The following is a 72,089-nucleotide window of genomic DNA, read 5'->3' on the forward strand; positions in this document are numbered from 1 at the left end:
TACTTTGCCGACCGTACCAATGTCCTCTGTGATTCTTCTGTGCCTTATAATTATTGGGTATCCAAGCTGGATACGTGGAATGAACTGGCTCTCTACGCCTTGGAGGTCCTGGCCTGCCCTGCCGCTAGCATTTTATCAGAGCTAGTTTTTAGTACTGCTGGTGGAATTAGAACTGATAAGCGCATCCGTCAGTCAAATTAAAATGCTGACAGGCTGACTCTTATAAAAATGAACAAAGGCTGCACCACCGAATGATAGCAGCGTAACATAAACTCAAATCCAGTGTCTTTTTTTGGGAGGTGCATTCCCATGCAACTTTTCACACCCACACATGGGTATACGCTTCCTGATTTTGGCTATTTGCTCTTGTCCTCCTCCTTCTCCTCATCCTCCACAACCATATCAACAGGGTGACCGTGGTCCGTGTTGCAACACCCACATAATTATTTTAAAGGGTGTTTATGATGCCCGTCAAAATTTTTTTTTTAATACATTATGTTCATGTGTACCCCCCAGGGGTAAATGTTTGTCAGTCCATACTCTTAGTGCATGAGCATTACAAGTATAGGAGACCCGCTCCTTTCTAATGGGAACATTTTTTTATGAGGCCCTCCTCCACGTCTTTTCCAAGGTGCATTGGAGTGCCTCCCAATTTTTGGCAGCCCTTGCATTCACTGCATAGGCCAACATTATGGGAGACCCACTTCCTAATAATGGGAGCATTTTATCATGAGGCCCTCTACGTCTCTTCCAAGGGGCATTGGAGTGCCTCCAAATTTTTGGCAACCCTTGCATTCACTGCATAGACCAACACTATGGGAGACCCACTTCCTCATAATGGGAACATTTTTTCATGAGGCCTTCTACGTCTCTTCCAAGGAGCATTGGAGTGCCTCCCAATTTTTTTTTAAGTCGTTGCATTCACTGCATAGGCCAACACAATGGGAGAACCACTTCCTAATAATGGGAACATTTTTTCATGAGGCCCCCTACGTCTCTTCCAAGGGACATTGCAGTGCCTCCCAATTTTTGGCAGCCCTTGTATTCACTGCATAGGCCAACACTATGGGAGACCCACTTCCTAATAATGGGAACATTTTTTCTTGAGGCCTTCTATGTCTCTTCCAAGGGGCATTGGAGTGCCTCTCAATTTTTTTTTCAGCCCTTGCATTCACTGCATAGGCCAACACCATGGGAGACCCACTTCCTAATAATAGGAACATTTTTTCATGAGGCCCTCTATGTCTCTTCCAAGGGGCATTGGAGTGCCTCCAAATTTTTGACAACCCTTGCATTCACTGCATAGGCAAACACAATGGGAGACCCACTTCCTAATAATGGGAACATTCTTTTTCAGGAGGCCCTCCTCTACGTCATTTCCAAGGGGCATTGGAGTAGGTCCAAATTTTTGGCAGCCCTTGCATTAACTGCATAGGCAAAGAGTATGGCAGACCCACTTCCTAATATTGGGAACATTGTTTTCAGGAGGCCCTCCTCTAAGTCTCTTCAAAGGGTTTTTGGGGTGCGTCCAAATTTTCAAAGGGGTTTTTGAGTGTGTCCAAATTTTGGGCAGACCTGACACTCACTGCATACGCAATAACAGTATAGGAGACCCACTCTTTAGTAATGGAAACAACAAAGCATAGCCGGCTGATGACTCTCTAAGAATAGTGAGGGACGACTGCTGGCCCTTTAAGAATAGTAAAGGCCGCCTGATGACCCTACAAAAATAGGCTTTGTGATTTTCAGAGTTCCTCCTTCATAAATGAAACAGGATTTGTCTGATCATATCTCACACACCACATGGCCAGATAAGGTTGTAAAATTTTAAAATGACATTTCCCGGTGAATGCATTTGTCACGGTTGAAAGCAATGCAAAAGTGCAAAAATGCATCAAAAACGCTACGTGTGAACATATCCCAAGATGTGGAGGAGTGTTTTTGGTTATTTATTTTGCCTTATATACAAGTCATTGCCCTGGAAAGGATGTTCCTTAATATAATTCCCAGTAAAATCCATTTTGGTTTTGTTTTTGTATGTTTTATTGTGAGTCCGTAAAAGTGGCGTAATATCTCTGACAATGTTGCTGACAGCAGTGACCTGGGAGTCATAAATGCTTCCAGGAGTCTTTCCTATGCTGTTCCCATGTCATTTGAGCACTTTTCCCATCGATTTGGGCAATTTTTAGGCCCTCTGCAGACGGCCGGAGGGAGCCGCCTGAAAAATGCTCAAGTTTCCCATAGACTTACATTGGGCTCGTAGCTCGGGTCGAGCACCCGAGTATTCCAATGTGCTCGACCCGAGCAACAAGCACCCGAGCATTTTAGTGCTTGCCCATCACTATTTTGCACTTTTAGACAATAAAAACAATTTTATAGAAAAAAGAATTGTTTTTGCTTCACTCTATTCTGAGAGCTATCCGTTTTTTATTTTTCCGCTGATGGAGCAGTATGGCGGCTTGTTTTTTATATTCAACTTGTTAATCTCATTTTATTCCACTTTTTTTTGTCAGTATGATGAAAAAACATTTTTTATTTTATTTTTTTTTATGGCCACATTTCTGCCACATTTTTTTTTATTTTATGGTCTTTACTGAAGGGGTTAAATAGTGTGACAATTTTATAGATCAGGTTGTTCTGGATGCTGCAATACCAATAACAAATAGTGTTGTTTTTTTACACAAATATATGTATTTATTGGTATTATCTTTTTTATTTTTTATTTATTTATTTTGTGATATTTTTTAAAATATTTTTACAATTTTTTTTTTACTTTTTTACATTTCTTACTTATATTTATCGCTGGATGCAGTGCATTGCAATGCATTATACCTGTCAGTGCTGCAGTGACTAAAGCCTCTTAGACTAAGGCTACGGTGGCCTCTGATCTAAAGAGGCTACCATACTTGTCAGACCCGGAGATCGTAATGATGACCTCGGGTTGCCATAGCAGTGATCCGACCCTCGCGAGGACGTTGCTGGGTTGCCGATTTGAAAGGAGAGGGTGCCCCCTACTTCTCCCAGCCTTCCAAATGCATATTCCTTTTCTGGGACCAGGACATGTTTGATATTTATGATATATTTTTTTTTGTCATGTGTTACTTTCAGCTGTAGTTTGTTCACCAATGTAAATCAGCAGATCTGTTCACCTCTATGGGATCTATGGTGGGTAAAGGACAACGTCTTAATTTGCTTGCTTTCCAACATCGATCCATATAGAAATGCATCTGGAAGATTTTTCAATGTCTTTATGCCACTTTTAGGTATGAATACTGTGGATATAAAAAGTCAACAACCCTGATAAAGGCTGGGATTTGCCAAGGAAAACAATCATACCAAGAAAAAACATTTCAGAACTTTTTCCTCCTTTAATGTTGCTCATAATCTGTAAAAATCTTGAAAAATAAACTGAAATCTTTTTAAGTGAATAAAGAAGAATAAAGGACTAAAATCATGTGGTTGAATAACTGTGCACACCCTTAAACTAATACTTTGTTAACGTACCCTTTGAATTTATGACAGCATTACATTTTTTTGGTTAGTAGTCTATCAGTGTGGCACATCAACAATTGGCAATCTTTGCTCAGTTTTCCTTGCTGTAGCTCCATATCTGTCAGATTGCAGTGGCATCTCCTGTGTACAGCGTCCTCTTCAGGTCACTGACAGATTATCATTTGGATTAAGGTCTGGGCTGTGGCTGGGCTATTCCAAAAATGTGATGTTCTACTGGTGATGCAATTCTTTTGTTGATTTGGAGGTTGCTTAGGGGTGTTATCGTCCTAAAAGGTGAAATTCTTATTATCTTCAGCTTTTTAGCAGAGGCCTGAAGGTTTTGTTGGAAACTGACTGATATTTGGGACTGTTCATAATTCAATCATCCTTGACTAAAGCCCCAGTTCCAGCTGCTGAAAAACTCCCAAAGGATAATGCTTCCTCCATCAAACTTTACTGTGGGTATACTGTTCTTTTGGTGATACACAGTGCCGGCTTTGCTCCAAACATAACTTTTGTAATTAAGGGGCAAAAACTTCAACCCACATGTTTTTGATAGATTTGATGTAGGTTTTGGCAAAATATAGCCTGGCTTGGATGTTTTTGTTTGTAAGAAATGGCTTCCATATTGCCACATGACCCCAAAGGACAGACATATGAAGAATACATGAGATTGTTGTCACATGCAGTACACAACCAGTATTTGCCAGAAATTCCTGCATCTCTTAATGTTGCTTTTGGCTTCTGGACAGTCTCCTGGTCAATTTTCTTTGTCTTTTCGTCAATTTTTGAATGATGTCCAGTTTTTGGTAACGCCACTGTTGTGCCAAATTTAAGCCACTTCTTGAGGATGACTTCACAGTGTCCAAGGTAGATCTAATAACTTGGACATTTTGTATACCTTTTCCTGATTGATAACTTTCCACAATGAAAATCCTTTGCTGTGTTTAAAGCTGTGTTATTCTGAACACAACCACATCCCCATTTATCAAAGGTCGTTTACCCTTATGCAACCACATTATTTTAGTTTTGCTATTTCATTTTTGCCCTCAAAATGGTTTGTTTGTCTCTCAATTGATTTCCACAGATTATAGGTGACTTTAGGAGAAACAGAGTGACTATGGGAATCTAGGGGTATAGATAGGAACTAGAAGGAAGTAGAGAGCCGATCACTGTATATCCAGATATTGTATTTTTAATTAAAAACTTTCAACAGCAAAAAATGAAAAATCATCTAAACAATTGAATGTGAACAGAGAAATTGTAGCTTTACTAATTCATACTTTATTTATTGATCAGCTGCTTGAAGGCCATTTTCACATCTTTGTTTTTGAGGCTGTAGATTAAAGGATTTATCAAGGGTGTTAATGAACTATAAAACAGAGTATAGATCTTTTCTGACTCCAGAGAGTACGAAGTGGTAGGTCTCAAGTAGACGCAGAGTATTGTTGTATAAAGAAAGGAAACAACAGTGATATGAGAAGAACATGTATAGAAGGTTTTACGTCTACCAGCGCTAGAGTGGATCCGTAAGATGGCCCTGATGATGAAGAGATATGAAGTAAGGGTGAGTGTGAAGGGCAAGAAAGCAACAAAGAACGACTCTGTGTAAATTAAGTGTTCCATTTTGGAGGCCTTGTAGCAAAACAGCTTCATGATGACCATAAGCTCACAGAAGAAGTGGTTGATCTTGTTGGTTTTAAAGCAGTGGATTTCATAGATAATGAAGATTGCTGGAACAACCTCCGAAAAACCAATGACCCAACAGACTGAGGCAAGTGCAGAACAAACTTTAGTGTTCATGATTATAACGTACCGCAGAGGGTTACAGACCGCAACGTATCGATCGTAACTCATAACGGTCACGAGCACAAACTCACAGCAGAGGAAGGCTACATAACAATACATCTGGGCAATACAGGCCGAGAACGAAACACTTTTATCCCCAGTTATGTATGTGATCAGCGTCTTATGCATAGTGACTGTGCTATAACTTATGTCCATGACGGAAAGGTGAGACAAGAAGTAGTACATTGGAGTCTGCAACTGGCGGTTTTTGCAGATTAGCAGTAAAATGACTGAATTTCCAGTAAGAATAGCAAGATATATTAACAAAACCAAGAGGAAGATGGGCGTCTGCAGCTGAGGCAAATCACTAATACCTTTCATGATGAAAAAGTCAACCCAAGTGTGGTTCTTGTCTTCCATCATTTGGCCTGCTGAAGAAAAGCGTAATGAAAAATTAGTACCCCCTCAACACTATGATAAAAACTACAAAATCCTAAGAGTTGATGCATTCCTCACACCTCTCAATATGCTTTCCACTGTTTAGCTAGCTATGTTTAACCAGAAGGTTATGGTTTGATTTGTGGGGTCAAGGAAAATTGAAGTGGCTGTATGTCAAATGCATTGTTCTAGATTAAATGAACATGGCTACCTTCTCCCCCAACAGCATCAGTCCTGCCGGTGGGTTCTGTCTAGTATTGCAGCTCAGTTCCATTAAGAAAGATGAAGCTGTGTAAGCTGTGGCACTGTTTTTTAAAGAAAGTACAATGAGGCGTTGGAGGTATTATTACAGTATTGTTGCTGTATTGATTATTTTGGAGTGTGAGTAGTTAATTAGAGATAAAATGCAGCATAATTCATGGGGCAGAAGACTTAACTAGCCCTGTGGACCAAATACTTACAGCACTGCTCACCATTATTGGCACCCCTTCATTTTTTTCATACACTTTACAATATCTTCAGAAATAAATGGAAATGTACAAAAGTTATATCCTCAGGATTTTTTAATTAGTGGTCCAAAGTAATACAACAATAAAACATTGTTTTTCAACTTCCATTTTGCAATTTCAAAGAAGAAACAGAATAAACAGCATGTGCTGCAATAAAGGCTCCAATAATTAATACTTGGTTGCACACCCTTTGGCATTGCTGACAGCCTGCAAACGTTTCTAGTAGCCATCTATAATCTTCTTGCACTTCTCAACTGGAATTTTCTCCCACTCTTCATTTGCAATTTGTTCAAGCTCTTGAATGTTGCAGGGTTCTTTAACCCAATGGCAGATTTCAGCTCACCCCAAAGATTTTCAATGGTATTGAGGTCAAGACTCATCGTTGGCCATTTTAAAACAGTCCATTTTTTCTTTTTCAACCATTCCTGAGTACTTTTGGATGTGTGCTTTGGGTCATTGTCTTGCTGGAGGACCCATGATCTTCGACTCAAACCAAGTTTTCTTACACTGGGTAGGCCATTTCGCTCTAAAATCTCTTGATAATTCTCTGATTTCATGATTCCTGTGATACAATCAAGGCCTCCAGTACCATATGTAGCAAAGCAACCCCATAGCATCATGGATCCTCCACCATGCTTAACTGTTGGTAAGATGTTCTTTTCCTTATAAGCTTCATTTCGCCATCTGTAAACAAACTGTTGCTTTGCATTTCCAAAAAGCTCTATTTTTGTTTCATCTGTCTACAGAACATTTTCCCAGAAAGATTGTGATTTGTTAAGGTACTCTTCAGCAAAGATCAGTCAATCCTTTTAAGTGTTTTTTCTTCAGCAATAGTTTCTTCCTTGCCATTGCCCATAAAGCTCTGCTTGGTTTAGTGTGAAACGTATGGTACTTGTTGAAACCATGACCCCAGACTGTTCCAGGTTGGCCTTCAGGTCTTTGGATGTTTGACATGGTGTTTTTTCCACCATTTGCACCACCTTCGAATAAATCTCTTGTTGATTTTCCTCTTTCCCCCACGTCCAGGGAGGTTCTTGATGGTTCCATGCTTGGCAAACTTCTTAATAACATTGTGCACTGTAGAACCTGGGATACCAAGGTCTTTGCAGATGGCCTTATACCCTCTTGAAGTCTTGTGTTTGCTAATAATGGCAGTTCTGATGTCCTCAGACAGCTCCTTTGTCTTCACCATCGTGAAAAAGGAACATGACCTACCATGTGGCTTTTTAAAACACTGAAGTCATCATTCATTGGGTAATTCATGTTACATGGGCACCGACAATTAATTACAGGTGAATCTCTTTTGTGATTTACCACAGGCGAGTAAAAATGTGTTTTCATTAGTGATGAGCGAGCATGCTCGCTACTGCTCGGTGCTCGCCGGAGCATCTCACTGCTCGAGATTCTCAAATCTCTCTGAGTATTTCCGGGGTTGCTCGGCGGGAGCTCGGGTCTCCTCCCTGCATGTTTGGCGCTCTTTGCAGAGCCAATGAACATGCGGGGATTGCCTGCCACTCACTCTAATGCAATAGCCATGTTGGTTGTGGCATTACAGAGATTGGCTGGCCGCACAGCATCATCAGGTCTATATCAGACCAGGCACCGCCATGCTCGTCACAGTTACTCCGGAATCAGACAGTGTAGGGAGAGCTGCTGCTGAGCTAGGGAGAGATTTGCTTGTTTCTAGTTAGTGTAGGTGTTCCAAACTATATTAGAGACACATATCCATCTCAACTAACAGTCCTGAGGACTAATTCATCTGAAGAGATATCAGGCAGGCAGTGTATATAGGCAGGCAAGCAGGGTATATAGCAGACTGCAGTGCACATAGCACAAGAGGCTCCATTCCAGTTCTGCCTTCTGCTGCTGTTAGATATTTCTAGACAAAGGCCCAGGTATAAGGGACCAGGAATAAATTTTTTTTTGATCTTAATCCTCATTATTTGCTTAAAAAGCAATCCAGAGAACACCATCGTTGTGCACCATTTGCTCGTTGGCACTGCAGAATACAGTCAGGTCCTTTCCATATTACAGCGCTAAAAATCCAGCTATTTAAAACTCTGTTTTCTCCGTCACACGGATCACATATACGTTTTCTGAAAATGCTGCTATTTCTGGCCTCCATTAAAAATTTGTTTCAGTGTGTCAGTGAAGCAATTGACGCCAGTTTGCTGTTCAAAATAGTTACCTACAGGCCAGGTATTTAAAACTATGGTTTCTCCGTCACACGGATTACATATAACTTCGCTCCAAATTCAGCCATTTGTAGTGAGCGTGGAAGATATTGTCCTCCATTTAAAATGGGCAAGGAGCGAGGCAAGGGACGGGGAACTGGACGTGATGGTGCATGCAGAGGTCGAGGCCGTGGGCAAGCTGAAATTGTGCTACAACAGACAGCCACATCTTCTTGCCCGACCTTCCAGTCCCAATTCCTATGGGACTGCAGAACACCACTATTGAACCCAGAGCAGTGTCAAAAGGTTGTTGGTTGGATAGCGGATAATGCTTCCAGTCACTTAGCCACCACTACCACCCTGTCTTACACACGGTCAAGTCTCAGTAGCCGTGAGTCTGGACTGCATATTCCTCACCCTGATCTTCCTTCCTCCCACCATGCTGAGTGCCCAGAGACAACTGATCCCACACTTTGACACTCTGCAGAGGTGTTCACTTTTCCATTTATAGATTCGGGCCTCTCTCCCGGTCCACTTGAAGCAGGGCAAGAGGAAATCGCATGTAGCGATGCCCAAATATTTGAACAGCCACGGTCACACGAAGGCGACAGTGGGAAAGTGTCACAAGAGATGGACAATGATGAGACACAATTACCAGAAAGTCAGGAGGAGGACCAGGGTGCGGAAGTGGAAGAGGAGGTGGTGGATGATATAGTAACTGACCCAACCTGGCAGGAGGACATTCAGAGCAAGGACAGAAGCACACAGAGGGAGGGAGGCAGAGCACCCCAACAGGCTGGAAGAAGCAGTGTGGTGGTCGCAGACATCAGTAGGGATGGCAAAACAACCAACCTGACCACCACCAGTATGGTCAGACACATGGCAGCAAAGCACCCGACTTTGTAAGTCAAACCTCAGGGTCCAGGAACAGTATCTGCGGGTGGCACCACTGCTTCTTCTGCTGTTGTGCATGCAGGCAAATCCCATATCCATTGTGCATGCGAAGATGCCTCCTGTCCTGCACCTGTCGTTGCACACTCTCAAGTAGCAGCATCAGGAAGTACGTCCACATCCTTGTCCCTGCGCAGCATTCAGTTGTCCATACCCCAGTCCTTGGAACGCAAGTCCAAATGTGCAACCAACGCCCCACAGGCCACACTACTAAATTCCCACATTTCATGACTGCTTGCGCTCTAAATGTTGCCTTTTAGGCTTGTGGAGACAGAAGCATTCCGCAACCTGATGACGGCGGCCGTCCCTTGATACTCGGTCCCCAGCCGCCACTATTTCTCCCGGTGTGCCGTCCCCGCATTACATAAGCACGTGTCCCAAAAAGGGAAAGTCCACCTAACCACGGACACGTGGACAAGCGCTTGTGGGCAGGGACGGTACATCTCGCTGACGGCACACTGGGTTAACTTAGTGGAAGACGGTGTCGGGGTAAAAGAGAATATATATATTTGTAACTTTTATACTTTTGTAACTTTTATACGCTTTTTTGCTAATGTACTAACCACCATTTTGTGTCATATAACAATAAGCTTTCCTTGCTACGTATTACTCAAATCGAAACTTAAACTAACACAGTTCCAGTGTTGCCAAGATTTATTTCAGAGAAACGAAACAAGATTATAAGCTGACGGCTGCAAGATCTGCCCAGAGACTGAGATAAGGAGATGTGGACCAATCAGGAGTGGCCAGACACTGGACTTTCATGGCTTACCCCGCCCCGGACAACCCCTATCCCCTCCCCATTATGTAGTGTATTTAGGTTTGTGTATGTAGGAATAAACACAGAACATTGCTGAGAACGTTGTCTGTAGTAGTCTTTTGAGCGTGCTCTGAGTTTGAACCAGCTTGTTGTCTGACTCATTCTTTGAATGGTTGACCCATGCTCATAGTTTGAATTTGGAGTGACTGGAGGACGAGTGGAATGTCATCACGACCCCCACAAATGGCGCTCAACGTGCGGCGTGGCTAGCGGTACGCCGCCCTCCCGGACCCATATCGCTGATTTCCCTGGTGGTGACCGCGGTGGCTGAATTTGAGGCCTGATCAACCTCCATCGAACACGGTAAGTTGACATGTATTTTATATGTCTCACTTGCCTGTGTGTCAGCTGCAGCGGTTCCTGTTGGGTTGTCAGGTTGGATCTGGGTGGGTGATCGGTCGAGTGGTGAGACCTCAGGCGTCCCGCACCACGTCCTGAACCAGCAAGTGTTAAAACGAGTGACGTCGCATGCCTGCGCGTGCTCGTGTGCACACCACCTCCTCCTCCCCCGGTCACTGTACTTTTCTTAGATAGCTGTTTCCCGTAACTGATAGTCGAGGTTTCAAAGCATTCCTGAATTGTAATGTAAGGGAGAAAGAATCTGTGACAAATTGAGGAGTGCTCTTCGTCTAACAGAGACTGCTGTAAAGTCAAGGTTAGGAAACAGTGTATTGAGGTGTCTCTACACTGTCGGGTGGTGCCGTGGTAGGAAAGGAGATAGATCAAGGTGTCTCTCTATCTCAACAGTGTATTGAGGTGTCTCTACACTGTCGGGTGGTGCTGTGGTAGGAAAGGAGATAGATCGAGGTGTCTCTCTATCTCAACAGTGTATTGAGGTGTCTCTACACTGTCGGGTGGTGCTGTGGTAGGAAAGGAGATAGATTGAGGTGTCTCTCTATCTCATCAGTGTATTGAGGTGTCTCTACACTGACGGGTGGTGACCTGTAGTCAGGGTGCCGTGGTGAGTCGCACTGTAAAGTCGCCATTCAAGGCTAGTAAAGGAGTTAGATTGAGGTGTCTCTCTATCTCATCAGTGTATTGAGATGTGCTCTACACTGAGGAGTGGCGACCTGTGGACTGCACCAGTGATCTGAGTCGCGACAGATCATTGCATTCTATAAGAAAATGTTGCGTATATTCAAATTTGAAAGATCTCGTAAGTTGCGGAATGCTGCTGTGGGAGTTAAGCCAATTAGTGGAGTTACGGGAAGGCAAGAGGGCAAGAAGAATGTTAGGAATTTGTATAATATGATAAGCTTATCCAGTACAGACAGGCTTTAGTTTTCAGTGTAGAAAGCATGTGTTACACAGAAATTGGGAAAGCTGGGTGAGGACTTCTGCACCAGGCTCAGGCACATCTTAGAGTAGATGGTGCAGGGGGGAACAGAGAATGCCGAGCCTTTGTTCGGATACATGAAAGCTGCAGAATGTGATTTGTTATGTGACCCTAAATTGGCCGTAACCCCATTGATGCCTGTCACTACACCTTTCCCTGCCCCCAAGAACAATCCCACCCCCACTCCCCCCTCCTTCCTCCAACGGCCATCTTACTACACCTTTCCCTGCCCCCAAGAACAATCCCACTTCCACTCTAACTCCTCCCTCCCACGGCCATCTTGCTACACCTCTTACTTGTTGTGGGAGGCCCGGAAAGCCCCAATCCGGCCTATATCCACTACTAGATCCGTCCGGTGCATATTACCAGCCACCAGCACAGGTGGAAAAGCCCGCAGTCCCAGAGCACCCATCTGAAACTAATGTGACACCCTCTGCTCCAGTCCACGATGCTGAGACGCTTCCCCTGTTTCCTATGGGAGTCACCCACAACCCTGGGGATATCCTCCTCAACTCCCCAGAATTTCAGGCCAGACTGCTCTCGCTCCGCCAACATACTGTTACTCAAGACGATACGGAGCCAGATGAGGGATGGGCTCAAGATACTCCAGCCCCCCCCCTTTACCCCATACGTCTCCTATGGCATCCTCCACCCCACATTCATTACCCATACTCCGGCCCTTGCTCCAAGCAACTGCTGAAAGAGCACCACCCCCCAGCCCCTCAGAAGTCTGGGACCCCTGCCGCTCCCGGAATCTAGTAGACCCATCAGGACGCCCTGTCACTCTGTCAATAGGCTATGGTGACATCCTTACACATCGGGTGGGGGCCATAATCAACCCTGCAAACACCCTATGACCCATGCTGGAGGATTGGCTCGTAAAATTGTTTTTGCTGCTGGTTCTACTCTGGCTGCAGAATGCCAGGCTCACTTAGCCGAAAACGGAGAGCTTTCAAAAGGCCATGGATTCCATAAAAGCAGGACCCCTTAGTACGTATGAATCCGGCCTAGAATACATGAAACAGTTAAAAGCCTGGGCTCAGGAACGCTTGTCAGATCAAGCTGGGTCTGTATAAGATGTTCAACAAGACCCTGATGAATCTGTGGAAAGATATGCTGCAAGACTCAGCATGCATTTTGAGGATCTCGGATACAATCCTCACGTCAAGACGCAGGCCGCCCTGTTGGTTCAGGCCCTAGTAGATGGCCTACAAGACGCTCTCAGAGATGAAGTCCTGAGAGTACGGCCCGAGATTCGTTCTTCTTCTTTCAACGACGCGGTGGACATCGTTAAAGCTTTCCAAAAATCAATGCTAAAAATGGAAAAGGATACTAAGCCAAAGAAGAAAACCGCTCCTGCCATGGTATATCAAGCTCAAGAAAGCTACCCACCCCCTGGCAACCAACATGGAATCAAGTGGGTAATGGTTAAAGGCACAGGTGATGATACTCCTCCCACATATAGAAAACAAGACAGAAGAGATGACAAGGGACCATCTAGAAACAGAAGACAATCTCGTGATTCTGGAGGACGAATGTTGTGTTGGAAGTGTGGTAGCCTTGACCACATCCTCAGAGACTGTCCAACCCGCAGACAGTACCATGACCAGTCGTTCCGTGACGGTCCATACAACCATGGACCTTCCCGTGAACCATCTCATCCACGCCAATGACGGCTCGGTCAACCAGTGTCCACTTTCCCGGCTACGCATCTCACGGCCGCCTGTGGGACTGTCACTTTACAGGTGGACCATCAACCACTGGAGTTCCTGGTGGACACTGGGGCGGCCACATCTGTCATTTCCTCTGCACAGCTCCCTCCTTCTGTATCCCTATCACCGGATACCCTCACCTGTGTTGGGGTGGAAGGCCAACATATTTCCTCTCCACTCACAGTCCCTGTGTCTGCAGGACCATTCACCAGAGTACTCACAAGATTCTTGGTCTCTGAAACTTGCCCTGTCAATCTGTTGGGAGCCGATCTCTTAGAGCGGATGAAGGCAACAATTACCTTCGGAAACCATGGTATGGAGCTTCTTTTGCGGGACCCTCATTCCGAACAAGGGACTGAAGACCGCTGTGTTCTTAAAGCCTTCCCTCTCATGATGATGACCATACAACCTCACACTCTTCTTGATATCTCACAGTTCCCTCACTCTCTGTGGTCCAGTGGGCCAGAGGACGTCGGCCTCCTGCAGGTTCCCCCGGTCCGAGTACACCTCAAGCCTGGACACAGGTACCCACGGTTGCCACAATACCCCCTCAAGGCTGCACAAGAACAAAGCTTGGGTACCCAAATCGCTTCGCTCCTGGAATCAGGAGTCCTTGTCAGATGTGTATCTCCATGCAATACACCCCTCTTTCCTGTAAAAAAGAAAACCGTTCCGGGAGAGCCTCCAAGATACCGGTTGGTTCAGGATCTCAGAGCCGTCAATGCAGCTACTCCAGTGGTACCCAACCCAAACACCCTCTTGTCTCAGGTGCCTCCAACGGCCACCTTGTTTACGGTGTTAGATCTGGCCAACGCCTTCTTCAGTATACCCTTACATGAAGATTTGTGGTTTCTTTTTGCCTTCACCTTTCAAGGAGCACAGCTTACATGGAACAGGACTCCGCAAAGAGCCCAGAACTCTCCTAACCAATTCACTCATTCTATGAAGTCTATTCTGGAGCCATGGGTTCAAGAGAACCCTCAGGTCACCCTTCTACAGTATGTAGATGATCTTTTACTCTGTGGCACTGAAGAAAATTTGCCAGAGATGTCAGCATCCCTATTCTGGTTTCTTCACTCAGCTAACTGTAAAGTCTCGAAAGGCGAAGTCCAATGGTGTCTGCCCAAGGTCATTTTCCTCGGACATTGTATATCACAAGGTGCTAGACATCTGACTGAAGAAAGAAAACAAGCCATCATGGATATCACCTTCCCAACCACCTACTCCGCTATGCAGACTTTCCTTGGCCTCATCACTTACTGCAGGCAATGGATCCCTGATGCCTCAAAGCTCATGCAACCTCTGTACGACTGTCTCATGGATGAAGGCTCAGTTTGGCTTCATGCTGAAGATCCACGTGTTTCTCATCAACACAGACTATGTTTTGACCGCCTTAAACAGGCTGTTGTCTCTGCCCCGGCCTTGGGCTTACCAGACTATACTCAGCCATTTCACCTTTTTGTCTCGGAATCGGAAGGTCATGCCTCTGGAGTTCTAGCACAACGCTATGATCTTAAGTATCGGCCTTTGGGCTACTACTCAGCCCGCCTGGACCCTGTCTCCCGAACTGCCCCCACGTGCCTTAAGGCGGTCCACGCTGCTCACATCCTCCTTGACAAGTCAGCTGATATCGTCCTTGGACATGATCTAGTTATACAGGCCGGCCATGATCTCTCGGCTGTTCTGCAACAAACATCTCTGAAACATCTAACCAACCAAAGACACCTGCGGCTGCAGTGTTCCCTATTGTTGCCCTCCAATATAACATTTACCAGATGTCTATCAACCCTGCCACTTTGCTTCCACCTTCTAGGGGGGAAGGTGAAGAGGGTGAAGGTCCATTGGTGGAACCTCATGATTGTATAAAAATTTTGCAGGAAGAGACTTCTGCTCCAGAGAATATGGTGGCACATCCGCTCGCAGACCCTGCCTTGCACCTATGGACTGATGGATCCCGTCTCGCAGACCCTCAAGGGAAGTTCCACATGTGATATGCTGTCACAACAGACCTAACAGTCCTCAAGGCTGAAGCTCTATCACCATACATGTCTGCATAAGAAGCTGAACTTGTAGCTCTCACAGAGGCCTGCCACCTGGCAGCAGGAACAAAGGCGAATATATATATACCGATTCCAGGTATGGACATGGAATTTGCAATGATTCTGGACTCTTGTGGAAGTCTAGAGGATTCATCGCAGCTGCAGGTACATCAGTGAAACATGTCTCATGGATTAAGGCCCTAATGAAGGCCCTGGAACTACCCATTCAGGTTGCTGTTATCAAGGTCAAGGCTCATGGAAGACTAGAATCCAGAGAAGCCAGGGGCAACCACCTAGCTGACCAAGCAGCCAAGACTGCAGCAGTGGAGAATGTGTCATCAAAGTGGCAGGAAAAGGAAGAAGAGATGGGGGAGACCCTGCAAACCGTAGCTGTGGCGCTCACTAGAGCAAGAGCCAAAGAACAGCCGGCGGAAGACCATACAAGTCCAGCGGAGACACGAGTGGAATCCAGGGGGGTCAGGATGCCTGAAGAAAAATTGTGTGAGGAACAAAGGAAGACCCCCCACTGAAGAAGTCAAGCAATGGAAAGCGGCAGGAGCTGTGCTGGCAGGTCGCAAAGATTCAAAGGTCAACTAGACTCTTTACCAAGTGGATGGGAAGCCTTGCTTGCCTAGACGCATGTACTCAGCTGTGGCAGCATGGGCTCACGGGCCTACACACAGAGGAAAGAATCAAGCCTTGGCATGTATCAAGAAACTGTACTTTGCACCCGGAATCTCTTCCACTGTGACTGCGTACTCAAAATCCTGCTCTGTCTGCGCTACCTGCAACCCAACGTGTACGGCACGGGTCCCTCTCCAACACCTGGCTAAACCAGACTACCCTTGGCAGAGAATACAAGTCGACCATATCCAAATGCCTAAAGCAGGAAAATAGGAGTACGTTTTGGTAGCCGTGGATATGTTCTCAGCCTGGCCCGAGGCCTACCCGGTTTTCAACATGACTGCTAAAGTCACAGCCAAGAAACTGATCACCGAAATTGCCTGCAGATTTGGAGTTCCCCAAGTCATAGAATCGGATCAAGGACCAGCTTTCACAGCAAATATCTACGAAGAACTCTGGAACATGTTGGGAACAGATTTGGGCCTTCACACTCCATACCATCCTGCCAGTTCAGGCAAAGTGGAGAGAATGAATTCCACACTCAAGACCCAGCTCTTGAAAATGACCTAAGATCATCCCCTCCCCTGGCCCGGCCTACTCCCCATAGTATTGTATCATATCACACACACTCCTCAGGCCAAACATGGGCTGACTCCCTATAAAAATTTTGTTTGGGACCCCCACCCAAGATAGGAGAGATTAGGCCCCAAGAGTTGTCTGAAACACATGATAGAGTGGTAAAATTTGTGATTGCCTTGTCTAGAGAATTGACTAACACCCGCTCTCCAGTATCTGCTTCTCTCCCAGAATCTACAGGTGATGCAGTACATGATTTCATCCCAGGCGATCTAGTGTATGTGAAGAAGTTTGTCCGGAAAGACTGCCTCCAGCCGCGGTTCGAGGGACCGTACACTGTGCTTCTCACCACCCCGACGGCTCTGAAGCTTGAGGGCAAGAGCACCTGTATTCACGCCTCCCACTGCAAGAGAGACAGAACGAGTCTATAAAAGATGACTACCTTCTTCTATATCCTTTCCATATGCTTACTGTCTGTCCCAGGGTGGACAGCTATCACACAGGGGTAGATATCTCCTTCTTCTCAGGATGGTTGGGAGGGCTCAAGGGATTCCTCCAACAAGTTTGTCTAGTAATGGGAGGTCTACTAGTATTGGGCCTGGTGGTCCTGTGCTGCATAGTCCCCTTATACAGGAAAGCTATAACCAATGCTGTCCCAACCTCCGGGACCTTTCTGAATCAAGAGAAGATATGGAGAAATACACTCCTTTGAACAAGCCTGACCAGCCCCCCCCATGACAAAGTCCAATTGAAAGATTTAGGTTAGGGACAGTTGGGAGAACTCCATGTGTCACCCAGGATAGGGCTCGATTGTCTGGGGGCGTCCCATAAGGGGGCAGCTTCTAAGATGATTGGGTGAAGAAATCCACCTCCCCTCTCCCCACACATGGACAGTCTCAAAGGCCCCGAAGCAAAGGAAAGCTTAGTATTTAGGGGGGAATGTCGGGGTAAAAGAGAATATATATATTTGTAACTTTTATACTTTTGTAACTTTTATACGCTTTTTTGCTAATGTACTAACCACCATTTTGTGTCATATAACAATAAGCTTTCCTTGCTACGTATTACTCAAATCGAAACTTAAACTAAGACAGTTCCAGTGTTGCCAAGATTTATTTCAGAGAAACGAAACAAGATTATAAGCTGACGGCTGCAATATCTGCCCAGAGACTGAGATAAGGAGATGTGGACCAATCAGGAGTGGCCAGACACTGGACTTTCATGGCTTACCCCGCCCCGGACAACCCCTATCCCCTCCCCATTATGTAGTGTATTTAGGTTTGTGTATGTAGGAATAAACACAGAACATTGCTGAGAACGTTGTCTGTAGTAGTCTTTTGAGCGTGCTCTGAGTTTGAACCAGCTTGTTGTCTGACTCATTCTTTGAATGGTTGACCCATGCTCATAGTTTGAATTTGGAGTGACTGGAGGATGAGTGGAATGTCATCACGACCCCCACAACGGGACCCAGTCGGACCTTGGGACGGAAAACGTCCTCCCAACGCCATGGATTTTGGAGGTTCTGGCCTGCCCTGCATCCAGCGTTTTATCAGATCGGGTTTTTAGTGCCACTGTTGGAATTATAACTGATAAGCGCATGCGCCTCTCAACTGAAAATGCTGACAGGCTGACTCTTATAAAAATGAACAAGGGCTGGATTGGGCCAGACTTCTCAACATTACCGAATGATAGCAGCGTAACATAAACTCAAATCTAGTGTCTTTATTGGGAGGTGTATTCCCTTTTCACACCCACACTTGGGTATGCACTTCCTGATTTTGGCTATTTGCTCTTGTCCTCCTCCTTCTCCTCATCCTCCTCCTCCACCACCATATCACCAGGGTGACCGTGGTCTGTGATGCAACATCCACATAATTTTTTTAAAGGGTGTTTATGATGCCATTAAAAAAAAATTTTTATACAGTATGTTCATGTATACCCCCCAGGGGTAAATGTTTGTTAGTCCATACACTTAGTGCATGGGCATTACAAGTATAGGAGACCCGCTCCTTTCTAATGGGAACATTTTTTATGAGGCCCTCCTCCACGTCTCATCCAAGGGGCATTGGAGTGCCTCCAAATATTTTGCAACCCTTGCATTCACTGCAAAGGCAAACATAATGGGAGACCCACTTCCTAATAATGGGAACATTATTTTCAGGAGGCCCTCTGAACTCCACGTCTTTTCCAAGGGGCATTGGAGTGCCTCCGAATATTTTGTCAACTCTTGCATTCACTGCATAGGCAAACACAATGGGAGACCCACTTCCTAATAATGGGATCATTGTTTTCAGGAGGCCCTCTGACCTCCAAGTTTCTTCCAAGGGGCATTGGAGTGCCTCCAAATTTTTGGAAACCCTTGCATTCACTGCATAGCAAACACAATGGCAGACCTATTTCCTAATAATGGGAACATCGTTTTCAGGATGCCCTCCTCTAAGTCTCTTCAAAAAGATATTGGGGTGCGTCCAAATTTTCAAAGTGGTATTGGGGTACTTCCAAATTGAAGGCAGCCCTGCCACTCACTGCATACGCAATAACAGTATAGGAGACCCACTCTTTAGTAATGGGAACAATAAAACATAGCCGGCTGATGACTGTCTAAGAATAGTGAGGGCCGACTGGTGGCCCTTTAATAATAGTAAAGGCCGCCTGATGGCCCTATAAAAATAGGTTTTGTGACTTTCAGAGTCCCTCCTTCATAAATGAAACACGATGTGTCTGATGATATCTCACACACCACATGGCCAGATAAGGTTGTAAAATGTTAAAATGACATTTCCCTGTGAATGCATTTGTCACAGTTGAAAGCAATGCAAAAGTCTAAAAACGCATCAAAAATGCTATGTGTGAACATAGCCAAGGTGTGGAGGAGCATTTTTGTCTTTGGTTATTTATTTTGCTTTATATACAATGAAAGGATGTTCCTTCACATATTTCCCAGGAAAATCCATTTTGGTTTCGTTTTTGTATGTTTTATTGTGAGTCGGTAAAAGTGGCGTAATACCTCTGACAACGTTGTTGACAGCAGTGACCTGGGAGTCAGAAATGCTTCCAGGGGTCTTCCCCATGCTGTTCTCATGTCATTTGAGCACTGTTCCCATTGATTTGGGCAATTTTTAGGCCCTCTGCAGACAGCCAGGGGGAGCCGCCTTAACAATGCTCGAGTTTCCCATAGACTTACATTGGGCTCGTTGCTCGGGTCGAGCACCCGAGTATTCCAATTTGCTCGACCCGAGCAACGAGTACCCGAGCATTTTAGTGCTCACCCATCACTAGTTTTAATACTAAATTAATGTAAAGGGTGCCAATACCCGTGACACAGCAAGCTTTAGGTTTTTCTATTTTTCCCTCCCATTGTTTTTTGTTTTAAATGATTTTTTATCATTTGCTCTTTTATATTTAATACGAGTCTCTATACAAAAAAACTGTTTCACTTGCTTCATTTTTTTTCAGGAGATGTTCCACATTATGTACTTTAACTTCATGGGTGCCAATAACGATGAGCAGGACTGTAGATCTTAGGACAAGCTGAATTAATACATATAGTAATCGCATTGGTTTTAATAATTTTGTGCCCATACTTCAAACTCAAAGTGTTCAATTGACATAAGATAACTGTTTTAAGGACAACTTCCTTGCCCTTTTCTCACATAATGTTGAATATTTAGATAGGTACAGTTTGTCTTGTGAAATTGCTTTATAGGAGTCACTCAATAATTATTTCTTTATAGAACCCAACCTATAAATTTGCACATATAAATGTATAAATCATCGCCTAAATATTCAAATTGTCTTTTCAGAGAGGAAGAGGACTAGAACTGAAGCGCCACCTATTAGACGCAGCAATCCTAAAATTCAATATCGACTTTTTAAGGTGGAGCATACATGGCTTATAAGTCTCCTCACTCTGACATGCCACTCTTGGCTTGTCACACGCCACAAGAAGAAATGTTACCCGTTAAAAGAAAGCCTAGAATTATATACACATGCATTTATGAAGCCTAGAATTGTCACATCTCAGTATGCGCTCACATGTTTACTGTCCACATCCTATCAATGCAAACATAATTGTTTATTAAATTTAGTATTGTGACTTGAGAATAGAGCACGATTCACCCAGATTTATTTATTTGGGCAGGTGCAAACGATCGTAGATACTCTCATCTGAGAGAATTGGGCCGATTATGCAAATGACCCTCTGACCAAACTCTGATCCAATTCACTCGGATGAGGAGAAAGTGGAGAACAAAATGTCTCCATCTTCTCCATTCTGTCAGTGCACAGAAATCTGACAGCACTCAGATGTCATCCAAGTGCAGTCCCATGGTCTCCACTAGTGATGTGCGAACGTGCTCGGATAACACCTTGGTCATACCGGCATGGATTTATGTTGTGCGACAAAGTTACAATGCTGCAAATGCAGCATCAATAGTAAAAAAAAGAATAAAAATGTTGAAAAATTAAAAAAACATTATACTCACCTTCCGATGGCCCCCGGTCTCATTTTCTGGTGCGTCCGGTGTCTTCGGCGGCTCGTGGTGCTCTAAAAAGGACCTTCCATAACGTCATTTAGTCATGTGACAGATCACGCGACCTCCGACGTCAGCGGTCTCGTGATCTGTCACATGACTAAATTACGTCATGGAAGGTCCTCTTACATCACCGTGAGCAGCCGAAGAGCCAGCAGGGGGCCATCAGAAGGTAAGTATATGTTTTTTTTTATTTTAATTCTTTTTTAACTACAGGTACTACAGGTCTTCTCCAGACCCGGGTACCATCGGCGCATTGAATCGCATAACATCCGCATGCATACTTGTATGCATGCGGATGTTATGCAATTCAATGCAAGTTAATGGCAGCGATTTTGCCGCGATTCCGCAATATTAATGGTAGTGCTGTGGATTTTTTCTGCAGTGATAATTCGTGATAATTGTTGAAGAATATTGCAATCCCTATAAATGGATTTCAAAATCCACATAAAAAAAACTATGAAAATACTTTCTGAATACTCTTCCTATTTATTTCAGTGGAAATCCACATTGCTGTTCAAACCTTTTGTTTTTTTGTGAGTTGTTTTTTTTTTCTTTTAACGTGTCTTTGAAAACTTCACCGCTGAAAAAAAAAGAAATGGCATGTCACTTCTGTGAGGTTAACTTCTTGTCAAGTCAAAAGGCTTCAAAACCACATAAAGAAGAACTCGTAAAAGTATGGTGGATCTGGAAACCTCATCAAAAACCACATGGACCCCGACTTAGAATTCTCTTAAAAACTACATCAAATTTGTCTTCCTCATTAGAAAACATACTTTTGAAGATCTAGAAGGATCAAACAGGACTCAGATATTGCTAATACTATACAATAATCTAGACATTTGCAAGGCTCAAAATTACTAAAAAATATATTCTTTACACCCCCTGATAAAACTTGATGCGAAACACGCACCAATTGCATTTTTCTTTGATAGGTAAAGTGTACTCCATGCCACTGCAACTTCAACTTAATAATTCTTAATTGTAAAGTGCTGCAGAATATGTTGGCGCTATGTTAATAAAATCATTATTATCTCCTGGGCTGGTGCCTTTTCTCTGATCTCTGTCTGTATTTCGCCAAACAGCCAGTTAAGTCAGTGCCAATACAACATGGCATGTAATTGGGAAACAGCAAAAGTATCAGTTTGATTTATTTAGCAGATATAATTTATTGGAGTGAGACCCACGTGTTTGTATTAATTCTCTAGAGGTTTTACTCTAAATGTATTATATTGTACAAAGAATTGCTAATAAATGATGATATATCCTGACACGATCAATACATTGTAATTAATTGTCATCTTGAAGTGTCTTCTTAAAGTGTAGCTCTGTGGTTACTTTGACTGTAAGACTAATGTGCAACTTTATACTTTTCACTACTTTTATACTCTTTAAACATTTTTTTAAAGCGATACAGCAGAACAAGATTTTTGGGAGGATCCGAATTGTCTATCTTTGTAAAAAAAAAAAAAAAAAGAGCTTCTCCTCATATTGGTTTTATTTATGCATGAATTCTCTGGATAATGCAATACATTTTACATTTACAGCACATTAGCAATATTTGAGTGTGAATATATTGATTCCTATACCTATTTTAAAAAAAATGTTAAAAATAAAGTTTAACACAAAAATGTTATAGAAGCCGCTCAGACAATTGCATAGCAGTGTGTTCTCAACTATATTTAGTGCATAGCAAGATAATATAACATTTTATATAACAATTTGTCATAGTAGATGTGAAGATGTTACCTGCTCTGACAGTGCCAGGAGCCGCTCTACAATCTCGCTTCGATATTTATGCTATTTGGATGTTTTCATAGAAGTCTCTCATAGGGAACGGTGACTCAGGTGGCCAAGGCCCCTGACGGGAAACAATCTTCACAACATGATGCGATCAGTTATTGTCACTATATAGTATTTTTAGTGTTAAAAGGATTGTGTGGGATTGGGCAACATACTGTAGCTTTCTTATTAGAGGAGCAGTTCCATAGTGTTATGGAGACCCTCTTTTTTTAAAGGAGAACTTTGAAATAGACAGCAAAGGGTCTTCACATTGCCAGTGAAATTCAAATTAAGATACTTCATAGATGAAGGAAAAGAGACAGAATGCATGCGACATGCATTGTCAGCAGGTAGAGTCTTCTGGTGTTGCAACAAAGACTCACCATATTTATAAGCTAGTCAGAACGGAACTTCATTGTTACATACAACTGAACAGGAAACCGAAGTAGACATATCAGTAGTAAACACACTTCCCTTGACCCAACGTAAAACCTTCTCAGGGACTTCATAGGAAACAAGTATCTTAGTCAGACATTCCACAATGTAAGTCTTAAACACTCAAGCAGACTTCAGACATAGCAAAAATATAAATTGTTTTTTCTAAATTAATAATGAATCTAAATATTAAAAATGAACCATAACAACTCCTCCCTTTTTATTATTTTACAAAACAATTTATTCATCAGCTACTTCCCCATGCTATAAAAGCTTGGAGTGGACGAATGCCGTTCACCGACAAATATCTTGCTTGTAAATCTCATCATATATGTTTATAGGAGAAGTGGTATTATATTTTGCTGGCCTGTGATGCTTAATCTTGCGCGTTTTCTTGCATAGTCTCTTAATAGCAAATATACTAATCCTGGCAACTATATACACTAGTAATATCAAAATTCCTATTTGTAGAATACCTTGTAGGATGCCCATTAGCCATCCACCTATACTCTTGAACCAATTGACAGGATTAAGAAATGAGAAAGTGTCGCTCCACCAGGAATCTTTGTTGACATGATGTTCTTGGAGCCACGCATCCCTCATTTCTCTAACTATCTCTATCTTGGTCTTCACCTGGAAATTTCCTACAGGGTCTATGTAGTGGCAACAGGTAAGGACTATTATCTGACACATCCCGCCCTCTCTAGTAGTCAAGTAATCTAGCACTATGGTGTGTTGGTTAGTAACTGCAATTATTTCTTTCTGTACAATATTAGATGTATTGAGAATGTCAAGAATAGGGAAGATCTGGTCATCTAGATAATCAGTCGCCTCTACCAACTTATCCCACATTTGCATTATGAATGGGTAAATGAATAAAACACTAAAAAATTTGTTAGCCACCCCCATTTCTACAAGATGTGGTTTACCATTTGGTCTGGGCGTGTCATCTGCAGATCTCTGTACAGTGTGTGTAGCGGGATTGCTTTAATATCTACTCTTGTGTGTGGTACTATAAAAGTAGAAGGTGTCAGAAAAGTCAGTGTGCAAACTCCTGTGAAATTGTTGGGTAACCACTTGTAAGCCTGATGTCCACATACAATATATAAACTCTCTGCTGCTCCAACAACAGTGTTGTTGAACAGACTAGCAATCCATTTAGGTAACAAGGTGGTGCTTAATTTTTCCATAATTTTTCCCTGATTCTGAGTGTCATTTAAGGTAAAACCTGATATTAGATTTTGCAAGGTGACATTTACACAATGAAGCTTAGGATTGAGAGTGGCATCAACTGCTATACACTGCGTAGTAGTGGTGGCAGATACATTACACTCTGAATAGTCAACTGTAGAGAAAGGAAACCCTCTGGATTTTATCTGAATACAGCTGCAAAAGGTAAAGTTCGGATAACAGGAGAGGTCGACACGACTGGTCGCCCAAGGCATTTCAGTCTGACTTAGAGGAGGACCACTCCTGTTAATCAACAACCATGGCTCAGTCACCCAAGCAGCTACAGTTAGACCTACAGACTTCTTTTTCTTTGTTGTTCTTAGTCAAATAGGAAAAGTGTAGTTACTTAAGTAAAACATTTCTTTCAAAGTCACTGGAATAGCTAAATAAGGCATAGTATTGGAGGATATTGGACTATGGTTGCATATCCAACAGTTCTTAGGACTGTCATTAGAGTTCATGTCTTGGAGTAAGACTTAGTGATGCTTTATCAGTTTGTTATCCCAGTTCTCTTTAAGTACTTCATGGGGAGTTAGGGCAAGGGGTACGGTTGCTATCACCATAGTCCAAACAAACAGGGTCATCATCTTTGCTGCTGCTGGGGTTCAAAACCTTTTTACAATGGCTGGCATGGATCCAAGTGTCTTTGCCTTGAAGCTTGACAGAAGTGGCAGTGGTTAACAGCACTTGGAATGGTTCACTCTATCTGGGCTCCAGTGGTCTCCTCATAAGTATCTTTACAATGACCCAGTCTCCTCGTACCAAAGTGTGAGTGCCGCTGAGGCAATTGGGGTCTGGGATAGAGGAAAGAACACGATTATCAGTAACAGTCAAATGTTTATGCAACTCCAGAACATATTCAGTGAGAGAACCATAGGAGGCCTGCAGCTGCTGTGGGAAATACAACCCTGTCTTAGGGACACTACCAAACAGTATTTCATATGGGGACAGCTTCTCCCACCCCCTTGGGGCTGTCCTCACTGAATACAATGCTAGAGGCAAACAATCTACGCAGGACAAGTGTGTTTCTTCCATGAACTTTTGAATTTTTAGTTTCAAGGTACCATTGAGATGTTCTACCTTTCCACTACTTTGTGGATGATAGGGAACATGGAAAGCCTGTTCTATCCCAAGAGTGACCATGATTTGTTTCACTAGTTCCCCAGTAAGGTGGGTTCCTCTGTCACTTTCTATAGTTTTGGGCACCCCATATCTACAAACCACCTCACTGATCAATTTTTTAGCAGAAGTTTTTGTGCTTGCTTTAGTCACTGCCCAAGCTTCTGGCCACCCAGAGAAAAGGTCAATGCATACCAGGGCGTATTCATAATTACCCACCTTAGGTAGCTGTATGTAGTCCACCTGCAGTCTCTGAAATGGGTAATCTGGTTTTGCTGTGCATTTTCGTGGGACTCTAATAGGCCTATCAGGGTTATGTTTTGCACTAACTAGACATTCTTGAACATACTTTGCAGCCATATTCCGGAACCCTGGGGCACACAAGTTTTGTTGCACCAATGCACACCTAACACCATTTGAGTTATGCACCAGAGAATGTGCAAGGGCAGCCATCATGGGGAACAGGCAGCGTGGAAGGCAAATACGTTTGTTTACCTGCCATACCCCTGACACTGACTGTACAGCGCCCGCTTTGACCCATGCATTCTGCTTGTGGGGGGGAGCCTGGGTCTGGAAGATCTGCAGTAGTTCGAGGTCCATGGCCACTGGGACTGGTGCAGGGGATGTCTCCTTATTTGAAAGGGGGCCTCCTGCACTCCCTGACTTTCAGTAATATTTGCCAAGCCCTTTATTTCAGCTTCCATCAATGCCTGCCAATCATGTTCGTGTGCCATATCAAATTGAGTTTCCTCATTTGCTAATTTGAAAAACAGGGGCAAATCCTGGCTCATGGTCTCTCCCTCTTCCCCATCCTGATACTTTCCTCCCTTTTCTAAATCCACTGGAAGTAGTGTAGCTGGATTTAGAACGTTACAGGGTTTGATAGTTATATGAGGAGGTGTAAGGAGTGAGACTTCATATTTTGTCAACCGTGATGCTGAGAGATGACTGGTCTGAGCCTGTTGAAGTATTTCAGATACAGCATGAGGAACTTGAAGTGTGAGGGGGCTTCCTAACACTATGTCCTCTGTCTTTTTAACAAGTTCTGAAGCAGCTGCCACAGCTGTAACACAAGTAGGAGTACCCATAATGACTGGATCTAGGGTTACAGAGTAATATCCTAGAGGGCGCTGCCTACCACCATGTTCTTGGGTAAGGACACAAGACGCATGCCCAGCCTGTTCATGGCAGTACAAAGTAAAAAACTTGTCATAATTCGGTATACCAAGAGCTGGTGAGGCAGAAAGAGTGAGCTTGAGGGTGTGAAATGCATCAATAGCCTCAGAATTAATGGTGAAAGGCTCAGTTTTGAGGCATTGGAACTAGTGTTGAGCGAACATGCTGGACACTGCTCGGTACTCGCCCGAGCATCATGCTACTCGGGATGTTCGGAGAGCACCGAGCATTTCCGGGTTACTCGGGCGGGAGCTCGGGTCTCCGCCCTGCATGTTTGGTGCTCTTTACAGAGCCAATGAACATGCAGGGATTGCCAGCCAGTCACTGTAATGCCGCAGCCATGTTGTTTGAGGGCATTACAGTGATTGGCTGGCCGCACAGCGTCACCTCCCAGACGATCAGCCCGTCATGATTGGTGTGTGCGTGTGTCTGCGCGATGTCTGCGGGTGTGTGCGGTGTCTGTGCGATGTGTGCGGTGTCTGTGCGTGTGTCTGCGCGGTGTCTGCGGTGTCTGTGCGATGTCTGCGGGTGTGCGCGGTGTCTGTGCGATGTCTGCGGTGTCTGTGCGATGTCTGCGAGTGTGTGCGGTGTCTGTGCGATGTCTGCGGTGTTTGTGCGATGTCTGCGAGTGTGTGCGGTGTCTGTGCGATGTCTGCGGGTGTGTGCGGTGTCTGTGCGATGTCTGCGGGTGTGTGCATGCAGGCAGACATAGGCCGTTGTGACACTACTACTCCCATCGGCCTATGTCTGTCCCCAGTCCACTCGTGCCAGCAGGATCAGCTCGATGGGAGCAGTAGTTCCCATCAGCCTGATCCTGCTATTTAAATTGCCCTACTGTGTCCCCAATAAATGTTAAATACATTTCATTGGTGGCCAGTGGTTGCCTACAATAAATTAGTTCATACATTACCTGTCCCCGCCGATCGCCACCTAAAATAAAGTAAAAAATAAAAAACTACACCTATACTCACCTAGACACCTAATTCCCCGAAGCCATCGATCTCCTGTAATAAAATATAAAATAATAAATCACAACCTTATCCTTACCCCTCCGTAGTAGTCCAAGAGTGTCCCACGAAGATCTCCAGTTTAGAGAAGCCACATAGAATGTGACCGCTCTGAACCGCTGCCGCCGCTAGAATGATGGGGCCGTAAAGCAGCCAAGTCATTGCATAAGCGGGTTCGCCGGAATTCAGGCAGCGCTGCTCCGGATAGCTCCTTTACGGCTCTGCTGTAAATTCCCACGGTACAGCAGTGCCGTAAAGGAGGTCTCCAGAGCTGCGCTGCCTGAATGCACTCCGGTGACCTCAGTCAGTGGCTCCCGCTGCCGGGAGAGGACGTGTTCCCGGCAGTGTGAGCTTACAGCAGCCATGCACAGCTGTCACCATCTCCAGATGTGACAGCTGTGCATGGGAGATCAGCGCAGGAACATGGACAGGTAACTATTTTTTTTTAGTAAACTAAGAATTAAATAAAATTGTGTGTTTTATTTCAAATAAATTATTTTTTTCTGGGTGTAGTGTTTTTTCTTTTTAACACTTTGTAGGTTAGTAATGGGGGTGTCTTATAGATGCCCATCATTACTAACCTGGGCTTCATGGCAGCTGGCGCTGACATGAACCCCAACCCTATTACCCCCTGCCATTTATTTCAGGAAATTCATGAAATAATTAAAAAAAAATTGATGTGGGGCTTCGCCCTATATTTGTGTCCAGCCAGGTACAGCAGGCAGGAACGGGCTGCGCCCAACCACCAGCTGCCAATTTGTACCTGGCCGGACACAACAATATAGGGAAGCCCTTTTTTTCTTAATTATTTCATGAATTTCATGAAATAATTAAAAAAAAAAATGCGTGGGGCTTCGCCCTATTTTTGTGTCCAGCCAGGTACAACTAGGCAGCTGGGGGCTGGAATCCGCAGCGCAGGGAGGCCCAAGCTTTCTGGGCCCCACCCGCTGCAAATTGCAGTCCGCAGCCACCCCGGAAAATGGCGCGTTCATAGAAGCGCCATCTTCTGGCGCTGTACCCAACTCATCCAGGGCCCTGGTGCGGTGGCTCACTGGGTAATAAAGGGGTTAAGGCCAGCTTGGCATTATCAGCTGGCCCTAAGCCCGAAATTCATGGGGTCACGCCAATATTAGACATGACCACCATGAATTTCTAGTAAAGTATTTAAAAAAAACACAACACCCAGAAAAAAGTCCTTTAATTGAAATAAACACACAATTCTTTATTGTTCTAAATTAAACTATACTTACCATCACGCCCATTCCAGCTCAAGCCAACGATCTCCTGCAATAAAAGAAAAATAATAAAGCAACCTCATCCTTACCTTTCCATCGTTCCCACGACAGCTTCAGCTCTGCTACATCGAGATGACAAGCTGGACCGCAGCAGAAAGCTGCCATCCAGCCTGTCATCCCGCAGACACTGAGAAGAGCAGGCATGCTTGCGCTCCTCAGTGTCTCTCTGTGACGGCATAAAGATGAGCCGAGGTCATGTCCAATGAACTCGGCTCACCTCATGCACGTCACTGACAGCGTGGGAACATTCTCCTGCACTCAGCGCTTCAGCGTGAGAATTTTCCCACGCTGTCAGTGACGTGAATGAGGTGAGGTCATTTCCAATGAACTCAGCTCACCTCATGCACGTCACTGACAGCGCGGGAAAATGTGTCTTTATTTCAATTAAAGGACTTTATTCTGGGTGTTTGTGTTTTTTTTTTTAACTTTGACTATGGGGTTAGTAATGGGGGTGTCTTATAGACGCCTCTCCATTACTAACCTGGGCTTGATGTCAACTGGCATTATAAGCTGACATCAACCCCAGCCCTATTACCCCACTGCTACCGCTACAGGGCAGTGGGAAGAGCGAGGCTAAGTGCCAGAATTGGCGTATCCTATGGATGCGCCATTTCTGGGGCGGCTGACGGCTGGTGTTTCTAGCCTGGGAGGGGGCCAATATTCATGGCACCCTTCCTGGGCTATTAATATCAGCCCCCAGCTGTCTGCTTAGCAATTAAATTAGGGGGTACCCCACGTCATTTTTTGAGGGGGTCCCCTATTTTAATAGCTAGTAAAGGCTAGGTATTCAGCTGGGGCTGATATTAGTAGCCTGGGAAGCTCCGTGGGTATTACCCCCTTCCCAGGCTTCAAACATCTGCCCCAGCCGTCTGCTTAACCTCCGCTAGAGACTAAAATTATGGGGAACCCCACGCCAATTTTTTTTTAAATAAATCCATTATTTTAACACTAAATGACAAGTACAGTAATCAACACTGTCACTGTACTTCATATATATGTGACTGACATGTTTCTATCTATCTAATCTATGTATGATTCTCTATTCCTTCTATTCTAAATTGTCGGGTACAGATGCTGAATTGCCGGCCGGCTTTTTTAAAGAGACAGTGCATGAAAACACTATTATATTTTTAAATAAATCCTTTACCCTAAATGACAAGTACAGTAAACAACACTGTCACTGTACTTCATATATATGTAACTGACATGTTTCTATCTATCTAATCTATGTGTGATTCTCTATTCTTTCTATTCTAAATTGTCGGGTACCGCAGCTGAATTGCCGGCCGGCTTTTTTAAAGAGACAGTGCATGAAAACACAATTATTTTTTTAAATAAATCCTTTACACTAAATGACAAGTACAGTAAGCAACACTGTCACTGTACTTCATATATATGTGACTGACATGTTTCTATCTATCTAATCTATGTGTGAAGCTCTATTCTTTCTGTTGTAAATTGTCGGGTACCGGTGTATGCCGCTGCTGAATTGCTGGCTTTTCGCGTAATACATTCTACATTATTCTTAGTTGTGTTACTTCATGTAGAATTAACCAACAAGGAAAGAAAGGGTTTATTTTCATTCCGATATTTGTGTCCCATTGACTTGCATTGGTTTCCGGTATCGGAATCGGCGATATCCGATACTTTTTGGGTATCGGTCCGATCCAATCCGATACGATATTTCCTGATATCGGAAGGTATCGCTCAACACTATCCTTAACATATTTCACAGGAAAGCACTTTCACATTCATTTTTGAACGTTTTATTTTGAGCCTGTAAAAGTGGCTTAATACCTCTGACCACGTTGTTGACAGCAGTGACCTGGGGGTCAGAAATGCTTCCTGGGGCGATCCCCATGCTGTCCCCATGTCATTTGAGCACTGTCACTATCGTTTTGGGCACTTGTTAGGCTTTTAAAAGACTGCCAGGGGAGCCGCCGCAAAAATGCTCGAGTCTCCCATAGACTAACATTGGGCTCGTTGCTCGGGTCGAGCACCCGAGTATCACGGCGAGCTCGGCCCGAGCTTCGAGCACCCGAGCATTTTGGTGCTCGCTCAACACTAATTGGAACAATGGGGCCATAATACTAGAGGCATTTCGTATCGAGAGACGGCAGTACTGGACTAGGCCCAAGAATGTCCGAAGGGACTTGGTAGATCTTGGAAGGGGTATTTTTAGCATAGCCTCAATCCTCCCTGGGCTGAGATGCTTAATGCCTGGAGACAGGCAATGCCCAAGGAAAGTGACTGTGGACTTGCACAATTGGAGTTTATCTTTTGAAGCTTTGCACCCATTTTTGCTAAGAATATCAGCAGAGATTGAGATTCATTGTGGCATATCTGGTCAGTGGTGCAGCAAAGGAGAAGGTCATCCACATATTATAAGAGTATGGTGGATGAATCAAACGGGCACCAGTTATTGAGTATAGTCTTTAGGGATGTGGAAAATAAGGAAAGGGAGTTAGCAGCTCCCTGAGGAAGGACTGCCCATGCATACTGGGCACCTCTGTGGGTGAAGGCAAAATAAGAGGTACACTCCATGGACAAGGAGACAGAGAAAAAAACATTGGCCAGGCCAATCACTGTGAAACAGGTGGCTGTGGAGGGGACCTGATACAGGAGAGTATGGGGGTTGGGTACAAGTGGAGTATCCACTATAGTTACTGCATTAACTGCCCTAAGATCATGTACCATACGATAGGCTACTGGCTGTCCAGGTGGGGTTTTCTTTTTGACTCGGTAAAGGGAAATGTTAAATGGGGAGGTTATAGGAATAAATAGACCTCTTAACAAGAGCTCCTGGACATTCTCATGTATTGCCACATCCTGAGCAGCACTTAAAGGATACTGCTTTATACAGGGGGATTGGGCACCTGGTTTAAGTTTTACAGTCACCGGAGGGATGTGTAGTTTTCCCACATCAAGTTTGCTACATGCCCACAATTGACTGGGTATATCCTCAAGCCAAACAGGATGGGAATGAGGTTTAGAGTCTGTATTGTCTAGAACTGTGGGAATTGTTAGGGATAGAAGACTACACAATGTGTCATCATCCGGGGGGGTGGTTATCTTGGGGCCATTTGGAGTGAATTCTATACAGGCCCCAATTATCTTCAACACATCTGTTCCCAACAAATTAAAAGGCACATCAGGGGAAACTAAAACCTGGGTTACAATTGAAATTGAGTCATGCAAATTTAACCGGAGAGGATGAGTCATTTGTAAATTAGTAAGTCGTCCCTCTACCCCTTCACAAGTCAAATAGTCGGGGGACAAAATGTCCTCTGGAACATGTTCTTGCATTAATACTGTACGGGCTGCTCCAGTGTCTACCATGAATGAAATAGTTTGTCCATCCCCCAGGGATATGGAGACAGTGAGTGTGGGTCCCTGGGGGGTGACAACAGGGTAGAGGGAGACATCTGGATTGCCAGTTTCCTATGGAGGGGGCTGGGCAGTGGCTGTTGATTTTGCGGGACATTTGATGGATAGATGTCCTTTTTGCCGGCACGACCAACATTCTACATTGCTGTATTCTCTATTTCCTCCTTGGAAGTTACTACCTCCCCCCCCCCATTTTCCCTTCCTGGGCTGCACAGGAGCCAAGTTAAACCTTTTCTTTGACATGCTTTCTAGTTCAGCACCTCGGGCTATTTCCTTTAAATCAACCCATTGCATATTGTGCCACTCCGGGCGACTAGTGCGTCTACAGTCTGAAACGTAGGTCTAAGACCATTCATAAAACACTGCAACAATAATCTACGATCCTTATCATCATTATGCTCATATCCAAAATCCAACCATGTTTGTTCAAATACAGAGGCATATTCTGAGACTGACTGAGCCTTAACCTGTACTACAGTTTGTAACAGGTCTTGTTTTTTATCCTGCTCTGCCCGTGCCCAGTTTTGCATCCTTTGTATAAACACCGGACCCGACTCTGATGTATTTTTAATGGCCGGTTCCTGGCCTGGCAGCATCTGAGTAATTTCCATAAGTAAGGGGTCCCTACCTTTCTGCAGAATGACAGAAACTAGATCATCCCATGTGGCCTGATATGCCTCCTGAACACCCAGGAGGCGCATTCTAAATGTTACTTTTTTTGGGGGGGATCTGGGAGCTGTGTAGCGAGGGAAATAAGTTCACTGGGGGACCAAGGCCGATATGTTTCTATTGGCCATACTTGGGGGGGATTGTGTACCTGAACATTATCAACCACCCTAGGAGGTTGAAACTGTACATGACTTGTGGTCCTCATAGGGAACAGAGGCGCCCACAGGACCTGCAACAATTAACCTCAGGGGGATTCTGATGACCACAATGTCTGCAAGTCCATGCCATTGACCCAGCATAAGGAGGGGGTGCTGAAGGAGGTGCAGAATTTACATCAGGTACAGAGACTACAGGGGTCTGAGAGTTTTTCAAACTATCATAGATTACATAGACAGTTCCATGCCTGGTTTCCTCTGATTTATGTTCACTCATTGAGAGACGTTTTGCTACTTCTAACTAGAGATGAGCGTTGTTCTACTCGAACTGTTCGCCAATCTCAAATTCGAGCTGTTTTGGGCGGTGTTCGAGCCGGTCGGCGAACACGAACAATTTGAGAAAAATTCGGCTGTTCGAGGTTATGTTCGATAACTGTTCGTGCACCAAAATCATAACTGGATTTTTTCTCAGTAATGATGAAAATTAATGTTAATACGCAGTTTGAGTGTACAGCGGGGCGGGGGGAGGGGCAGGGGATGGATCTCTGCAGGAACAATGAAGATCTCCATTTTTTTTTCTCTTTCCCGCATTTGCAGTGGGGAGGTGCAATCTGTCAGCCTATCAGCAGCGCACACACGGAGCGAAGTGCTTTTTTTCACACAAGCAAGGGCATGTGTGATTGGCAGTGTATGTCACATGTCCTTGCCCTATAAGACCAAGCCATTTTCCCCGTCGCCACCATTTTCTCACTGCTGCAGCTGCGTGTTAGACGGCACCGCTGTTGCTGTGTGCGCTATACCTTGTTAATTTCAAGCCAATTTTCGCACAAATATACAGATAGCTTGGGAGTAGGGAATAGTTGTGATTGCAGTCCTTTTAAGGACTAGGTTACAGCATTTCCTACGACTTTTATCAGGCAGATCTGTGCTCTTAAATAGATAGATTGTGGGAGTAAAGACTAATTGTAATTGGAGTCCTTTTCAGGACTAGGTTACATCAGTTCCTATCAGTTTTTGCCAGGCAGGTCTGTGCCAGTGCTGTGCAAGTTTTTTTCACAGCATTTGGCTGAATCTAGCAAAGCTAATCCTTTTTGGCCTATTGCAGAGTGTGTTAGTCAGTGGAGTAGCTTATCTGTGTTGCAAGATATACCACCTGTGTATAGAATACCAATTTTTTTACTGCACCTAGTGAAGTAAAATCTTTTGGGCATAGCATCATTCTATTAGTCCATCTATACTGACCTCCATCAGGTTGCAAACTGAATATAATTTTTTTCTGCATCTAGCTCTGAAAAAATATTTGGGCTTCTAGCAGTGTGTGGGACTTGGTCTATTAGTCCATCTATACTGACCTCCATCAGGTTGCAAATTAAAAATAATTTTTTTCTTCATTTAGCTCTGAAAAAATATTTGGGCTTCTAGCAGTGTGTGGGACTTGTTCTATTAGTCCTTCTATACTGACCTCCAGCAGGTTGCAAATTAAAAATAATTTTTTTCTGCATCTAGCTCTGAAAAAATATTTGGGCTTCTAGCAGTGTGTGGGACTTGGTCTATTAGTCCATCTATACTGACCTCCATCAGGTTGCAAATTAAAAATAATTTTTTTCTTCATTTATCTCTGAAAAAATATTTGGGCTTCTAGCAGCGTGTGGGACTTGTTCTATTAGTCCATTTATACTGACCTCCATCAGGTTGCAAAATAAAAATAATTTTTTTCTGCATCTAGCTCTGAAAAAATATTTGGGCTTCTAGCAGTGTGTGGGACTTGGTCTATTAGTCCATCTATACTGACCTCCATCAGGTTGCAAATTAAAAATAATTTTTTTCTTCATTTATCTCTGAAAAAATATTTGGGCTTCTAGCAGCGGGTGGGACTTGTTCTATTAGTCCATCTATACTGACCTCCATCAGGTTGCAAATTGAATAAAAAAATTTTCTGCATCTAGCTCTGAAAAAATATTTGGGCTTCTAGCGGTGTGTGGGACTTGGTCTATTAGTCCATCTATACTGACCTCCATCAGGTTGCAAATTAAAAATAATTTTTTTCTGCATCTAGCTCTGAAAAAATATTTGGGCTTCTAGCAGTGTGTGGGACTTGGTCTATTAGTCCATCTATACTGACCTCCATCAGGTTGCAAATTAAAAATAATTTTTTTCTGCATCTAGCTCTGAAAAAATATTTGGGCTTCTAGCAGTGTGTGGGACTTGGTCTATTAGTCCATCTATACTGACCTCCATCAGGTTGCAAATTGAATAAAAAAAATTTCTGCATCTAGCTCTGAAAAAATATTTGGGCTTCTAGCGGTGTGTGAGACTTGGTCTATTAGTCCATCTATACTGACCTCCATCAGGTTGCAAATTAAAAATAATTTTTTTCTGCATCTAGCTATGAAAAAATATTTGGGCTTCTAGCAGTGTGTGGGACTTGGTCTATTAGTCCATCTATACTGACCTCCATCAGGTTGCAAACTAAAAATAATTTTTTTCTTCATTTATCTCTGAAAAAATATTTGGGCTTCTAGCAGTGTGTGGGACTTGTTCTATTAGTCCTTCTATACTGACGTCCAGCAGGTTGCAAATTGAATATAATTTTTTTCTGCATCTAGCTCTGAAAAAATATTTGGGCTTCTAGCGGTGTGTGGGACTTGGTCTATTAGTCCATCTATACTGACCTCGATCAGGTTGCAAATTAAAAATAATTTTTTTCTGCATCTAGCTCTGAAAAAATATTTGGGCTTCTAGCAGTGTGTGGGACTTGGTCTATTAGTCCATCTATACTGACCTCCATCAGGTTGCAAATTAAAAATAATTTTTTTCTGCATCTAGCTCTGAAAAAATCTTTGGGATTCTAGCAGTGTGTGGGACTTGGTCTATTAGTCCATCTATACTGACCTCCATCAGGTTGCAAATTAAAAATAATTTTTTTCTTCATTTAGCTCTGAAAAAATATTTGGGCTTCTAGCAGTGTGTGGGACTTGTTCTATTAGTCCTTCTATACTGACCTCCAGCAGGTTGCAAATTGAATATAATTTTTTTCTGCATCTAGCTCTGAAAAAATATTTGGGCTTCTAGCGGTGTGTGGGACTTGGTCTATTAGTCCATCTATACTGACCTCCATCAGGTTGCAAATTAAAAATAATTTTTTTCTGCATCTAGCTCTGAAAAAATATTTGGGCTTCTAGCGGTGTGTGGGACTTGGTCTATTAGTCCATCTATACTGACCTCCATCAGGTTGCAAATTAAAAATAATTTTTTTCTGCATCTAGCTCTGAAAAAATATTTGGGCTTCTAGCAGTGTGTGGGACTTGGTCTATTAGTCCATCTATACTGACCTCCATCAGGTTGCAAATTGAATAAAAAAATTTTCTGCATCTAGCTCTGAAAAAATATTTGGGCTTCTAGCGGTGTGTGGGACTTGGTCTATTAGTCCATCTATACTGACCTCCATCAGGTTGCAAATTAAAAATAATTTTTTTCTGCATCTAACCCAGCCAATTGTTTTGGCCTAATACCACAGTTTAGCCACTCAGCTCTGCTCGGTTACCATCCATTGTTTTTTTGTGCAAACAACTCCAGAGTTGTGAATTAGTTAACCACCAAAATGAGTGGAAAAAGGCCTGCTGCTGGTGGAAAGGGGAATAGGCGTGTTGGGAAGGGGAAAAAAGGTTGTGTCCGTGGGGTAGGTGCAGAAGAAAGACCATCTTCCAGCCAAACTAAAATGTCTACTTCTTTTAGCGGACAATGTGATAAGATCCCTTTCTTACGGCCACGCCAATCGCTACAAATTCCAGATGAGGCACAAAAACAGCAGGTGCTTCAACGGATATCAAGTGCTCCTTTAAGTGGGCTCTCCTCCACATCAACTTCAACATCACAAATACTCCAGTCCTCAAAGGTGTCACCCAAATCGCACTTGCTTCCTCACAGCTCCCAAATCTCCAGCTGCCCGTCTGAGTATGAGGTAGAACAGATGGTTGAGTCTGCAGAGCTGTTTACTCATACTATAGCCTGGGAATCAGAGGTCGACTCCAGCGCTTCTGTGAATCCAGACGAGGAAATGATCTGCACTGATGCCCAGAATCTTTATGAGTCGGATCCAGGACCAGACGCAGAAGGTTCTGACCATAATGTAGACCCTCATTCCCAAACTGTAACTCCTGTTGGTGGAGACAATGAGGAAGACGATGATAAGACTCAAATACCTGATTGGAGCGACAACTTTAGTTTTTTGTCAGGGCAGGAACAGGTTGGCTCTGAGGACGACGGGTGTGATAACGCACAGGGTGATGATGATGAGGTCGGAGATCCCACTTACTGTCAACCCACAGTCAGCCAAGAGATGAGGTCAGCAGAGGAGGTGGAGGAAGATGCTAGTGACGACGAGGTCAGGTTGCGCCTTCCTGGACAGAGACGTAGTACTGGAAGCACGTCAACAACTGCATCCTCAAACACAACTCTGCCTCTCACCACAAGTCGTGGTGGCTCTTCAGGTCGCATGGGTGCTAAGCCTTGCATAGCCTGGGCATTTTTTCAGATCGATAAAGATGACCCAACTCATGTTATCTGTAACATTTGTCAGCAAAAGCTAAGTAGAGGCCAAAAAATACATAGTTTGAGTACTTCATGCATGAACCGGCACATGGACATGAAGCATAAGTTGCAGTGGGAAGCTCAGTGTGCTACAATGCGGTCTAGCCGGCCGGGCCAACCACCGTCTGCCATATCTTGTGCATCCGCGGCCTCTTCATCCTCTGTGACTGGGGGGACAGCAGTCACACCTGTTTTGGGGCGCAGACCTGCCACCTCTTTACCCGCAACAGCCAGCGTGATTGGCAGGTCATCATTTTCTTTGGAGGTGGTAACACCAGCTGGTCTTGAGCGCTGTCCGACATCGATAGCACCACCTTTGGATCAAGGCAACCTAACATGTCCGCCTGCATCTTCCTCACAGACCGGCAGTTTGCCGGGCACACCCTTATCAACCCCGTCTAAGCACAATAGCCAGCCCTCGGTCCCTCAGATGTGGACAAGTAAAAGACCATTTCCTCCTAGCCATGAGAAAGCTAAGAGGTTGAATTTCACCATCTGCAAGCTCTTGGCTACAGAAATGCTGCCTTTCCGCCTGGTGGACACAGAGGATTTTCGAGACCTTATGTCCGTCGCAGTGCCCCAGTACCAGATGCCCAGTCGGCACTACTTCTCAAAGAAAGGTGTGCCTGCGCTCCACCAGCATGTCGCACACAACATCACCGCTTCTTTGAGAAACTCTGTGTGTGACAGGGTGCATTTCACCACAGACACTTGGACGAGTAGGCATGGACAGGGGCGTTACATGTCGCTGACTGGGCACTGGGTAACTATGGTGACAGCAGGACAAGGGGCTGCTGTCCAAGTCTTGCCGTCCCCACGAGTTGTGCGTCAATCCTCTTTATGTCATTTTTCCTCCACTGCTTCTGCCTCCTCAACCTCCTCTCGGTCTTCCACCTGCACCCAAAGCCTGTCTGGTCATGCCACAAGCTTTCTAACTGCGCAGAAGGGATCCTGCACACCTCCTTACTATGCTGGCAGTAGGGCTCAACGTCATCAGGCGGTTTTTACATTGAAATGTCTGGGAAATGTGAGTCACACAGCTGAGGAGTTGTGGTCAGCTCTGGAGAACCAATTTCATGAATGGTTGTCTCCACTGGACCTGAAACCAGGGAAGGCCGTGTGCGACAAGGCTGCAAACCTGGGTGCGGCCCTTCGCCGGGGCAATGTCACACATGTGCCTTGTATGGCTCACGTGTTGAACCTGGTTGTCCAGCAATTTTTAGCCCACTATCCCAGACTAGATGGCCTTCTGCAGAGGGCACGGTCGCTGTGTGCTCACTTCCGCCGTTCGCATCCCGCAGCTCAGCGACTTACATCTCTACAGAAGTCGTTGGGCCTGCCACTTCACCGGCTAAAATGCGATGTGCCTACCCGGTGGAATTCAACTCTGCACATGTTGCAGTGACTGTGGCAGCACCGACAAGCCCTGGTGCAATACGTTCTGACGTATAGCCTGGGCCAACGAGATTCAGAGGTGGGGCAAATCACGCTGGAGGAGTGGTCTCAGATCAGGGACCTATGCACCCTTCTGCACAGTTTTGAAATGGCGACGAAGATGTTTAGTGCTGACGATGCCATTATCAGCATGACTATTCCGGTGATTTACATGCTGGAGCACATGTTAAACAGAATTCGGAGTCAGGTGGTGGCACAAGAGGAGGTGGAGGAAGTAGAGGAGGAGGAGTTGTATGCGGAAGGGCTAACATCTGCAAGGTCCAGACGGTCGGCAGCACCAGGGCGGCAGGCATGTGAGGGTGGGGGAGATGACTTTACCAGGGCGCATGGTAGCAGCCAAACTAGTGAGGAAGGTGCAGGAGCCCAGGAAGAAGTGGAGGACGAACTGATGGAAGACTCATCAGATGAGGGAGACCTTGATCACATTTCTGTTGTGCGAGGTTGGGGGGAGAGGACAGAGGAAGGAAGCATGATTGTTACCTCGCCACCAACACAACAGGGACTTGGTGCTCCTGGATGCGCAACACACATGAGTGCCTTCTTGCTGCACTACCTGCAACATGACCCTCGAATTGTGAGAATTAGAAATAATCCTGACTACTGGGTTGCCACACTGTTAGATCCCCGGTACAAAAGTAAATTTGCAGACATTATTCCTGCCATAGAAAGGGATGCACGCATGCAGGAGTATCAGCAGAGACTGTTGCAGAATCTTACATGTGCTTTTCCACAAAATACCAGTGGTGCACGTAGTGAATCTCACAGTTCCAACTTGCCAACCGTGGGACCGTCAAGTGTTCAGCACTCAAACCGTAACAGAACCACAGTATCTGCTGGTAACATCAATTTTGCGGAATCATTTCACCAATTTTTAGCTTTTTAGCCCATCCTTTGCAAGGCCACAGGAGACAAGAAGTCTGACACATAGTCAACGCCTAGAGACGATGGTACAGGAGTATCTCCAAGTAAACATTGAAGCCACGACTGTGTCACTGGACCCTTGCTCTTTTTGGGCTTCCAATCTGGATAAATGGCCGGAGCTAGCCACTTACGCCTTGGAGATCTTGTCATGCCCCGCAGCCAGCGTTCTGTCTGAACGTGTGTTCAGCGCTGCTGGTGGTGTGCTGACAGATAAGCGCACGCGGCTCTCCACTGATAATGTAGACAGACTCACGTTCATAAAGATGAACAAATCATGGATCCGAAACGACTTTTCTACCCCTGTGTCATCCTGGGGAGAGTAAAAGCTTGATGATTGGTTAAAATCACCCTACCAACCATTTTAAGCTTTCAAATTACTAATCATGTTTATCTGTATCTTGACTGGAAAATAATTTGGGCTTTGTAGCAGTGTGCAGCACTGATCCTATTAGGCCATCTATAATAAGCTTCACCAGATTTAAAATTAAAAATAATTTTTAGCTGCATCTAGCCCGGAAAATAATTTTGGGGCTCCGAGATGCGCAAGACACATAAGTGCCTTCTTGCTGCACTACCTGCAGCATGACCCTCATATTGTCAGAATTCGAAGTAATCATGACTACTGGGTTGCCACACTCTTAGATCCCCCAAACTTTTCGATCAACCTTTTCATTTTAATAAAGACCAAAAAAATGGTCATTTTTGAAATTATAAGCATTAGCAGGTTGTTAGAAACTGAAATCAAACAGTTTTCAACTCAAAACTTTATTCTAGGTGATGTTACATTTTCACATAGGACCCCTTGTTCGAAAGGAGCTTCTGAACTCTCTCGTCCATTGAATTTGTCAGGTTTTGGATGGTTTCTGCTTCAATTGTTTTGCATGAGGACAGAATACCCTCCCAGAGCTGTTGCTTAGATGTGAACTGCCTCCCGCCATCATAGACACTCCTTTTAATGATGCTCCAAAGGTTCTGAATGGGGTAGAGGTCAGGGGAGCATGGGGGTCACACCATAAGTTTGTCCCCTTTTATGCCCATATCAGCCAGAGATGCAGATGTTTTATGTGCAGCATGAGATGGTGCATTATCATGCAGAAAAATGATCTTGCTGTGAAATACACGGTTCTTCTTCTTGAACCATGGCAGGAAGTGCTGTTTGAGAAAATCCACATACATTATGGAGTTCATCTTTAGCGCCTTCAGGGATCCTAAAGGGGCCGACAATCTCTCTCCCCATGATTCCAGCCCAAAACATTACTCCACCTCCTCCTTGTTGGCGCTGTAGCCGTGTTTGCGTGGGGTGTCCATCAACCAGCCATCCTCCACTCCATTCATCTGGACCATCGAGCGCTGCACGGCACTCATCCGTGAACAAAACAGTTTTGAAATCAGTCTTCATGTAATGTTTGGCCCACTGGAGCCGTTTCTGCTTGTGTGAAGTGGATAGAGGAGGTCGACAGGATGGCATATGCACAGCTGCAAACCTCTGAAGGACCCTGCATCTTGTTGTTCGGGGGACGTTGGAGGCACAAGCAGCTTCAAAAACTTGTCTGCTGCTATGACAAGGCTTTTTTGCCGCTGCTCTTTCAACCTGACGTAATTGCCTGTAGGAAAGAGTCCTCAATTTGCCCTTATCAGCACGCACACGTGTGTACTGTGAATCAGCTACATACTTCTTGATTGCCAAGACACTTCATCCTGATCATCGCACAATGTTGATTGTAGTCATGCCTTGACCTAAACACTCCACAATTTGTTGCTTCTCAGCAGCCGACACATCCTTTTTCTTTCCCATTTTGGCAGAAAATGTAGGCTGCTTAATAATGTGAGAGAGCCTTCTTAAGTAGTCTTGCTTTTCATTGGACACACCTGCCAAACTAATTAGCACAGGTGTCTGCAATTGCTTACAGTGATATAAAGAGCCCTGACACACATCACCATCAATGAGTTTAACTGACAAACAAACAAATTCTTCCCTTATCACTCCTAAACACTTTTTGCATAATAATTTGGAACGCGGTGTACATGTGCTTTTCCACAAAACACCAGTGGTTCACGTAGTGAATCTTACAGTTCTAACTTGCCAACCGTGGTCTGTATGGAATTGTTCAATAAAGGGCCCAAAATTAAGATAACATAGATGGGAGAGGTCTCTATGAATAGGAATTCCTAAGTATTTGATACCCTGTGAGGGCCAGGCAAAGGGAAAGTTGGACTGGATGGAATCCTATATGGATTTAGGGAGGGAGACATCGAGGGCCTCAGACTTCGCTGCATTGATTTTAAAATTTTACCATGTAACAAAGTGATCTATTTCAGCCATAACAGCAGGGATGGATATATGTGATTGAGTGATATATACTAGGACATCATCAGCAAATAGAGAGCACTTGTACTCGGTGCCTCCCACCTCAATCCACCTAATATTGGGGTTATGGCGAATTGATGAGAGCAGGTGCTCCGTCACTAGGATGTATAAGAGAGGGGACAGAGGACATCCCTGCCTTGTCCCATTGGTGATTGTGAAAGGTGATGAAAATGTTCTGACGCACCCCCTGGGCCTTGGGACACCCGGAGCCGGACCCTTTTTGGTGGATGCTGGTGGTTGTAGTCTTCGTGGCGGCGATCCGGTTCCGTGGCTCAGGGCGGTCAAACCAGTGGCGGAACTATTTATGTGGTTTTGATGTTTAAATGTCCGACTACGCCACCCGTGGATTGCGGTCAGAGTGAACCGCCGCTACAGGGCAGACTGCTAAGGCTGGTGTTGTGGGTGCAGCAGAGCGTAGCATAACTCCCCACGGGAGGAGTATAGCCTCAGGGCAGTGTATGCGGAGGATGGGGGTGATGGTGCAGGGCAGCAGCAGTAACGACACGGAGTCAGTGATGCAGTTCAGGGCCTTTACTCACAGTTCTTATTATCCAGACCACGTCTGCAGGTAACGGCTGCCCACGTCGTACTGTGCTCACCAGGTGAGGGGCTCAGACAACTCCCAGATAACTTTGGAGCGCTTCACAGGACCCCCTTTGTGTGTCCTTTGTCTGGCCTTTCTTACCAACACTTCTGTCCGGCTGCCTCGGGCCTCCTCTTGGTAAACTTGGCGCCAGTTTCCCTGACCCTATGTGGTGCCTTCCTAGCGGGTGGAGCAAGGGGCTGCGCCACATAAAATGTCAGAGCCTCCGGTTTCTAGCTGAGGGTCGTTTCCTGCCTCCACTAGTTCGGGGACCGGTCTCCCCCTTTGGCCTGACCCCTCCACGCAGGTGGATTCGGGCGTGCGGTGGCGACTCGCCCGTCCGCACCCCTGGGATCCCTTCATTCCTCGTTCCTGGAGCCTTCTCTGCTCCTCTTCCTTCCTTCTCCCTCTTGCAGGCCTGGGCCTCTGTTACTAGGCCCGCCTCCGGAGCAGAGCTCATGCAGAGCCCCTGCTCCCTGCCACTTCTGCTCAGACTTCTCTGCACTGAACTAAGATACTTTTATACTCCCTTCTCAATGCACCCAGGAACTGCTTCCTCCCTGCTCCTGCACTGCAGGGTTCCCCTTCCTCAGTGTTCCCTCCCCCCACTCCAGCCAGGGACAGGGACTGTCGTGCCCATCTCAGGGGCATATTGGTCGCCCTGCCCCACGGCAATGTGGTGTAATGCATGCAGGTGTCGGGTCCTGATCCACACTCCATCCTTATCTGAGAGTGAGATATCACACCTCTGGGTGAGGTGCAATACGTCTGTAGCAACCGAGCCCTCGGTGCTACAGTTCCATTTATCTTCAGCCTAGGTGACGTATTGTGATACAGGGCCGTGATTTTGGCTATAAAAGGGTCCCCTAGACCCCTACCCCAAGCTTTTTAAGAGAATCATATATGGCGTGCCAGGAGACTCTATGGAATGCTTTCTCAGCATCCAACGAGAGTATCTACTTACAAATTTTTAACTGCATCTAGCCCAGGAAATACTTTGTGCCTAGTAGCAGTGTCTGCTAGTCAGCGGATTATCCCGGCTGTTAAGCAAGCTACACCACCTGTAGTTTGGACACTTAATTTTTTCAAAGGAAATGCTTCGGGACCACGGGATACTTAGTGAAGAGCATCAGGAGGCACCCCAAGGCATAGGGGCTGGGACTGGCACTAGGATGCCTTGCGGTGGACAGCCGAGCTCGATCCTTATAAAAGCTTTTTAACTGCAGCAGCTTTAGTGGACGCTACTGGAGCTGGAATTACGCGGCTGCTGGCATGAGACTTGCCCTCCAATAGATCCTTGTAAATGGATTTAAAGTGTATTCATTCAAATTAGAGGGACAATTTAAATTAAAAAGCTTAGAGCTGCCTCCACCACAGGGGGGCTCTCTCGACCCACCAGCGGACAGGCACCAGTATTGGGAGAGGGGGGCTGGCCGTCAGGGTTCACCGCGGCTCTGGCACAAACCCGGCGACACGGAGGTGGCACGGGCAGGAGCGGACTGGCCGTCTCGGCTTCTCACTTTTTGGATTTTAGAAGGGCATGACATGCCTATATCTGTGTCTCCCCCTCCTTTTACTCCTCCACCTCTTTTCTTTTCGCATGACTATATGTACTTGTCACTTTTCCATGTGTTAGTTGTGTCTTCTGAGCAGTTTGTCAGCTTTTGGACACCTTTGAAGGTGTTTTCTATGTGTTTCTATGTGTTTTTGTTTGCCTGCCATTGGTTTTAACGGTGTTCGAAGGTGTTCGACGAACAGTTCGACGAACAGTTCGGCGAACACACGGGTGTTCGGCGAACCGAACCGAACTCGAACACTACGGGGGTGGCTCAACACTACTTCTAACCACATCCTAGCCTGCTCTAGTTTGTTTTTATCTTTCGACCATCCTGTCCAATTGCAGATATATGTCTCCCATTCCTGATCTTCCAGATTTCCCCACTTTCCCATACCAAATTTCCTCAATATTATTTCACATCCTTCTACTGCTTCTTTCCCTTTCAGTCTCTCCACTATCTCACATGCTGGAACTGGGGCCATGCCCTTTAGGTTAGTCAATTCCTTACTGATGCCAGTCCCCATGACTGCAACCACTGTGCCAGAGTTACCGCAGAACTCTCTTCAGCACACCTAGAGCCTCTCAGACTCTAAATTTGATCCCGTCCCAGTCTCCTTTGATCCTCGAAAGATGGATCCGATCCTGTCCCAGTCTCCTCTGAGCCTCAGAAGACAGATCTTTAAGGAAGCACTAACACCGATTTTCCAGCCCTGTGAGCTAGGGAGATACTTACACACAACCAAACAAATAACAACACCAAGCCTACTGCTCCACCTACTATTGCAATTATTTCTGCATGATCATATAACAATTCCTAGTTCAAAGGTTTTCCTTCTACACCTTGTAAAGGTGACAATTATATCTGCAATAACTGTTACTTTTTATACTATATGTTTCCCCGTCTGGGTATACAGGCTGAGCAAGAACTTCAACTACTATGATTTTCCCTCTCTTGAGCTTACACAAAACACAACACAGACACTGAGGACAACGTTTCTGATTCATCAAAAACGATTTAACAATATGTCAATCATTCAATGCACACTGCACAATCGCTTATATTAATCCCCCTGCTGTATTCGGGCTAAAAACTGCATTCTGTTACCTCTTTCTTGAGGGTGCCCTTATCAATTTACAGGGGAATTTAATACCCTCAGAGTACTACCTTACCGTGAAGGATTCCTCTGTTATAGGCAATCACACTTCCCTGGTCCTCTTACGGACCGATTTTCCTCTCCACCACATGTGAAGCGACACACCTAACGGGATCCCTTATCAAGCAGAGACCGTAGTCCCTTATTGGTCATTCAAAAATCATTCAGTCACACATTCAAAGATCCTCATAGTTTACAATATCATACCAGACATTTATGACATAGAAAAAACAAACAACATAAAACAATCCTCCGAATCCTGAAATATACAGAAAAACTGCATAGGTGCCTAATCCCGACACGCTGGGCAAGGTTGGTTACTCGTCATTTCATTCAATTATCATTTCACTGTCATTCAATCGTCAATTATACATCTAAAAACCATATTGAAACACATAAGACACAAATTCAATCACTGGCAAGGGTTCAAAAATGATTGTCTTGTTAGGACCACCAATTACCCATCCTGGAGCCCTCTAGATAGTACTGAATTATTAGTAATACAATGGATTACATACCGCAGATTATATTCAGTAATTTCCAGAGAGATCCTTGTTGACGGGTCCAGAGGAGGTCCGGTTGTGACAATCCCAGTGTAGTATCGGCATCTCTGCCCCCTGACAGGCAGAGACGCCGTCCCTCTTACCGCCGCGCTGCCTGCCCGGCGTCCTCCGGCGCTCCTGCTTCTGCTGCTGCCGGCGCATGCAGCTTCCCGGGCACTGTGCTTAAAGGGGCCACGCGCGCCATCCTAAGGAGTCCCTGGCCAATGGACCTCTCATATAAATGGGACCTCCTCCAAAATGGAGGAGCCCGTGCAATGTTGTAGCTTTGTGTGTTAAACTCTGATACAGCCCTCAGGTCCCACTGCTAGCCTGACTACCTGTCCAGTCCGCGAGCCTGACTACCAGTCCAGTCCGCCAGCCTGACTACCAGTCCAGTCCGCCAGCCTGACTACCATTCGAGTCCACCAGCCTGACTACCAGTTCAGTACGCCAGCCTGACTACCAGTCCTGTCCGCCAGCCTGACTACCAGTCCTGTCCGCCAGCTTGTCTACTCTCCAGCCCGACAGTCTGTCTACAGTCCAGTCCACCAGTCTGTCTATGGGCCCTGCACGCCTACTTACCTGGAAGCACCTGCCTCTTACCTGCCGTGCCTACCAGCCAGCCTACCTGGAGGCTCCTGCTTGTTACCTGCCGTGCCTACCAGTCAGCCTACCTGGAGGCTCCTGCTTGTTACCTGCCGTGTCTGCCAGTCCGTCTACCCGGATCACCCATCGGCCTGCCTGCCGTGCTCATCTGCTGTACCAGTCTGTCCCTGCCTTCTGACACGTGGAAGTCACCTGCTCTCATAAAAGGTCTGGCCCAGAGTATCACCTGGTCCCTCTGCTCGGTCCTTCCCTGGTCACAGAGTCGATTGAGCCGCCATACGACCTTGGTCAGTCCGAGTTGATACCTAGTTACGCCCCTCTGGTCTCTCCTTGCACCGCAGCACAGAGGTTCCACTACCCGGATCCGTAACAGTTTGCACGGGCCATGGAACCTGATGGCCCCCAGGCAACTTCACTTGCTGACCAGCACCAGGAGGTTTCTCGTCAGAGATCCCAACAGGAAACCATCCTGACCTACCTGCGGTCAGTCAACTCTCGCCTGGACATGCTTTCTGTCCCACCTGTGCCCACCTCGAATCGAGCGACACCCGCTCCGGCAGCGCCACTGCCTATCAATACCACTTCATCCAGCCTAGGACCCCGGCTTTCTGCAAACTCCTCATTTTGGAGGTGACCCCGTCTTATGTCGGGGCTTTCTGAACCAGAGCACGCTGCACTTTGAACTTATGGCACATCAGTTTCCCTCTGACCGGGCCAAGGTGGCGTTCATCATGTTTCACCTCACCGGGGAAGCATTGGCATGGCTAAACCCTCTATGGGAGAGAGGGGATTTCCTGGTGTCCGATCTTCCGGCTTTCCTCACTGCCTTCCGGAGGGTCTTCGATGAACCTGGACGAAGGATTTCTACTGCCTCCTCATTGCTCCATATCCGCCAAGGGAGACTCACCGTGGGCCAGTATGCCATACGGTTCTGTACCCTCACTTTTAAGCTTGCCTGGGACAACGAGGCCCTGGTGTCCACCTTCTGGGAGAGTCTTTCCGGTCGGATTAAGGACGAGTTAGCCAGCCGGGACATTCCTACCACCCTGGATGACCTGGTGTCACTAGCTACCTGGATTGATATCAGTTTCCTAGAACATGCTAAGGAGACTACCCGGGAGAGAAGATTTCCTCGTCTTGCTCCTGTTTCCTGAAACTGGCTTCCCAACCAGCAACTCCCCGGGCACGCTCGCCCGAAACTATGCAGATCGACCAGACCAAGATGGTCAAGAAACACGCCGAGCCGAGGAGAGCTGTTTCTACTGTGGTAGTAAGAAGCACCTGATCCGTTCCTGTCCGGTGAAGCCGGGAAACTCCAGTGCCTAGGATCGCTCAGAGAGGTCATCCTAGGCAAGAGTAAATCCTCTCTGTTCTTGACTTTGTCTGTCTCTATCTCCTGTGGAGAGAACCGCTTCATTGAAACAGCACATCTGGATTCTGGAGCCGCTGGGAATCTCATTTCCCAGTCCCTTGTAGAGAAGTATCAGATTCCTACCAAACCTCTGGCTGAACCATTGGCAGTCGCTTCCGTGGATGGAAGACTCCTTCCAGTGACCATCTTGCTCGTCACAGAGCCCGTAACCCTGCAGGTGGGAATGCTGTACTCAGAGAGGATCTCCTTCCATGTGCTTTCTGGACTCTCTCACCCCCTTTTGCTAGGTCTACCCTGGCTACAGAGACATGAACCCATTCTGAATTGGCAATCCGGTGAGGTGCTCCGTTGGGGGCAGGATTGCCATGAGACCTCCCTGGTTCCGGTTCGCCCGGGTCGACCTCCATCTACTCCGTTAATTTACCTGGTCTACTGGCACCTTACTGGTCCTATGCAGATGTCTTCGACAAGAAGGAGGCAGAGACACTGCCACCTCATAGGCCATATGATTGCCCTATCGACCTGGTACCCGGTGCCACTCAACCCCGTGGGCTTATCTACCCCTTGTCGCTGACCGAAACCCGGGCCATGTCGGAGTACATCGAAGAAAATCTGGCTAGGGGATTCATCCGGAAATCTTCTTCCCCCGGCTGGAGCCGGATCCTTCTTCGTAAAAAAGAAAGATGGTTCACTATGCCCCTGTATCGATTATAGAGGACTCAACCAAATTACTATCAAAAACAAATACCCCCTGCCGCTCATCTCTGAGCTGTTCGACCGGCTTAAAGGTGCGAATATCTTCACCAAGCTCGATATTTGTCGGGTGTATAACTTGGTCCCGATCCGCCAAGGAGACGAGTGGAAGACGGCATTCAATACCCGGGACGGTCACTATGAATACCGTGTGATGCCCTTCGGTCTCTGTAATGCTCCCGCCGTCTTCCAAGAATTAGTTAACGACATCTTCCGTGACCTCTTTTATTCTTGCATGGTGGTGTACCTGGACGACATCTTGGTCTTCTCTCCAGATCTTCCTACACACCGGAGGGATGTTCGTCAGGTACTGCTTAGGCTCAGGCAGAATCACCTATATGCAAAATTTGAGAAATGCCTCTTCGAGCAGACCTCTCTAAGACAGGTCTACGGATTGACCCTGAGAAGGTCTCTGCTGTCTTAAAGTGGCTCCCCGTGCAGAGGGGTGTAAGACGATTCCTGGGCTTCGCCAACTATTACCATCTCTTCATCCCATATATCTCTTCCCGGACTGCTCCCATCTCTGCGCTCACCCGAAGCAGAGGAGGCCTTCCTCTCCTTAAAACTAGCCTTCTCTTCTGTCCCTGTGCTGCACCATCCGGATAGCAGCAAACAGTTCTTTCTGGAGGTTGATGCTTCCTCTTCCGGAGCCAGAGCGGTGCTCACCCAGAAGTCTTCATCCGGGAGAATGGTAACCTGCGGCTTCTTCTCCAAGCTTTTCTCCTCGTCTGAGCGCAACTACTCCATAGGAGACCGAGAACTGCTAGCCATCAAATTGGCGCTGGAGGAGTGGCATTACCTGCTCGAGGGGACTCTGCACCCGGTGGTCATCTATACTGACCACAGAAACCTGGCATATCTACAGAATGCCGAAAGGCTCAAACCGCGTAAGGCCCGGTGGTCTTTGTTCTTCGCCCGCTTCAACATTACCCTACATTACCGCCCGGCGGACAAGAACATTAAAGCCGAGGCCTTGTCCCGATCCTTCCTGTCTTCCGATCAAGGGGAGGAGCCTATGCATATCATCGATCCCTCCAAAGTAATGAATGTGGCCCCCTTGGACCTGTCTCGTCTCCCACCCCGGAAGACGTTTGTAGCTTTTCCAGATCGTAAGAAGGTTCTTCACTGGGGTCATTCATCCAATCTAGCCGGCCATGCTGGCCGGAAGAAGACCTTCCTGCTCATTACCCGGCATTACTGGTGGCCTACCCTGTGCCAGGATGTGGTAGACTTCATCACGGCCTGTTCGTACTGTGCCCGCAACAAGGTTCCCAGACATCTTGCAGCCGGCTGTCTCCTGCCTCTTCCTGTACCTGTTGCCTGGTGGCATCACATTGCTATGGACTTTTTTACTGATCTCCCTGTTACTGCTGGTTGTACGGTCATTTGGGTGGGCGCTAACCGCTTTTCTAAAATGGTCCATTTCATCCCTCTGCCTGGTCTCCCGTCTGCATCTGTGCTGGCTAAGGACTTCATCCATCATATTTTTCGCCTCCACTGCCTACCCCTCCACATTGTGTCTGATCGGGGGGGTCCAGTTCACTTTGCACTTCTGGAAAGCTACGTGTAAGCTGCTAGATGTCACCCTGGCTTTCTCCTCTGCTTACCATCCGCAGTCCAATGGCCAAGTGGAACGTATTAACTAGATCCTTACCAGCTTCCTCCGGCACTTCGTCAACGCTCACCATACCAATTGGGTGGAGCTCCTACCATGGGCCGAGTTCTCCTATAACAACCATGAGAGCGAATCTTCTTCCAAGTCCCCATTCTCTGTGATCTGCGGTCAACATCCCCGGATTCCGTTTCCCGTTTCCGCTTCAGTGGACAACCCTGCCGCGGAGTCTCTGGTCAGCAAATTTTCTACTATTTGGGAGGACACTAGATCCGCACTTCTTCAGTCCTCAGAGCGGATGAAGAAACATGCTGATAAGAGACGTCTGGATCCGCCTCAATTCCGTCCGGGAGACAAGGTTTGGCTCTCCTCCAAACATGTTCGTCTCAAAATACCCTCCTATAAGTTGGATCCACGGTTCATCTGTCCATTTGAAGTCCTCAAGCAAATCAACTCAGTAGCCTTCAAGTTAAAACTCCCGGCCACCTTAAGGATTCCCGACTCCTTCCACGTATCTCTCCTCAAACCAGTTGTGCTTAATTCTTTTTCCGACAATCCAGGTACATCCCCAGCTCCGGTCTCCGCTGAGGACGTCTATGAGGCAGAGAACATTCTGGCCACCAAGAGGGTATGAGGGAAAACCTTTTTTCTGGTGGATTGGAAGGGGTTTGGCCCAGAGGAGAGAACATGGGAACCCAGGGAGAACATCCACGCCCCGCTTCTCCTTAAAAAATATCTTTAAGGCCTAAAAAAGAGGGGGCTTAAAGGGGGGGTACTGTAGTATTGGCATCTCGGCCCCCTGACAGGCAGAGACGCCGTCCCTCTTACCGCCGCGCTCCCCACCCGGAGTCCTCCGGCGCTCCTGCTTTGGCTGCTGCCAGCGCGTGCAGCTTCCCGGGCACTGTGCTTAGGGCGCGCACGCGCGCGCTCCCTCCCTCTTAAAGGGGCCGCGTGCCGTCCTAAGGAGTCCCCGGCCAATGGCCGGAGGACCTCTCATATGTATGGCACCTCCTCCAAAATGGAGGTGCCCATGCAAGGTTGCAGCTTTGTGTCCTAAACTCTGCTTCAGCCCTCAGGTCCCGCTGCTAGCCTATATACAATACCTCCTTACAGTTTAATAAACAATTTAGACAAATTAGTCATCTGTTATTTAATAGCAAATATTTTATTACAATTTATTCAACACAGCAAAACAGAAAAAAAATAAAAAACACAGCCCCTAAAAAATTCCCATAAAACCACAAGGGTGGTGTGGTCCACCATCATCTTATTGGCAAAAGGTAATACATTATACAGTTAAATTTAGTATATATCAGCATCAATAATATATTCACTGCATTATGTAAACTAGTGCATTTGATTGAATACAGGGAGGTCTATATGAGATCCCATCTACTGTGGTCCATTATACAGGGTAACCCAATATACAACATCATTCCAAGCATATAGTAATAAATTTGCATGCACTATTAGTTGCACAATCCCATAAAGTATAAGACCCCACAGTATCAGTAATAGTGAACTTACAAGCAGAGTTTGTTAAACAATCCCTCAAAGTATATAATAACACATTATAATGCAGATTATAAATCAATAAATAGGCTAGATTATCATCAAAAAGTATATTGCATAATTGCAACAGATGTAGTTATTGTATATATTGCCTATTGTAACCATCACTAATATATATATATTCCTCCCCATAAGTCAAATACACAGTAGATGAAAATACAGACCAGATGCCATGGCAGTATCCACACACCATCCAAGCACCCCAACGCACGTTTTGCATATGTTGCTTCCTCGGGGAGTACTTGGGGCAGTGAATGGTCAAGTCATATACAGTACAGACCAAAAGTTTGGACACACCTTCTCATTTAATGATTTTCCTGTATTTTCTTGACTATGAAAATTGTACATTCACACTGAAGGCATCAAAACTATGAATTAACACATGTGGAATTATATAGTTAACAAAAAAGTGTGAAACAACTGAAAATATGTCTTATATTCTAGGTTCTTCAAAGTAGCCACCTTTTGCTTTGATGACTGCTTTGCACTCTTGGCATTCTCTTGATGAACTTCAAGAGGTAGTCACCAGAAATGGTCTTCCAACAATCTTGAAGGAGTTCCCAGAGATGCTTAGCACTTGTTGGCCCTTTTGCATTCACTCTGCGGTCCAGCTCACCCCAAACCATCTCGAATGGGTTCAGGTCTGGTGACTGTGGAGGCCAGGTCATCTGGCGTAGCACCCCATCACTCTCCTTCTTGGTCAGATAGCCCTTACACAGCCTGGAGGTGTGTTTGGGGTCATTGTCCTGTTGAAAAATAAATGATGGTCCAAATAAACGTAAACCGTATGGAATAGCATGCCGCTGCAAGATTCTGTGGTAGCCATGCTGGTTCAGTATGCCTTCAATTTTGAATAAATCCCCAACAGTGTCACCAGCAAAGCACCCCCACACCATCACACCTCCTCCTCCATGCTTCACGGTGGGAACAAGGCATGTAGAGTTCATCCGTTCACCTTTTCTGCGTCACACAAAGACACGGTGGTTGGAACCAAAGATCTCAAATTTGGACTCATCAGACCAAAGCACAGATTTCCACTGGTCTAATGTTCATTCCTTCTGTTCTTTAGCCCAAATAAGTCTCTTCTGCTTGTTGCCTGTCCTTAGCAGTGGTTTCCTAGCAGCTATTTTACCATGAAGGCCTGCTGCACAAAGTCTCCTCTTAACAGTTGTTGAAGAGATGTGTCTGCTGCTAGAACTCTGTGTGGCATTGACCTGGTCTCTATTCTGAGCTGCTGTTAACCTGCGATTTCTGAGGCTGGTGACTCGGATAAACTTATCTTCAGAAGCAGAGGTGACTCTTGGTCTTCCTTTCCTGGGGTGGTCCTCATGTGAGCCAGTTTCTTTGTAGAGCTTGATGGTTTTTGCAACTGCACTTGGGGACACTTTCAAAGTTTTCCCAATTTTTCGGACTGACTGACCTTCATTTCTTAAAGTAATGATGGCCACCCATTTTTCTTTAATTAGCTGCTTTTTTCTTGCCATAATACAAATTCTAACAGTCTATTCAGTTGAACTATCAGCTGTGTATCCACCCGACTTCTTCACAACACAACTGATGGTCCCAACCTCATTTATAAGGCAAGAAATCCCACTTATTAAACCTGACAGGGCACACCTGTGAAGTGAAAACCATTTCCGATGACTACCTCTTGAAGCTCATCAAGAGAATGCCAAGAGTGTGCAAAGCAGTCATTAAAGCAAAAGGTGGCTACTTTGAAGAATGTAGAATATCAGACATATTTTTCGTTGTTCCACACTTTTTTGTTAAGTATATAATTCCACATGTGTTAATTCATAGTTTTGATGCCTTCAGTGTGAATGTACAATTTTCATAGTCATGAAAATATAGAAAAATCTTTAAATGAGAAGGTGTGTCTAAACTTTTGGTCTGTACTGTATAGCTATCAGAGGGGGTTGGGCCAGTTTCTATGCCCTATTGCATATACTTTGAATAAATAGGTAGGTGTTGGTTAACCATAATCAATTACCTTTAAAATTGCCGGCATAATGCTGTATGTAATGTTGGTCATGATGCATGTAATGGCGCGGCCATGCTGCCTGTCACGCATTGCTCACCCGAGGCCGGCGTCCCGGAAGTCAGACTGTGCAGACAGCCGACTGGACGCCAGAACTAGGGGAGGCGACGCCGCAGAACAGGCGCGCACACACCATAAGGCTTGAGACACCATTTTGGTCATGAGCACAAAGTGCCGTTACCACCGCACATAGAAAGACATCATTTATTTATAGAACATGATTTTATCTTGAATATAACATGATGTCAACACATTATGATAACATAATCTAAGACATTATCAGATACGTGAGTGTTGTAAAATATCAATTATCAAGATTATTTTGTATTGTGCAGCGACAAAAATCAGGATTTAAAATGTACATCTTATTGGTATACGCAACAGCAAGTCATAGAGTCATATCAAAGGTTATAAATTCCGATAATACTATTTATGAACTATAGTTATGTCACCCTCTTTTGACTTTTTCAAAGTTAATAAAGATTAAAGCATACATCATATTGGCATACATGGCAAGAGTTGTCTAATTTTATTTTTACAAATTCTATTATTGCTGCTTAGATCTTGAATCATGATTCCTTAATCTTTTCTCCCTCTTGTGGCTTTATCCAGAATTACAGGAGTTAAAAAAATTCTTAAAGTTGCAATCTGGAGGTACAGACAATATATTATAAATACAGATATTATTGTCACCAAGGGTACTGATGACCAGCCACGGATTGTCATAAGGAATTATGCATATATCAAATATATTAGCATACACTCATCATATATTATCAGTTGTATTTAATTTAGACCTACTCTAGATAAATATAGATGGCAAGTCAACCATAATATGAACAGTATAGATATTTTTATTACATGCACACATATTATAATATATGCAAAATCATGGCACTAATCGACAATCATCAGTAAACAGCAGACACCATAGAATAACCAACTTATGTCCCCAATACATAGCCATCCATGTTAGACCATTATTAAAAAATATATTATTGATAAGAGATATATAGCGTCACATAACTTCAAGTTTCATAAAGTCTCAAGAAATCTCGAAAGGGTCTCACCATACAGCTATACTATCCTATCCGTTAATTACAATTATTTATACCAAAAATAAGATAAGATAAGATAAGATATACTTTATTTATCCCGGAGGAAATTGCGGTATCACAGCAGCAGAACACAGATCTCGAACATGACACATATGATAACATAACATTTGGAATGCTTTAGACATTGCTTTTCAGACATTTGTTAAACACCCCCATAGCTGTTGGAACAAACGATCTCCTGTATTTTTCCTTTTTACACCTTAGTTGTATTAGGCAATTGCTGAATGTGCTCTTCTGTTTCGCAAACAGTTCATAAAGCGGGTGTGTGTTGTTGCCCATTATAGCTCTGCACTTCTTCTTAATCCTATCCTCTACCACCTCTTCAAAAGTCCCAAGCTGTAGGCCCACCGTCGCGCTAGCCTTCTTTATAAGTTTGTTGAGCTTGTTGGCGTCAGCAACACGCACACTGTTACCCCAGCAAATTATTGCCGCAAAGGTGGCACTAGCCACAATGGATTGGTAGAACACCTCAAGCATTTTGCCACACACATTAAAAGACCTTAACTTCCTTAGGAAGTACAATCTACTCATCCCCTTCTTGTAGACCTTCTCCATGTGGCACTTCCAGTCTAGCTTGCTATCCAGGTAAACCCCCAAATATTTGAAACTGTCCACCATCTCCACATCCTGACCGTCAATGGTAACAGGTAGGCATACCTTCTTGCACCTTCCATAGCTCATCACCAACTCCCTGGTTTTCTTAACATTTAGTTCTAGATGGTTAGCCTGGCACCATACTACAAAGTCCGCAACCACCCTTCTATATTCCTCTTCATCCTAGTCCTTCCCAATACCGCCAACTATCACAGAGTCATCCGAGTACTTCTGGAGGTGACAACGGTCTGATTTATGCTGAAAGTCAGCTGTGTACAATGTAAAGAGGAATGGCGACAGCACTGTTCCCTGCGGGGCTCCGACACTGCTCAGTACACTATCTGATGTAGCCGTCCCCCACCTAACAAACTGTGGCCTATCCGACAGGTAGTCAATTATCCAATTCACAAGTCCCTCATCCACCGCCATTTTAATCAACTTTCCACGCAGTAAGAGTGGCTGTAATGTGTTGAACGCACTAGAGAAATCAAAGAACAAAGCACGCACAGTGGTTCCATCATTGTCCAAAAAGGAATGTACTGTTTGTAGCAGATACGCTACAGCATCGTCCACCCCCAGTCCCTGCCGGTACGCAAACTGAAGAGCATCAGTATGCGCGATCACCCTCGGACACAAGTGAGCAAGTACTATTCTCTCCAAGGACTTCATCGCATGCGATGTTAAGGCCACCGGTCTATAGTCCCCCGGGGAAGCCGGGAAGGTAGTCTTGGGAACCGGCACCAGGCAGGAAGTCTTCCATAAAACTGGTACTCTCTTTGATTGTAAGCTCTGGTTAAAGAGATGCTGGAAGACAGTACACAACTCATTTGCACACACTCTGAGGACACGTGGACTGAGACCGTCAGGCCCTGCTGCTTTGCCAATGGCCAGCTTACTAAACTGGTCCCTCACGTCATTTTTGGAGACCGAGAAATGATCTATTTCACCCCCTGTTAATTTAGCTAGTTGTTCCCCGGCCTCCTCCCCCTTCCCTGCTGCTACCGCACCTTTATTGCTGAATCTATTGAAGAACTCATTCATTTCATTAGCCATTCTAAGTCCACTACCCCCCCTGCTCCGACCTTGCCTTAAACCCAGTCACTAGCTTCATTCCAGCCCACACCTCTCTGGAGCTTTTTTTGTGCAAATTGATTTTCTAATTTAACTCTGAATGCCTCACGGGCAATCTTAATTTTCCCCTTTAGGTCTCGCTGTATAATTTTCAATGCCTCCTTGTCCTTCCTTTTAAAAGCCAGTTTTTTCATGTTTAGTAAATGTTTCAACTCTTTTGTAATCCATGGCTTATTGTTTGCATAACACCGAATCTCTTGAACAGGTACTACAATGTCCATACAGAAGTTGATGTAATCAGTAACTCTGCCAGTAATCTCATTAACATCACAATTCTCTTTCATGGTACACAACACCTCCCAGTCTGTACAATCAAAGCAGTCTTGTAACGCCTCTTCTGCTGCTGGACACCACTTCCTTATCTTTTTAATTGTCACTGGTTGTTTGCGGACGTCTGGTTGGTAAGCAGGAGACAATAGTATGAGGTTGTGGTCAGATTTCCCCAGGGGGGGTAATGCAGCCGATGAATAAGCATTCTTAACATTAGCAAAGAGGAGATCCAGTGTGTTGTTGTCCCGTGTAAGACATTTGACATATTGATAGAACTTTGGTATTGCAGATGAGATCTTTACTCGATTGAAATCCCCAGAAATTACAGTTAGAGAGTTTGGGTGTTTAGTCTGAAGCCGGGCCATCACCCCTGACAACACATCCCCAGCAGCCTCTGGGTTCGCAGATGGTGGTATATACATCACAACTACAATAACAAGAGTGAATTCTCTAGGCAGATAGTAAGGCCTGAGGCCCACTGCTAACAGTTCAATATTTGGACAGCAATGTTTCTCCTTAACAGTTACATGCCCCTGATTGCACCATCTGTTGTTAATGTAGAGTATCACTCCTCCACCTTTTTTCTTGCCGCATCTAACTCTCTCTCTATCAGCCCGAACCATTTGAAACCCTGGTACCGAGACACATGAATCTGAGACCTCCTCATGCAGCCAGGTTTCTGTAAAGCACATGAGACTGCATTCCCTAAACTCCTTCTGGGTCTTACTCAGAGCCAGCAGTTCATCCGACTTATTTCCCCGCGATCGTACGTTACCCATGATAAATGGCGCAAAGCTAATCATGTCATTTAAACCTTTTGGTTTTATCGTGTCCAGGGTTATGATCCTTTTAATTTCCTTTTGTTCTAACTTAATTTTTAGATTTCCACCTGTAGCTCCGAGATTCACCTTATCTATTCCTCTAAAACGCAACAGTCTCCAGTTACAGTTATGACATTCTTTAAAATGCTTAGGGATATTTTTAAGAGTAGTTATTTCTTCAGGTTTCGTACATTTAGCTGCATTCCTTATATCTTTAATGTGTTCAAGTATCCTCGAGATGTAAGTCCCACATAGATTAGATTGCATGGACATGTTGCCCAGTATATTATCCCGGTTGATCTACAATTAATAAAGTGAAAGATTTTATATAGTCGTTTTCCTGAAGAATCAGAGAATTCCTTTGCTCTATCGATTTGAAGACAAGCACCACATGATCCACATGAGAAACTACCGTGTTTTTGAGTTGTATTTCCAGCTAGCATATTTGGAGGTCTTGGGGGAATGTAGTGGCTTCTCACCAAAATATCCGTTAGAGTTTTTGACCTTTTTGGTGTTATAGATGGTTTAGGTGGAATTATCTGTCTTAAAACAGGATCAGAGCGGAGAATTGGCCAGAATCTGCTAATAATTTGGTACATCTCCCTCCATTGACTATGATAAGGGGTAATCAATCTCACCTTCTGATCATGTTTTTTGTCTTTGGATTTAAGGAGTTCATCCCTAGTTGTTTCTTTAGCTCTCTGGTAGCCTTTTTGAATAGTGTCATACCTATAGTGACGAGCACTAAAACGTTTTTTCTGTTCTACGGCCTGTTTTTCGAATAATTGGTCAGTAGAACAGATCAGTCGAGCTCTGGGGAATTGTCCAGTAGGTATGGATCTAATCACCTGAGGTGGATGGGATGATTTAGTACTTAAAAGCGCATTAACTGCTGTGCTTTTTCTAATAATATCAGTAGATATTTTACCACCTTCTTCCTTTTTGATTTTTAGATCCAGAAAATCAATTTCATCAGAGCTCCATGTGCTAGTAAGTTGAATGTTGCACTGATTATCATTAAGTTTTTGAAAGAACTGTTCCAATAATATTACATCTCCTTGCCATAGGATAAATAGATCATCAATAAATCTTACCCACATCTGAACAGCGCCATCTGTCTCCGTTGGATAAATAATATTATGCTCCCAATACCCCAGGAAGAGGCATGCATACGAAGGTGCACAAGACGCCCCCATTGCAGTACCTCTTTCCTGAAGGTATATCCTATCTTTAAATAGAAAGAAATTATGTCTTAAGACAAACCCAAGGAGCTGTATCAGCAATTGAACAAGATGGCGGTCCAGACGTGTGGTATGCAGATAGAATTCGACCGCCCTCAAGCCATCCTCATGTTTGATTGAGATATACAAAGACTCCACATCTGCTGTGGCCATTATGATGTCGCTATCAAAAGAAATATCTTGAAGCCTAACAAGCAGATCTGTGGAGTCCCTGATATAAGATGGTAAATCCTGCACCAGGGGCTTAAGGTAATGGTCTAAAAACCTGCAGGTAGGTTCACAAAGGCTATTGTTCCCTGATACAATGGGTCTACCGGTGGGTCAACAATGTCCTTGTGAACCTTTGGTAGGAGATATAAAGTTGGTATCACAGGGTTTGAAACAATAAAGCCATCATACACTGATTGAGGAATGATGTTTTATCTTTTGCATCATTGATTATTCTAATAAGGTCGCCATTAAAAAACGGTGTAGGATCTTTTTCCAATTTCCGGTAGCAAAGCTTATTGTTCATTTGTCTATATACCTCTTTTTCATATTTATTAATGGGCCATATAACAACATTTCCACCCTTGTCCGCTCTCTTGATCACCACATCGTCCATATTTTTGATTTCATTTAATGCAATCCTTTGACCACGACTCAAATTGTCATGTGTTCGTTTATTGGGGAGGTGTCTCAGTTCCTCCATTACCAGTTTTGTAAACAATTCTACAGTTGGACAAGCGGACAAGGGAGGACATGCCATAGACTGTTTTTTAATACATGCAGGGAATTTTGAGGCAGCACCCCTATCACCATCCTGTTCATCAAGGAGTGATTCAAGAATCTGAACTGCCTCTCTTTCATCTGATGAAGCCATTCTAAGGAATGGATCCTCAGATTTGGCAAAGTGTTTTTAAGAAGCAGTTTACGACTGAACAGGTTGACGTCTTTTATAGCAGTGAAACAGTCGAAATTTGACACAGGGGAAAAGGTTAGTCCTCTGCCCAAGACTTCAAGTTCTTCATTGGTAAAAATTCTATCAGAAAGATTAATTACCTTTAGTTCATCTTTTGCTGACGCTCCTTCCATATTGTTGCTGTCTTTTTTTTGGCTGTTATGCTGGAGGTATTTCTGGTTTCCATTCACCTTCCCTTTTCTGAACCTGGATCGTCCTCTGCGGTTATACTTTTGGCTAAAAAACGAACCGCAGCGTTTCTTTCATTTCAAGAGATGGAGTTATTCCTGGAAAGAGATCGTGTTCTTGGATTTCTTTGACCTTGATGCCATTTGAACACTCTATCATTTTGATAATCTGAAATATCAGGTTGGTATTTTTTCATTTTAAAATTCTTTAACTCCATCTCCAATTTATCATATTCTTTATTTGGTTCTCTATCAAATGTCTCCAGAGCTTCTTTAGAAGATTTAGTTTTTAATTCTTTTTGAATAGCCTCTATCTCCAGTTCGAGACTGTCGAGTAATTTTTTTGTCCTGACCAATAAGAAGTTCTATCATTGTATGGGAGCATCAATTTACATGCATCTTCCCAGAGTTGTTTAAAGTTAGCATCATCTACTGAATATGAGGGGAACAACTGGACACGAAGACCTCGAGGTGTAATTTCCTTACTTAGATATTCTTCAAGTATAGATTTGTTCCACCAGGTTTTTCTTCTTTTATAAAGGAGTTTCTTTAGATTTTGTTCTAACTCATAGCACTGCTGTATGGGTGGATCCGAACTCACATGACTTTCATTACCAAAAATATCTGCCAGCTGTGTTGCCCAGTTAGCATTGCGGCTGCGATAATCCATGTTGGATCCTAAATGCACACAAAACATAGAATTAATAACCATATAAAGGATATATAAATCCATAGATAAATCAAAAGGAGTGACCCAAATTGATAAAGTTTATATACAATACCTCCTTACAGTATAATAAACAATTTAGACAAATTAGTCGTCTGTTATTTCATAGCAAATATTTTATTGCAATTTATTCAACACAGCAAAACAGGAAAAAAATAAAAAACACAGCCCCTAAAATATTCCCATAAAACCACAAGGGTGGAGTGGTCCACCATTATCTTATTGGCAAAAGGTAATACATTATACAGTTAAATTTAGTATATATCAGCATCAATAGTATATTCACTGCATAATGTAAACTAGTGCATTTGATTGAATACAGCGAGGTCTATATCAGATTCCATCTACTGTGGTCCATTATACAGGGTAACCCAATATTCAACATCATTGCCAGTGTATAGTAATAAATTTGCTTGCACTATTAGTTGCACAATCCCATAAAGTATAAGAACCCACAGTATCAGTAATAGTGAACTTACAAGCAGAGTTTGTTAAACAATCCCTCAAAGTGTATTATAACACATTATAATGCAGATTATAAATCAATAAATAGGCTAGATTATCATCAAAAAGTATATTGCATAATTGCAACAGATGTATTGTATATATATTGTATACATGTTGTTATGATCTGCAACATGTACTAAGGAAAGATAGGGAAAAGCTGTCCCTACAGTAAGACTAAGCTGAATCCCTACGATGTAGCAGGCTGCCTGTTCCTAGTGAACAGACCCGCCTTAGTCCTCGGCTAGTCTGAACGAAGACCTATAGAATTAAGGGAGGGGTTCCTAAAGAACTAAGGACTGGGACAAAAATGTGACACCTCCTAAACAGAGAAGTTGTTGCAGAACACAAAAAGACAAACTGACAAAAATGTACTAGAGGTCCCAGAGGACCAAGTGAACTAACAGAGAAAGGCACCGAAGCAGCAGGCTAGAGAAACAGTCAAACACTGAAGTCCAGCACAGCCAGAAGGGCGGAGCTGGAATATAAAGGCAGATGGTCACGTGATCGCAAAACACAAGATAGAAAAAACAAACAGGAGGGTTTTAACAGTACCCCCTCTTTTATGAGGATCATCCGGATCCTCCAGGCCCAGGCCTATCTGGAAACCTCCTGTGGAAAGCTTTAACAAGCCTAGGAGCAGAGACATCATCCGTCCTTACCCAGGAGTTGTCTTCGGGACCGAAACCCTTCCAGGAGACAAGATACTGTAATCTCCCTCTATGCCATCTAGAATTCATGATACGAGAAATTTCATATTCGCTGTCTTCCACCACAGGAGGAACTGTGACAGTGCCGTCCCTATGAGATACATCAGCCTTTTTCAACAAGGAAACATGAAACACAGGATTAATCTTCCAGGAAGTAGGGACATCCAACCTAACAGCAGACGGGTTAACAACCTGAAGCACTTTAAATGGACCCACAAACTTAGGACCCAGTTTTTTAGAGGGAATCCTCAACCGCAGGTTCTTCGATGATAACCAAACCATGTCACCAACAGTAAACAAAACCTCTTAAACGTTTCCTGTCAAAATACTTCTTGGACTTCTTGTTAGCCTCTTGAAGGTTGCAACGTATATTGGTCCAAACTCTCTCCAAATCACCGGAAAAATTCTCCTCCTCCGGCACCGCCGACCCCAGTTTGGAGAACGAACCAAAAGACGGATGTCTCCCAGTACAACAAAAAAAGAAGAACACCCAGCAGAGGAGGACGTTTGATTGTTAAGAGCAAATTCTGCGAGAGGCAGAAACTCAGACCACACCTCTTGATTGTCCACAACAAAACAATGCAAAAACTGTTCAACATCCTGGTTCTTTCTTTCAGTCTGTCCATTAGACTTAGGATGATAACCAGACGAAAATGACAAATGGACTCCCAACCAGTAACAAAAAGCACGCCAAAAGCGAGCCACAAACTGAGGTCCTGTATCAGAAACAATATCTGTGGGAACGCCATGGAGCTCGACAATCTCCTTAACAAACGCCTTAGCGAGTGTCTTGGAGCAGGGCAACTTAATGAATGGAACCAAATGACACATCTTAGTAAAATGGTCCACGACCACCCAGATGACAGTAAAACCCTCGGACACCGGAAGATCAGTAATAAAATCCATTGTGATATGTGTCCAAGGCGCACTAGGAAACTCCAGAGGACAAAGCAGCCCCGCAGGAGTATGTGAAGCCTTTGACCTAGCACACACAGTACACTGACGCACCCACTGATGACTTCCTTCTGCCATCCAGGCCACCAAAAACTGCGACTGATAAGTCTCTTAGTCTCAGAAATTCCTGGATGACCTGCCAACCGAGACTCATGACACTCCACAAACAAATCTCTCCTAAAGGTTCTAGGCACGAACAACCTCCCATGGGGAGTGTTAGATGGAGCATCATCTTGAGCTTTCAGAATCCCTTTCTCCAAAACGGAGTCCAAAGCCGCCACCACAACTCCTTTCTGTAAAATGCTCTCCTCCTCCTCAGTACCGACCCTAGGAGAGAAGCTGCGAGATAAAGCATCGGCTTTAACATTATTAGTACCAGAGATATAGGTAACAGAAAAATGAAACCGAGAAAAAGAAAGTGCCCACCTAGCTTGACGGCATTCAAGTGCTTGGCAGCATCCAGATAGATCAAATTCTTATGATCTGTGAAAACCTGAATAGGAAATCTAGCACCTTCCAAAAAATGACGCCAGTGTTCAAACGCAAGTTTAATAGCCAGCAACTCCCGATTTCCAACATCATAATTCAGTTCGGTTTCCGAAATTTTTTTTTCGAAAAGAAGGCACAAGGATGTACTCCACCCTTGTTCTCAGGAGACAAAACTGTTCCGACCCCCACCGATGAAGCATCGACCTCGAACAAAAAAGGCTTGGTCTCATCAGGCTGCATAAGGATAGGGGCAGAACTGAACCTCTCTTTGAGATACTCAAACGCTTCAATGGCCTCAGTAGTCCACTGGGCCGTATTCGCACATTTCCTGGTGAGATCGGTTAGAGGTTTAACAATTACAGAAAAATTCTTAATGAATTTCCTGCAATAATTGGCAAAACCCAAAAATCTCTGTATAGATTTCAAACCAATAGGCCTAGGCCATTCCTGCACAGCCTGAACCTTCACAGGGTCCATCTCAAAGCCCTCGCTGGAGATAATGTAGCCCAAAAAAATAATTTTCTGCACAGCGAACTCACATTTCTCCAGTTTAGCAAAGAGTGAATTATCACTCAATAACTGAAAAACTTCACGTACACTCTGCCAATGGGACTCTAGATCTGGTGAATAAATCAAAATGTCATCCAAATACACAACCACATTCTTACCAATCAAAGGTCTCAGGATGTCATTAATAAGGTTCTGAAAAAATGCAGGTGCATTAGTAAGACCAAAAGGCATCACCAGATTCTCAAAATGACCTACCGGAGTGTTAAAAGCAGTTTTCCATTCATCACCCTCCTTCACTCGTAACAAATTGTATGCCCCCCGGAGATCAATTTTGGAGAACCACTTGGCTCCCACTAACTGGTTAAACAAGTCAGGAATTAACGGCAATGGGTAGGAATTGCGTACGGTAATCTTATTAATTTCACGAAAATCCAGACATGGACGTAAACCGCCGTCCTTTTTTTTTCACAAAGAAGAATCCAACTGCCACAGGCGACTTAGAAGGTCTAATGTGACCAGCAGCCAGGCTAGTCTCTATGTAATCCTCCAAGGCCTTTCTTTCAGGGATAGTCAGATTAAACAAGCGACTATTGGGAAGAATAGCTCATGGAACAAACTCAATGGCGCAATCATAATCCCTATGAGGAGGTAAAACTTGCGACTCCTCCTCCGAAAAAACCCTCCAAAAATCTTGAATAGGTACCGGTAATTCCCCTTTTTCCACAGCCGCAATGCGACCATTACAACATTTATCATAGCACTTCGCACTCCAAGACTTTATCATATTAGTAGATCAGTCCAGCAAAGGATTGTGCAGTTTTAACCAAGGCAATCCTAGTACAACTGGAGAGGGCAAATTATCCAAAACAACCAAGTCCAAAATTTCTTGGTGTACTCCATTGATAGTGAGGGGAAATGCAACAGTCTTGTGAGTAATACATTTCAAAGGAGTGTTATCAATTGCAATCGCAGAAATAGGTGATGACTAGAGATGAGCGTTGTTCTACTCGAACTGTTCGCCAATCTCAAATTCGAGCTGTTTTGGGCGGTGTTCGAGCCGGTCGGCGAACACGAACAATTTGAGAAAAATTCGGCTGTTCGAGGTTATGTTCGATAACTGTTCGTGCACCAAAATCATAACTGGATTTTTTCTCAGTAATGATGAAAATTAATGTTAATACGCAGTTTGAGTGTACAGCGGGGCGGGGGGAGGGGCAGGGGATGGATCTCTGCAGGAACAATGAAGATCTCCATTTTTTTTTCTCTTTCCCGCATTTGCAGTGGGGAGGTGCAATCTGTCAGCCTATCAGCAGCGCACACACGGAGCGAAGTGCTTTTTTTCACACAAGCAAGGGCATGTGTGATTGGCAGTGTATGTCACATGTCCTTGCCCTATAAGACCAAGCCATTTTCCCCGTCGCCACCATTTTCTCACTGCTGCAGCTGCGTGTTAGACGGCACCGCTGTTGCTGTGTGCGCTATACCTTGTTAATTTCAAGCCAATTTTCGCACAAATATACAGATAGCTTGGGAGTAGGGAATAGTTGTGATTGCAGTCCTTTTAAGGACTAGGTTACAGCATTTCCTACGACTTTTATCAGGCAGGTCTGTGCTCTTAAATAGATAGATTGTGGGAGTAAAGACTAATTGTAATTGGAGTCATTTTCAGGACTAGGTTACATCAGTTCCTATCAGTTTTTGCCAGGCAGGTCTGTGCCAGTGCTGTGCAAGTTTTTTTCACAGCATTTGGCTGAATCTAGCAAAGCTAATCCTTTTTGGCCTATTGCAGAGTGTGTTAGTCAGTGGAGTAGCCTATCTGTGTTGCAAGATATACCACCTGTGTATAGAATACCAATTTTTTTACTGCACCTAGTGAAGTAAAATCTTTTGGGCATAGCATCATTCTATTAGTCCATCTATACTGACCTCCATCAGGTTGCAAACTGAATATAATTTTTTTCTGCATCTAGCTCTGAAAAAATATTTGGGCTTCTAGCGGTGTGTGGGACTTGGTCTATTAGTCCATCTATACTGACCTCCATCAGGTTGCAAATTAAAAATAATTTTTTTCTTCATTTAGCTCTGAAAAAATATTTGGGCTTCTAGTAGTGTGTGGGACTTGTTCTATTAGTCCTTCTATACTGACCTCCAGCAGGTTGCAAATTGAATATAATTTTTTTCTGCATCTAGCTCTGAAAAAATATTTGGGCTTCTAGCGGTGTGTGGGACTTGGTCTATTAGTCCATCTATACTGACCTCCATAAGGTTGCAAATTAAAAATAATTTTTTTCTGCATCTAGCTCTGAAAAAATATTTGGGCTTCTAGCAGTGTGTGGGACTTGGTCTATTAGTCCATCTATACTGACCTCCATCAGGTTGCAAATTAAAAATAATTTTTTTCTTCATTTATCTCTGAAAAAATATTTGGGCTTCTAGCAGCGTGTGGGACTTGTTCTATTAGTCCATCTATACTGACCTCCATCAGGTTGCAAATTAAAAATAATTTTTTTCTTCATTTAGCTCTGAAAAAATATTTGGGCTTCTAGCAGTGTGTGGGACTTGTTCTATTAGTCCTTCTATACTGACCTCCAGCAGGTTGCAAATTGAATATAATTTTTTTCTGCATCTAGCTCTGAAAAAATATTTGGGCTTCTAGCGGTGTGTGGGACTTGGTCTATTAGTCCATCTATACTGACCTCCATCAGGTTGCAAATTAAAAATAATTTTTTTCTGCATCTAGCTCTGAAAAAATATTTGGGCTTCTAGCGGTGTGTGGGACTTGGTCTATTAGTCCATCTATACTGACCTCCATCAGGTTGCAAATTAAAAATAATTTTTTTCTGCATCTAGCTCTGAAAAAATATTTGGGCTTTTAGCAGTGTGTGGGACTTGGTCTATTAGTCCATCTATACTGACCTCCATCAGGTTGCAAATTGAATAAAAAAATTTTCTGCATCTAGCTCTGAAAAAATATTTGGGCTTCTAGCGGTGTGTGGGACTTGGTCTATTAGTCCATCTATACTGACCTCCATCAGGTTGCAAATTAAAAATAATTTTTTTCTGCATCTAACCCAGCCAATAGTTTTGGCCTAATACCACAGTTTGGCCACTCAGCTCTGCTCGGTTACCATCCATTGTTTTTTTGTGCAAACAACTCCAGAGTTGTGAATTAGTTAACCACCAAAATGAGTGGAAAAAGGCCTGCTGCTGGTGGAAAGGGGAATAGGCGTGTTGGGAAGGGGAAAAAAGGTTGTGTCCGTGGGGTAGGTGCAGAAGAAAGACCATCTTCCAGCCAAACTAAAATGTCTACTTCTTTTAGCGGACAATGTGATAAGATCCCTTTCTTACGGCCACGCCAATCGCTACAAATTCCAGATGAGGCACAAAAACAGCAGGTGCTTCAACGGATATCAAGTGCTCCTTTAAGTGGGCTCTCCTCCACATCAACTTCAACATCACAAATACTCCAGTCCTCAAAGGTGTCACCCAAATCGCACTTGCTTCCTCACAGCTCCCAAATCTCCAGCTGCCCGTCTGAGTATGAGGTAGAACAGATGGTTGAGTCTGCAGAGCTGTTTACTCATACTATAGCCTGGGAATCAGAGGTCGACTCCAGCGCTTCTGTGAATCCAGACGAGGAAATGATCTGCACTGATGCCCAGAATCTTTATGAGTCGGATCCAGGACCAGACGCAGAAGGTTCTGACCATAATGTAGACCCTCATTCCCAAACTGTAACTCCTGTTGGTGGAGACAATGAGGAAGACGATGATAAGACTCAAATACCTGATTGGAGCGACAACTTTAGTTTTTTGTCAGGGCAGGAACAGGTTGGCTCTGAGGACGACGGGTGTGATAACGCACAGGGTGATGATGATGAGGTCGGAGATCCCACTTACTGTCAACCCACAGTCAGCCAAGAGATGAGGTCAGCAGAGGAGGTGGAGGAAGATGCTAGTGACGACGAGGTCAGGTTGCGCCTTCCTGGACAGAGACGTAGTACTGGAAGCACGTCAACAACTGCATCCTCAAACACAACTCTGCCTCTCACCACAAGTCGTGGTGGCTCTTCAGGTCGCATGGGTGCTAAGCCTTGCATAGCCTGGGCATTTTTTCAGATCGATAAAGATGACCCAACTCGTGTTATCTGTAACATTTGTCAGCAAAAGCTAAGTAGAGGCCAAAAAATACATAGTTTGAGTACTTCATGCATGAACCGGCACATGGACATGAAGCATAAGTTGCAGTGGGAAGCTCAGTGTGCTACAATGCGGTCTAGCCGGCCGGGCCAACCACCGTCTGCCATATCTTGTGCATCCGCGGCCTCTTCATCCTCTGTGACTGGGGGGACAGCAGTCACACCTGTTTTGGGGCGCAGACCTGCCACCTCTTTACCCGCAACAGCCAGCGTGATTGGCAGGTCATCATTTTCTTTGGAGGTGGTAACACCAGCTGGTCTTGAGCGCTGTCCGACATCGATAGCACCACCTTTGGATCAAGGCAACCTAACATGTCCGCCTGCATCTTCCTCACAGACCGGCAGTTTGCCGGGGACACCCTTATCAACCCCGTCTAAGCACAATAGCCAGCCCTCGGTCCCTCAGATGTGGACAAGTAAAAGACCATTTCCTCCTAGCCATGAGAAAGCTAAGAGGTTGAATTTCACCATCTGCAAGCTCTTGGCTACAGAAATGCTGCCTTTCCGCCTGGTGGACACAGAGGATTTTCGAGACCTTATGTCCATCGCAGTGCCCCAGTACCAGATGCCCAGTCGGCACTACTTCTCAAAGAAAGGTGTGCCTGCGCTCCACCAGCATGTCGCACACAACATCACCGCTTCTTTGAGAAACTCTGTGTGTGACAGGGTGCATTTCACCACAGACACTTGGACGAGTAGGCATGGACAGGGGCGTTACATGTCGCTGACTGGGCACTGGGTAACTATGGTGACAGCAGGACAAGGGGCTGCTGTCCAAGTCTTGCCGTCCCCACGAGTTGTGCGTCAATCCTCTTTATGTCATTTTTCCACCACTGCTTCTGCCTCCTCAACCTCCTCTCGGTCTTCCACCTGCACCCAAAGCCTGTCTGGTCATGCCACAAGCTTTCTAACTGCGCAGAAGGGATCCTGCACACCTCCTTACTATGCTGGCAGTAGGGCTCAACGTCATCAGGCGGTTTTTACATTGAAATGTCTGGGAAATGTGAGTCACACAGCTGAGGAGTTGTGGTCAGCTCTGGAGAACCAATTTCATGAATGGTTGTCTCCACTGGACCTGAAACCAGGGAAGGCCGTGTGCGACAATGCTGCAAACCTGGGTGCGGCCCTTCGCCGGGGCAATGTCACACACGTGCCTTGTATGGCTCACGTGTTGAACCTGGTTGTCCAGCAATTTTTAGCCCACTATCCCAGACTAGATGGCCTTCTGCAGAGGGCACGGTCGCTGTGTGCTCACTTCCGCCGTTCGCATCCCGCAGCTCAGCGACTTACATCTCTACAGAAGTCGTTGGGCCTGCCACTTCACCGGCTAAAATGCGATGTGCCTACCCGGTGGAATTCAACTCTGCACATGTTGCAGCGACTGTGGCAGCACCGACAAGCCCTGGTGCAATACGTTCTGACGTATAGCCTGGGCCAACGAGATTCAGAGGTGGGGCAAATCACACTGGAGGAGTGGTCTCAGATCAGGGACCTATGCACCCTTCTGCACAGTTTTGAAATGGCGACGAAGATGTTTAGTGCTGACGATGCCATTATCAGCATCACTATTCCGGTGATTTACATGCTGGAGCACATGTTAAACAGAATTCGGAGTCAGGTGGTGGCACAAGAGGAGGTGGAGGAAGTAGAGGAGGAGGAGTTGTATGCGGAAGGGCTAACATCTGCAAGGTCCAGACGGTCGGCAGCACCAAGGCGGCAGGCATGTGAGGGTGGGGGAGATGGTTTTACCAGGGCGCATGGAAGCAGCCAAACTAGTGAGGAAGGTGCAGGAGCCCAGGAAGAAGTGGAGGACGAACTGATGGAAGACTCATCAGATGAGGGAGACCTTGATCACATTTCTGTTGTGCGAGGTTGGGGGGAGAGGACAGAGGAAGGAAGCATGATTGTTACCTCGCCACCAACACAACAGGGACTTGGTGCTCCTGGATGCGCAACACACATGAGTGCCTTCTTGCTGCACTACCTGCAACATGACCCTCGAATTGTGAGAATTAGAAATAATCCTGACTACTGGGTTGCCACACTGTTAGATCCCCGGTACAAAAGTAAATTTGCAGAAATTATTCCTGCCATAGAAAGGGATGCACGCATGCAGGAGTATCAGCAGAGACTGTTGCAGAATCTTACATGTGCTTTTCCACAAAATACCAGTGGTGCACGTAGTGAATCTCACAGTTCCAACTTGCCAACCGTGGGACCGTCAAGTGTTCAGCACTCAAACCGTAACAGAACCACAGTATCTGCTGGTAACATCAATTTTGCGGAATCATTTCACCACTTTTTTAGCCCATCCTTTGCAAGGCCACAGGAGACAAGAAGTCTGACACATAGTCAACGCCTAGAGACGATGGTACAGGAGTATCTCCAAGTAAACATTGAAGCCACGACTGTGTCACTGGACCCTTGCTCTTTTTGGGCTTCCAATCTGGATAAATGGCCGGAGCTAGCCACTTACACCTTGGAGATCTTGTCATGCCCCGCAGCCAGCGTTCTGTCTGAACGTGTGTTCAGCGCTGCTGGTGGTGTGCTGACAGATAAGCGCACGCGGCTCTCCACTGATAATGTAGACAGACTCACGTTCATAAAGATGAACAAATCATGGATCCGAAACGACTTTTCTACCCCTGTGTCATCCTGGGGAGAGTAAAAGCTTGATGATTGGTTAAAATCACCCTACCAACCGTTTTAAGCTTTCAAATTACTAATCATGTTTATCTGTATCTTGACTGGAAAATAATTTGGGCTTTGTAGCAGTGTGCAGCACTGATCCTATTAGGCCATCTATAATAAACTTCACCAGATTTAAAATTAAAAATAATTTTTAGCTGCATCTAGCCCGGAAAATAATTTTGGGGCTCCGAGATGCGCAAGACACATAAGTGCCTTCTTGCTGCACTACCTGCAGCATGACCCTCATATTGTCAGAATTCGAAGTAATCATGACTACTGGGTTGCCACACTCTTAGATCCCTCAAACTTTTCGATCAACCTTTTCATTTTAATAAAGACCAAAAAAATGGTCATTTTTGAAATTATAAGCATTAGCAGGTTGTTAGAAACTGAAATCAAACAGTTTTCAACTCAAAACTTTATTCTAGGTGATGTTACATTTTCACATAGGACCCCTTGTTCGAAAGGAGCTTCTGAACTCTCTCGTCCATTGAATTTGTCAGGTTTTGGATGGTTTCTGCTTCAATTGTTTTGCATGAGGACAGAATACCCTCCCAGAGCTGTTGCTTAGATGTGAACTGCCTCCCGCCATCATAGACACTCCTTTTAATGATGCTCCAAAGGTTCTGAATG

General features: G+C 44.8%; 1 protein-coding gene across 1 annotated transcript; it reads right to left on the reverse strand.

The window, feature by feature from the left end:
• Window positions 1-4,776: 4,776 nt before the first annotated feature.
• On the reverse strand, window positions 4,777-60,619 carry LOC141155554 (olfactory receptor 5AP2-like). Its single transcript, XM_073642421.1, has 6 exons — window positions 60,344-60,619; window positions 59,509-59,532; window positions 58,943-59,152; window positions 58,784-58,843; window positions 58,259-58,604; window positions 4,777-5,708 (listed from the first exon to the last, which is right to left on the reverse strand). Exons 1-6 carry the CDS (start codon window positions 60,617-60,619, stop codon window positions 4,777-4,779), a joined length of 1,848 nt encoding a protein of 615 aa, XP_073498522.1.
• Window positions 60,620-72,089: the final 11,470 nt, after the last annotated feature.

Source organism: Phyllobates terribilis, unplaced genomic scaffold (genome assembly GCF_046119375.1).
Source record: "Phyllobates terribilis strain yellow unplaced genomic scaffold, ASM4611937v1 Scaffold_7__3_contigs__length_470593459, whole genome shotgun sequence".
Classification (NCBI taxonomy): domain Eukaryota; kingdom Metazoa; phylum Chordata; class Amphibia; order Anura; family Dendrobatidae; genus Phyllobates; species Phyllobates terribilis.

Excerpts from the sequence above, each read along its gene's own strand:
- LOC141155554 (XM_073642421.1), bottom strand. The coding sequence starts at position 60,619 with ATGGAAGGAGCGTCAGCAAAAGATGAACTAAAGGTAATTAATCTTTCT. Across the intron at positions 59,153-59,508 it reads GATATACCTTCAGGAAAGAG|GTGATTAGATCCATACCTAC; the intron begins GTACTGCAATGG and ends CATCCACCTCAG. Across the intron at positions 5,709-58,258 it reads CTTTGCGCCATTTATCATGG|GCCAAATGATGGAAGACAAG; the intron begins GTAACGTACGAT and ends TTTCTTCAGCAG.